Here is a 72,089-nt window from a genome sequence, read left to right as displayed (position 1 = left end):
AAATCCTGCTAATTCTTCTTGAATTGGTCGGAAGCGAGCTTCTGGACTAAGCCTCCTCCGCAAGTTATCCGTCGCGTTCCGCACGCTATCCGATGCCTTCCGCTCAGAGGTGTGTCTCCGGATGTTCTCACAAACATAGTATCCACATAGATTGGTCCCCGGTGGCTGCTTATCCACATTAACTAACCTTCTGAAATCTAGCTCATGTTTGAATTCACCGACAATTTCTTCTGAGAACCGTCTCCAAACCCTACAGGGCAAAGAAAATTAAATGAACAAGGGAGTTATTAGTTACTTGATATTAGGAAATGAACGAAAGAGACCGATCGATATAGAGCTCAAATGATTGAAAATAATTACTTTTGCAGCATTTTTCTCATGTCGGCCCAACGCTTTGGATCCGAATCCATAGAGTCCATGATTAGAACTCTGGAGGTGTGAAGTTCAATATTTAGCAGAATCCAGTGGAACCTGCGGACACGTTACATGCACAGTCATGCATAACTCATCGATTAGACATACCATGCATGGAGTAAACAAAAGAGAATGGGCACAAGAGAGAAACACTCACCCAAAATGGTAAGGAAATAGAATATGACTTTTGAGTTGATGCTTTCTAAGAAACTTGTACAAGTCTTTCTCCACGTCTTCGGGGTGATGTTGTAACACATGTCCATTAACGATATGTGGGTCAATGAACCCAACATCATGGATGTTTCTTATTTTGCATTCCCAAATCTTCAATCTGCATAATAGCGTACGCAACAATATAGTTAGGACAATATATATATATAGTGCAGGCAATGAAGAACGAGATGAGGTAGAAATAAATCACTTACAGAACGTAGCAACTCAGCATAGATTTGTCGAGGTCGCGCAGATTGAACAGCTGGAACAATTCACTCATATGAACTTCTACAGAGTACCGTTTGGTGTGATGCTCATCTGTAACATCCGCATAAATATATTCTTTGTCGGCCCATGTTATGAATTGCTTGTACCAACGTAGCAGATTTCGCATTTGTGGTGGTAGACTCTTTTCCCGCGCAGGCTCGACGAGAGGCCCATTCCGCACATATTGTAATGCTATCTCACATACTGGCGCATCCTCAAGGCCTAAGAAGGCACGAAGAGTCAAACCCATCTCGGACGCTTGTTTCATGGCACTCGCTACAGTCAATCCAAGTGCTGCCGCAGCTGCTATGATCTCGGGGTCCTCTTCCGGACCGGCTTTCACTATGAGCGGGGGGATCGATTGTTTCTTCTGCATCCCGAGCTGGTCAACTTGTTTCCCGCTTTTTTTACTTTCTTCTTTCTCCTCCTTCAATATTTTTGCTTGCCTACGAAGTTCATGTCCATAGTCGTCAGGCATATTCAGCTCGGCTTGGGACGGTGTCGTCAAAAAATCCTTAGCCCACTTCTTTTGCTTCTCAGTGAATACTTGCTTGGGCTCAGGCTCTTTTTTCGCCTTCATATCCGCCTTCCATTTCTCATAATCAGCAGACGCGGCCAATTTGGTTTCAGCTTCACTAAGTTCCCCAGGCCTTGGGAGGAGAGGCTTCAGTGATGGCTCCGGTACCCTTGTGGTCTTAGGTACATAAGGGTCCGGGTTAATAGTCCAGGAGCGGGTTTCCTTGCTGTCCGCCTGCTTCTGCTTCTTCGCCGGAGGTGGATTGGGGGGCGTCGTACCCGCCGGAGGAGGATTGGGGGGCGTCGTACCCGCCGGAGGTTGTGGATCGGGGGACGGCGTCGAATGGCGTGAAGGAGGTGTAGGTGAACCACCACGACCACCACCACCGCCACCACCGCCACCACCACCACCACCATCGGAGGGGGGTGGACTTGCTAGCCTTGGCGCCTCGCCTGGAAACACTATGTACTTCTTTTTCCATAGAATGAACTGGCGCTTGACATCTCCAAGTCTTCTCTCCCCTTCGGGTGTAGGTTTGTCAATCTCCAGGTCCTCAAACCCTTGGACTATGTCTTCCACCGTGACACGAGCATAGCCATATGCAATGGGGTTGTTGTGGTGGAGTGCTCCAGGTGTACAGGGTAAAGCACTGCCGCTAGCTACCTTCGTGGAAACGTTCCCCACGGGATAATGCAGATCACATTCTTTCATCTCCTTTACATCATCCACGGGGTAGTGAGGCTCCGGTGCACGAATCTCGATCATCGGTGCACTAGCACCAGGCGGGGCATCCGTGGAAGCCACGCTGCTTCTCCGCTGCTGGCTTCCGCGATCCGCTTCATGATCTTCATGCGGCCCTGCAGCCGATTTTTCTTTCACTAGTTCATGCACGGTCTGCTTCAACTCATGGAGTTCCGATGCAAACTTCGTCATAAGATCTGCATCCCGGTCCGTCTTTCTCTTACGGCTTCTGTAACAGTACGGGTCATTGTCCTGGGAAAACCCTACTTTCCACGGAACTTTGCCTTTGCCTCGTACACGTCCTCCGTGTTCATCATTCCCGAGGGCTGTTGTCAGTGCGTCTTTCTCTCTGTTGAACTTGATCAAGCCCTCTTGAGCTTGGGTCATTGCGTCAATAAGGGCTTGGGTGGGAGCAAACTGTCTCTGCCGGTGAACACACACCCCTGTCTCCGGGTCTAGCGATCCCCCATGCCCGTACCACCAGCTTTTGGCCCTTGGGTCCCATCCCTCTGTACCTAGAGGGATTCCTCGCACCCTCAGGTCCTCCTCCATCTTCTGCCACCTAGGCTCCGAAAGGCGGTATCCTCCTGGCCCCATAATATGATGGAACTTTTTCTTACTCGCATTATCCTTATTTTTTTCGATATTTCCTTGAAATGCTCCGATTGCTTTTGCCTCACAAATTCTGGCCAATCATCTTTCAGTTTCTCATGTTGTCCATTGAAATCCGGAGTCTTGCCCTTGTTGACATAGTCACGGGTTAAATTTTTCTTGAAGTTCCGGAATGCTTCGCCCATCTTCTGAAGAGCGAACTCTTTAACTAGCCTCCTCCTCTGACGTCCACCCGGAACCTCGTTACCGAATTCATCGACTTTGTTGTATTCCGGAGGTAGAATGAAATGTTCCATAAGCTTTCTCCAGCAATCCTTTTTCGTTCTCTTGTCGACAAAACTGAAACCAAGACGTGCCTTCTTTGGCTCCTTCCATTCCTGGACGGTGATCGGGACGTTGTCTCTAACAACGACTCCGCATTGGTTGATAAACTTTGAGGTGTGCTGTAGGGGCTTGCCGGTTTCACTGACAAACTCAATGGCATATGTTTCTCCTGTTTTCATCGCCTTGGATTTGCCACGCTTTGTCGTACTCGATCCGGAGGGCTAAAAAAAGAAAGAGAGTCGCGCGCGTTAATACATATGTATTCACATTTCAGTAAGTTTGTATCACGAGAGGCTCAATGTATATATATACCTCGCCGGAGGTGGTTGCTACTTGCAATTCGAGATCGTCGGTTGTTGACGGTTGACCTCCGTCGACAATGTCCGTTCCTTCACCTTCTTGATCATCGACAATCTCTGTTCCACCGTCAAGGTTCAGAAAAGAAGAGACTACATCCTCTTGTTGCTCATATTCTGAGCCCGGCACATAAGGAATCTCGTTGTTGATGATGTCCATTAAATAACGTTCAGCCTCCGGATCCCTAAGCGGCTCGGTTCTATCGTCCGCCATATGTCACTCCTGCATGTAGTAAAAATTCTTTAAGTATAAAGGAATTAAAAAATAAGATTAAGGGGACATAGAGGAGGAGGAATTAAAAAATAAGATTCTTTAAGTAAAAATTCTTTTTTTCTTCTTCTTCCTTTCTTCTTCCTCTTCTTCTTTCTTTCTTCTTCTTCCTTTCTTCTTCCTCTTTCTTCTTCTTCCTTTCTTCTTCTTCCTTTTTCCTTTCTTCTTCTTTCTTTCTTCTTCTTCCTTTCTTCTTCTTTCTTTCTTCTTCTTCCTTTCTTCTTCTTCCTTTCTTCTTTCTTTCTTCTTCCTTTTCTTTTTCTTTCTTTCTTCTTCTTCCTTTCTTCTTCCTTTCTTCTTCTTTTTTCTTCTTCCTTTTTCTTTCTTCTTTCTTTTGGTTTTCATTTTTTTCTTCTTCCTTTTTCTTTCTTTTTTTCTTCTTCCTTTTTCTTTCTTCTTTCTTTTTTCTTCTTCCTTTTTCTTCTTTCTTTTTTCTTCTTTCTTTTTTTCTTCTTCCTTTGTTTTTCTTCTTCCTTTTTCTTTCTTTTTTTCTTCTTTCCTTTTTCTTTCTTCTTTCTTTCTTCTTTCTTTTTTTCTTCTTCCTTTTTTTCTTCTTCCTTTTTTTCTTCTTTCTTCTTTCTTTTTTCTTCTTCTTTTTTTTTTCTTCTTTCTTTTTTTCTTCTTCCTTTTTTTTTTCTTCTTCTTTTTTTTCTTCTTCTTTTTTTTTTCTTTCCTTTTTTTTTCTTCTTTCTTTTTTCTTCTTCTTTCTTTCTTCTTTTTTTTTCTTCTTCCTTTTTTTTCTTCTTTCTTTTTTTCTTCTTCCTTTTTTTTTTCTTCTTTTTTTTTCTTTGTTTCTTTTTTTCTTTTTTCTTTCTTTTTTCCTTTTCTTTTTTCTTTTTTTCTTTTTTTTTTTTCTTCTTTTTTTTTTTGTTTTCTTTTGTTTTTCTTTCTTCCTTTTTTCTTCTTTTTTTTTTTTTCTTTTTTTTCTTTTGTTTTTTCTTTTTTTCTTTTTTTTTCTTCTTTCTTTTTCTTCTTCCTTTGTTTTTCTTCTGTTGTTTTCTTCCTTTTTCTTTTGTTTTCTTTTTTTTCTTCCTTTTTCCTTTTTTCTTCCTTTTTCTTGTTTTTCTTCTGTTTTTCTTTTGTTTTCTTCTTCCTTCTTTCTTCTTCTTCCTTTTTCCTTTTTCTTTCTTCTTCTTCTTCCTTTTCTTCTTCCTTCTTCTTCTTCTGCCGGCGCGCGGAGGACGGCAGGCAGGGCCAGCGGGCGGCGGGCGGCAGGGCGTCGGGTGGCGGGCGGCGGGCGGCGGCCGGCGGGCAAGGGCAGGGCACAGGCGGCGGGCAAGGGCAGGGCACAGGCGGAGGCGGCGCTCACTGGGGACGGGGGCGGCGGCGCGCAGGGCTTCGGCGTCGGCGTCGGCGTCGGGGCAGGGCTTCGGCGTCGGCGTCGGCGTCGGGGCAGGGCTTCGGCGTCGATCGGCGTCGGGGCAGCGCTTCGGCGTCGAGAGAGAGGAGAATGGGAAATGGCGAAACTGCTAAGTGCAGTATTTATAGACGCACCTTTAGTCGCGGTTGGGGAGGAGGACCGCGACTAAAGGGTACCTTTAGTCGCGGCTGGCCACACCAACCGCGACTAAAGGGTACCCTTTAGTCGCGGTCCGCCTCCCCAACCGGGACTAAAGGGTTTTGGCGCCGCTTTCGTTCCCGCGCAGAAAGACCCTTTAGTCGCGGTTGGGGACAGCAACCGCGACTAAAGGGTACCCTTTAGTCGCGGTCCGCCTCCCCAACCGGGACTAAAGGGTCTGTGCTGGAACTGGCGCGGTGCGGTGGGATGTTTAGTCCCACCTCGCTAGCCGAGAGGCTTCGACAGTGGTTTATAAGCGCGGCTGCGCTCACCACTTCGAGCTCCTCTCAAATGCAGGCTTACGGGCCTATTCTGTCACTATGTGCCTGTGGGCCTACTGGGCCTTCTGCGGGCCTGAATCCTGGCCCAGTAATGGGTTTCTAGTCGTATTCAGGCCGTGGTGGCCCAGTAGGTGGCATATTTTTTATTTTTTGCCTGTTTTTTGTTTTCTTTTTTGCTTTATTTATTTTGTTTCTAATTACTTATTTATTTTACTTTATGATAATTATTTTTGCTATTAAAGTTTCTAATTACTTATTTATTTATGTTATTAAAATTTATTTTATTTTGTTTGTACTTATATATTTTATTAAAGTTTATATTATTTTGTTTCTAATTCATTTTAAAATCTTAAAAATACAATTATATATCAAAAAAATCAGAAAATAAAACTAATTCATTTTAAATTCTTGTTTTTCTTCTGTTTTCTTCCTTTTTTCTTCTGTTTTTTTCTTCTGTTTGTTTCTTCCTTTTTCTTGTTTTTCTTCTTTTTTTTCTTCCCTTTTTCCTTTTTCCTTTTTTCTTCTATTTTTTCTTCTGTTTTTTTCTTCTGTTTGTTTTTCTCTTCTGTTTTTTTCTTATGTTTTTCTTCTGTTTGTTTTTTTCTTCTGTTTTTCCTTTTTTCTTCTGTTTTTTTCTTCCTTTTTCCTTCTTTCTTCTTCTTCCTTTTTCCTTTTAAAATCAGAAAAATAAAACTAATTCATTTTAAAATCTTAAAAGTACAATTATATATGAAAAAAATCAGAAAAATAAAACTAATTCGTTTTAAAATCCCTTGAAGGTTTGACAAAAGGTTTGATACATCATTCAGTTCATCGACCAAATACAAAGTTTGGTACAATAAATTATTACACATCAATTCTTCCCTTGTGTCCCTGCTTGCTTACGATTGTGCCGTATCCATGGAGCATCCTCATCATTTAACTTAATGCTTGGGTCAGTGTTCACTTTGAAGGGCGGAATTTCACCAAACATATTATAATCTTCTGACATGTCTGTCTTGTCCTCCACTCCCACGATGTTTCTTTTCCCTGAAAGAACAATGTGGCGCTTTGGATCATCGCATGATGTACTGATCGTTTTCTTATCTTTCCGTTTCCTCGGTTTGCTACTCATGTCCTTCAAATAAAAAACCTGAGCGACATCTTTGGCAAGGACGAATGGTTCGTCAAGGTAACCAAGATTGTTGAAATCCACCATTGTCATTCCGTATTGCTCGTCCACCTTTACCCCACCTCCTGTTAGCTTGAACCATTTGCACCGGAACAAAGGGACCTTAAAGGAGGGTCCATAGTCAAGTTCCCATATCTCCTCTATGTAACCATAATATGTGACCTTTTGCCCATTCTCGGTTGCTGCATCAAAGCGGACACCACTGTTTTGGTTGGTGCTCTTTTTATCTTGGGCGATGGTGTAAAATGTATTCCCATTTATCTCGTACCCTTGGAAAGTCGTTATAGTCGAAGATGGTTTCTTGGCCAACATGTACAGCTGATCTCCAACATCATTGTCATTCATTAAATGTTTTCGCAACCAACTGCCGAAAGTCTCCATGTGGGCCTTTCTAATCCAGGATTCAGGCTTCCCCGGGTTGTCCGAGCGTAAAATATTCTTGTGTTGCTCGAAGTACGGAGCCACCAAGCTGGAATTTTGCAGAACTGTGTGGTGTGCTTCAGTCATAGAATGACCGTCCATACATATCGTGGATTCCCTTCCGATCTTGCCTTTTCCACTTAGTCTCCCCTCGTGCCGCGATTGAGGAATACCAATCGGCTTAAGGTCAGGAACATAGTCAATACAGAACTCAATTACCTCCTCATTTCCATAGCCCTTGACGATGCTTCCTTCTGGCCTAGCACGGTTACGAACATATTTCTTTAATACTCCCATGAACCTCTCAAAGGGGAACATATTGTGTAGAAATACAGGACCGAGAATGGAAATCTCTTCGACTAGGTGGACCAGGAGGTGCGTCATAATATCGAAGAAGGATGGTGGGAACACCAACTCGAAACTGACAAGGCATTGGACCACATCGTTCTGTAACCGTGGTAGATCTTCTGGATTGATTACCTTCTGAGAGATTGCATTGAGGAATGCACATAGCTTCACAATGGCTACTCGAACATTTTCCGGTAGGAGCCCCCTCAAAGCAATCGGAAGCAATTGCGTCATAATCACGTGGCAGTCGTGAGACTTCAGGTTTTGGAACTTTTTCTCCGCCATGTTTATTATTCCCTTTATATTCGACGAGAAGCCAGACGGGACCTTCATACTGCTCAGGCATTCAAAAAAAATGACCTTCTCTTCTTTGGTAAGAGCGTAGCTGGCACGACCTTGAAACCATTCCGGATGCCGGTCATCTGGGTCTTTCAAAAGTTGCTGGTCCTGCCGTGCTTCCTTTGTATCATTTGTCTTCCCATACACGCCCAAGAAGCTTAGCAGGTTCACGCAAATATTCTTCGTAACATGCATCACGTCGATTGCAGAGCGGACATCTAGGACTTTCCAATATTCTAGCTCCCAAAATATAGATTTCTTCTTCCACATGGGTGCGTGCCCGTCAACTCCCCGCGGAACTGATTGTCCGCCAGGACCCTTTCCAAAGATGACTTTCAAATCCTTGACCATATCAAATATCTCAGCACCAGTACGTTCCGCAGGCTTCGGCCGGTGATCTGCCTTGCCGTTGAAATGCTTGCCTTTCTTTCTTACGTTATGATTTCGGGGAAGAAATCGACGATGACCCAGGTACACGTTCTTCTTACAATTAACCAAACGTACACTTTCAGTCTGATGTAAGCAGTGCGTGCATGCATTGTATCCCTTATTTGTCTGTCCCGAAAGGTTACTGAGAGCAGGCCAATCGTTGATGGTTACAAAAAGCAACGCTCGTAGGTCAAATTCCTCTCCTTTGTGCTCATCCCAGACACGTACACCAGGTCTGGCCCACAACTGTAAAAGTTCTTCAACTAATGGCCTTAGGTACACATCGATGTCGTTGCCGGGTTGCTTAGGGCCTTGGATGAGAATTGGCATCATAATGAACTTCCGCTTCATGCACAACCAAGGAGGAAGGTTGTAGATGCATAGAGTCACGGGCCAGGTGCTATGGCTGGAGCTCTGCTCGCCAAAAGGATTCATGCCATCAGTACTTAGACCAAATCTTATGTTCCTTGCGTCAGCTGCAAAATCTTTGAACACTCTGTCGATCTTTCTCCATTGTGTTCCATCAGCGGGTGTCTCAACTCCCCGTCGGACTTACGGTCCTCTTTGTGCCATCGCAACGACTTGGCATGCTTTTTGTTCATGAACAGACGTTTCAACCGTGGTATTATAGGAGCATACCACATCACCTTGGCAGGAACCCTCTTCCTGGGTTTCTCGCCCTCAACATCGTCACCAGGGTCATCGCCTCTGATCTTATAACGCAATGCAGTGCATACAGGGCATTCATTCAAATTCTCGTATTCACCGCGGTAGAGGATGCAGTCGTTAATGCATGCATGTATCTTCAGAACCTCTAAACCTAGAGGGCAGACAACCTTCTTTGCTTCGTACGTACTGGCGGGCAACTCGTTATTCTTCGGAAACATATTCTTCAACATTTTCAGCAAATTTTCAAATGATGAGTCACCTACACCTTCATGTGCCTTCCATTTTAGCAAATCCAGTGTGCAGCCCAGCTTCTTCAGACTATTATCGCATCCTGGATACAACGACTTTTTGTGATCCTCTAACATGCGATCCAAATTCTCCCTCTCCTTGTCAGTTTCGCAGCGTCTCCGTGCATCAGCAATGGTCCGACCAAGATCATCAGCGGGCTCATCATGTGCCTCTTCTTCACCTTCACCTAACCCTTCCCCACCTTCAGCATCATCCTCCATGAAAGTATCACCGAAATGATCATGATAGTTGTCATCGATATCATCCCCTTCTTCATCTTCTTCCATTCTAACCCCTCTTTCTCCATGCTTGGTCCAACAATTATAGCTTGGCATGAAACCGTGCCGAAGCAGGTGCATGTGAACGTCTCTTGAGGAGGAGTAACCCTTCTGATTCTTACAGACAGCACATGGACAGATAATAAAACCTTGCTGCTTGTTCGCATTTGCCACTACGAGGAAATCTTTCAAACCCGTAGTGAACTCGCTGGAGAGTCGGGGACCGTACATCCATTGCCGATTCATCTGCATTATTATTATATAAAGTATATAATTAACCATCATGCATTTGTTAAACTAACTAGCTAGAAATAATACAAATTAAACAATGAACTACACACATGCATATTTTATCAATGACACATGAAAGGTTCAAGTTGCTAACCGCGATCGCGGAGGAAAAATAAATGAGAAAGCTCAAGTGTGGCTCGGACACTTCATATCATGTTTGTTTCAGGCTCTCGGGCATTTCATCAAACACCTTGTGTGCATAGGAGGAACCAAAAGCAAACCCACCACCCCCTTCTGAAAATTGTGAAGTGAGCTGAGTGAAGTGAAGTGAGCTGAGTCCTATATATAGGGATGGGCCTTTAGTCCCGGTTGGCCTGGCCAACCGCAACTAAAGGCCTTCGGGGACCTTTAGTCGCGGTTGGCCAGGCCAACCGCGACTAAAGCCCCTCCCGTCCGCCAGCTGGATGGGCCTTTAGTCCCGGTTGGCCTGGCCAACCGCGACTAAAGGCCTTCGGGGACCTTTAGTCCCGGTTGGCCAGGCCAACCGGGACTAAAGCCCCTCCCGTCCGCCAGCTGTCGACCGAGCGCGCTGGGCCCAGATAGTTGGTCACGGGTCTCCTCCCGAACCGCGACTAAAGACCCATTTGATCGCGGTTCGATTGTTTTGGGGACTAATGAGGGCGTATGGAAGCCTCTTTTTCTACCAGTGCTCGGAGTCGGGTCGGGCGGAGGAGCAGGCTTGCCAAAGCGTCGTCGATGGACTGTCGGAGAGTTGAGGGGGGACATGCATGAGAGAGGTAAAGGGAGAAGACATCGCCTCGATTTGGCCACTGTAGAGCACGCACACAAACCTGCACCCGCACCCGCCATGCATCAAGCACGCGCACACACATACACCTAGCGTTTCACGACAGAGCCAAGAGAGCGAGAAGGATGCAGCCGTCCTATGCTCAGCATCCTGCAGTTGACGCTCGCAAAGTAAATACTTCTTGCTCAATATTGGGGCTGTTAAATATCCGTTACTATTAGTACAACTTATGATAATCAGTGGACAATTGGTAATGGCGAGCAGGAGCACGACAGCCGACACTAACCATGAAACAAACAATTGCAGCTACACCGTGTGACCAGGCATCCTCACAAACGCGGCCGCCGCGCAGCAGCCCACCACCGGTTTCGTGCTCTCCCCGGGCCAGTCGCGCACCATGGCCGTCATGAATGGCTGGTCCGACCGCACCTGGGGACGCGCCACCGACGAATGCGGCTCTGGCGCCGTCGAGTGCTCTGGCCGCGGCGCCGCACCACTGGCCACACTGGCCGATTTAAAATTCTCACTTCCGGCGGGGCCGATGACTTCTACAACGTGAGCCTCGTGGTCGGCTACAACATGCCGATGGTGGTCGCGCCGCCGAACCAAACTACGAGCAAACGGGCTACCCCGCCGACCTGAACGGGCCGTGCCCGCCGGAGCTCCGAGTCGTCGTGGCCCACGTGAAGGTGGCATGCTTGGACCTGGAGCGCATGCGAAACGTTTGGGGTGGAGGCGTACTGCTGCAGCAGCGCCCACGACACGCCGGCGACATGCGCTCCCACGGCCCCCTGTGGCTCTTCAAGGCCACGTGCCCGCGCGACTACAGCTATGCCTGTGAGGATGGGAGCGTCTACAATGGCGTCCTCATCCTCTCGCAATAATCGCTACTCTACTTCTATCGCTCCTTCTCTTCTCTGTTGCACTTCCACCACGGCCACATCGCAGATGCTCGCATCCTCTACCACGACAACCGAATTATTGGCTTCCCATCATCAAGGCACACGATCCCTGCGCGCTGGCACCAGGCCGTCGTTGACCGTCCCCTATGCCTACGCGGCCGGCTAGGTCATGGCGCGCTCCATGCATGCCGAACGACCCGACGTGCAGGATAGCGCTGCTGTCCAGCTTCTGCGCCGACATGCTCTTCAGCACGCTCACCCGGCCACCGGCGAGACAAATGGGGGGTGGATGGTTCTCAGCCAATTTTCACTCTCGGGAAAAGCCACAGGAGAAGCACCTAGGCCTTACGATTTTAGCATGGCGATGAATCAACCAGAACCATCGACAGAAGCAACAATCCAGAAAACATGGTCAAAGCGGCACCGCCAAAAAAAGGCTAGGCATCTCATACGTGGATTCGGCGGAAACAAACACACGTGCAGATAGGGATGAAAATGGAGTGGAAAGTTTCCGCTTTTCCGGAGGAAGAATGGAAACGGAGAGGAAATATGAAAACGGAAATGGCAATTTGCAAAACGGAAACGGAAATGGAATATTTTATGTGAAAACGAAAACAAAAACGGAATGGTGTTTTCCGATGAAACACACGTGGAAGCGGAACTTTCCGTTTTCGTTAGTATGGAATTTCCGTTTCTACTATAGGCCCATGGCTGTTTTGTAGCCCAACTATCAAACAACACGGAATGACACAATGAGTAGAATGAGAAAAATGTATCATTTGAGACCAACTTTTACTACCACACACATAGCTAGACCCTATACGGAATTGTCATGTACTACTACAATACTACCCTATATTACCTACACAACCATATTACATTGTAGCCATGTTAACAATTCCATATATTTGTTTGTTTTTTGTCTGTATTTATCCATGATTCAAGGGGGTTTAAGTTCCGGTCAACACACAATTTTGTTTCCACGTTCGCTCTGTATTCGCTCCGTGTTTGTTTCCGGTAGTATCTGTTTTCGTATTCGTTTCCGAGGTTTCTGTATTCATTTCCGCTTCTGCAAAAAAAAAATGAAAACAAATATGGTAGCACCCAGTTCTGTCCGTTTCCGCGCTGTTTTCATCGCTACGTGCAGAGGCAAACACACATCAACCCACACGTGCCTTGCAAATCAACGATGGCCCACATACAACATGAATGGCTAAACCCACACGCGAGAAACCCAATCACGTTAAGAAAGTTTACATGAGAGACTTACGGCCACACAAACTTTTCTACACAGCTACATCCCAAAATAATACACGTGTCCACGATGCATACGCCCAGAAGTTGCTATCAACCAAGTGGTAAACTGTGAGAACGTAAACTTCGTTAGATATAGTGTTCTGGGTATTTTAAGTGCAATTGTACCCACCATTAAAATATTAGAATTTGTAGCCGGATCAATCTTTGCAAATGCAGTAGTGGACACATCATCCCCTCCCCCTTGAAACAAAACCGTCCTTGGTTTTGCTATAGATTTGATAACCTTCTTTTTCAGAAAATCATTTGCACCCACCTTGATTTCTCCAGCAAACATCGACCGCAGCACACGTCGTCTTCCGGCATCCCAAAAGGAGTATGTGTTGGACCGGCCTTCATGTGTGGCACGACGGTCATATTGCCATGGCCTTCCCAACAATAACGGGCATGCATCCATCGGCAAAACATCACAAATCACTGTATCGGCATACTCACCAACTGAAAAACTTAGTCGATGAAGGAAATATGCCCTAGAGGCAATAATAAAGTTGTTATTTTATATTGATTCATGATAAATGTTTATTATTCATGCTAGAATTGTAGTAATCGAAAACTTAAATACATGTGTGAATACATAAACAAATACCGTGTCCCTAGTAAGCCTCTACTAGACTAGCTCGTTGGTCAAAGATGGTTAAGATTTTCTAACCATATACATGTGTTGTCATTTGATAACGGGATCACATCAATAGGAGAATGATGTGATGGACAAGACCCATCCATTAGCTTAGCACAATGATCGTTCAGTTTATTGCTATTGCTTTCTTCATGTCAAATACATATTCCTTCAACTATGATATTATGCATCTCCCGGATACCGGAGGAATACCTTGTGTGCTATCAAACGTCACAACGTAACTGGGTGATCATAAAGATGCTCTAAATGTATCTCCGAAGGTGTTTGTCGAGTTGGCATAGATTGAGATTATGATTTGTCGCTCCGAGTATCGGAGAGGTATCTCTGGGCCCTCTCGGTAACACACATCATAAGCTTGCAAACAGATGACAAAGGAGTTAGTCACAAGGTGATGTATTATGGAATGAGTAAAGAGACTTGCCGGTAACGAGATTGAACTAGATATGAAGATACCGACGATCGAATCTCGGGCAAGTAACATACCGATGGACAAAGAGAATTACGTATGTTGTCATAATGGTTCGACCGATAAAGTTCTTCGTAGAATATGTAGGAGCCAATATGGGCATCCAGGTTCCGCTATTGGTTATTGACCGGAGAGGTGTCTCTGTCATGTCTACATAGTTCTCGAACCCGTAGGGTCCGCACGCTTAACGTTCATTTTTTTGACAGAAAGACTGTAATGGAACCCCCTACAGTATAATTGGTGCAACAAACCCAAATTGTAAGTACCATGCCTTGTACCTGGTTGGGTGGGAAGGCATCAGCCCCTTCCCATCACTAGGCTATGCCTTAGTCTCCACGATTAACGTTCGTTAACAAAATAGTGTTATATGAGTTATATGTTTTGGTGACCGAATGTTGTTGGTAGTCCCGGATGAGATCACGGACATGAAGAGGAGTCTCGAAATGGTCGAGTGGTAAAGATTGATATATAGGATGATGGTATTTGGACACCGGAAGTGTTTCGGGACGTACCGGGAAGGAATCGGGTCACTAGAAGGGGTTCCGGGCACCCCCCGACAAGTTATGGGCCTTATGGGCCAAAGGAGGGGACAGACCACGCCCCCTCCCTTGTTTGGCCAGCCCTAGGGAAGGAAAAGGGGGAGGGCTAGGATATTAACCAAACCGGCAACTGGTAACTTAAAAGTCTTCTAAAAGGAACGGTGACGTGCCCATCTGCAAAGATAATCATTCATGATGCTTAAGAAACACAACCATCAATCCACATGTCCTCTGGGGCAGAATCATGTTACTCCGGTCGACGTCGCTGCTTGTTGCTTACCTTAATATGTAGGCTATCAATTGAGATTCCCTCGAAAAAAATTAGATAACATAAATTTTCTCGATGGACACCGGCTAACAAGGCCAGGTGCAAAGCGCCATCACCTTGTACAATGCAACGTGCTTGGAGAAAGAGTTCAGAGAAATGCAATCAGGATTTTTCCTTGACGATGCTTATTTCTAGAGGGTGGACATTTAATTAGTCACCCTTATGTAAATATGATCATTGATACTAAAAACACGCTTTATTTTACTAAACATGTCTGTAAGCACCTTGCATTGTATAGAGCCCTTAAGCCACAACCATCTTCATTTGGGCGACAGGTTGGCTAGCTGAGATCGAGGATCCCCATGCCATCGGTGCACTTGGGGTGCAGATCGAGGCTGAAGCCACTTCCCAATGTTCTCCCTTCAAGCATACATTGCATGTTGACAGCAGGATCCCTCGGGGTAGGCCCATTGCAAGGATACGACCTAGAAGGCATGAACGTCCACATCATAAGAATAACTCGGCTGTCCCGGCACCTCAAAGCCCATTAGGCTAATGAATACCGCAATATCCATCCGATTGGACCAAACGTGGTCAACTAATATAAATGTTGCCCACGACATCTTCACAACAACATTATGACATTTGGGACAATTCTTCTGATAATCACTGTCATTACGGCTCGGGTATCACATCGTGGCTCATAACAACCCTTGTACCCCACCTTTCTGTCATCCCATAGAACGCGAGAATGGAGGGAGATCTAGACAAGGGAGACAAGATTCATAGGTAAGACATACACACATCAACGACAGCCCCCCTTCTCCCGGGAGAGACTTGCGTGAGACCTGGGCTTAGTATGAGATCATGCGATCCAACGTTTTGAGCCATTAGATTAGCATCCAGCGGTGCAGATAGGCTCAGGTGGGTTTCCGATCAGGTCAGTGGTACAATTTACATTTACATCCTTGAAAAAACCCTTTTAGTGGAAACCCCCTCCAGATAGGTTTCTATACAATTCGCACAGACATGATCAAGTTTCTGGTGAGTTTCTGTACCAGTCAACTAAGTACTGTCCATTCAAAAATATGAAACGGTGAGCATTGACATGGCAAAACTTTCTTCCGTGCCCAGGTTATGAGATCGTGGCTGTTCATGTTCTACCAGTGCACCAACTCTTTCATCCAACCCACTGTTAGCACTAAATTTGTACAAGCCCGCTCTCTCATCTAATACATGAAGTCAACAGGAAGTAGAATAAATATATAAGCACAAATCGGAGTATCACGGTATGCAATGGAAAATATACTTAGTCCACTGAACCAATATTTCAACTCATTAATTAGGACATGTCAGGCATCAACAATTTAACAAGAACAAACATCTAGTAGTAGCGTTCATACTTAGACAACCATTTTTATTTTTTCATCGGACAGATACGGCTGTCATGTAACACAACTTCCTTGCATGTTCTGCAAGTGTGCGACACCTGTAGAGTAACCCCTAATTTCTTCTTATTTGACCCTGCCTTCCTTTTATTTTCTCTGTGGCCCTTAATTCGTGAGCATGTACCCCTCGCATTGACAGCGGTCGGTGTTAGGATATCAACTTGGGCATGCATTGTGCTACCAACGTATGATTCTTGTTCTTCGTGTGTAGGTTGAGGAACAACGGAGGCAGACTACAAGACAACAGATTCAAGATTCCACAGACCCGTATTGAGTGAGTCAAGTGCTACGCTCGATTTTTAGCACATCGGATGATATCTTCTAACTTGTTTCGTGCCATCGAGATCTTTCTTCTAGAATCCATGTCAATGCAGTCAATCGGATTATCTTCAAGGGCATTCACTTCGTTGTCAAATACAATATCCCTACAGGAAAAAGATAACATTGTGAGTAGAGCTAACACTTACAAATTTTGATAGAACTATGGAAAATAATTACCTTTTGCACATTTTCTCCCATCTTTTGAGAACATAAAAGGTTGGAAGCTCATTTATCTTTGCACCCCTCAAGACGCGTGTGACATGGTGGCACACAATGCCCTTGGACTCAAAGAGCTTGCAAGAACATTTAGCAATCATGGTTGTTGTCTCTAAATGCATGTCTCTTACCTTATTTTTCCGATGACTTTGATCACTAATGGAAACAATCTTCAGCTCCCCCATAGTCATAGTATCCTGGACATCACAATGCTCTCTACCAGTAAGTACCTCTGATTGAAACAAGGCAAAGACCTTATGAGTGAAAAGTACGCTGCCCTGTCTTTCCACTTCCCAACATGTCTGCAATCTAGGTGTTGTATGTAGGCTTGTGTGGTCAGCAATCAACTCCTCTTGCCTCTGACATTTCAAGGTTGTGTTAAACCTAAGCCTAAACTCAACAAATGCGAGCTTCCGACGGATGAAATTCTTCAAAAATGAGTTTTCACTCTCTGACCTAGAGGTGGTTCTGAGAATACCAGCTAGGGCAATGTCCATGAAAAATGCTGGCACCCATGACCCACGAATCAGGTAACATTTTGCAAACCACTCATTTTCTTGCAAGCCAAAATCTGATATTAGACTTCCAACTTTCTTCGAATTCTGTAAGTGTTTCAGATTTCCACACACACGAGTCCAACCTCTTGTAGAATAATTCATCACTTCTCAATTCGAGAGAGACCTTCTGAGGAACCTTCTTCATAATGTGCAACCTGCACAACCGATGCGTGGTATGGGGTAGAAGTGCCTTGATAGCGTTCCTCATGCTACCACACTCATCTGTTATAATAACACTAGGCGCAACCCCATCCATGCATTTAAGGAATATGTCAAACAACCATAAGTAGTCCTCAGTTGTCTCCATTGAGTAAGAACCCACCCCCTAAGAAGACACTTTGCATATGATGGTTGATACCCGTGAAGGGCGCAAAAATGTAGTCATACTGATTAGTGCTATATGTGGAATCAAAAGACAACACATCATGGCAATGCTTGTAGTTTTTCCTGCTAGTTGCATCCGCCCAAAACAAACGCAACAATGTACCAACTTCGTCAACTTCATAGTCAAAGAAAACACCAGGGTTGAGTTCCTTCAATCTACCAAATTGGTCCACCAGCATTTGAGCATCACAATTCTTGATTTTATTTTTGAACCTAGAATAGTAATTCTGCATGTCTTTCTTCATGCATCCCACATCTGGAAACCCCCCTTCACCAACTTAGAGTAGCCTATATGCTTGGGCTGGGCCGATGCTAGCTTTGTGGCAATCAAATAGAGTTGACTTCACCTTCTCACTTACTAGGAGACACTAGTTCGTGATTGTGGTGTTCAACCATTGGAGCTATCTTATATTTCCCATTATCATCCCGATTGACATAAATGTGAGCATCACATCCACACCTAGTAAATTTCACCTTGCGTCTTTTACTTGAAGTATTTTTGTTCAAGCAGTTAACAACATAAGTACCTTCCGTGGACCGGTATTCCTCCCTTGAGCATAAGAAACGCTTCCACTGAATTACATTGTTCACAAGCCTTTGTGCTCCAAGGTGGACACCAAATCCCACATGATGTGCATACTTCTTATAAAATGTCTCCACGGCAGCAATATCATCAAATGTCATGACTACTATTGGTTTGAGTGCATCATCACACAGAGGTTTATACAACGAACCCTGCAAATGAACACAAGACTGCCATTAAATAAACACAGTTTCCATAGTTCGGAAAGATCAATCACATTTTGCACATGAAAATTTTCTGTATTTTACACGCCTAATATTCTACGTAACATTCAGGTTTTCAGGTACCGTGTAACATGCTTCTCCACTTCCATAATTTTTTTGACAAGATATTAGGTGCTCGTGTCAGAGGTAAACACGCAGAAAATAAGGCGATCATCCTAAATTTGAAGTGCATATTATGATAACCTGCATTATGAACCATTTTGAATCCGAGGTAGCCCGAATATAGTCGGTACAATTACGAAGAGAAGAAAAAGTTGAACATCTTATCAGAGATAAACACACATAAAAGAATCTGCATTGTACTTACATCTAGAGAAAAGCATTGTCTCTTCTTAGGCGTAGAGAACTCAGCAAAATTAAGCATAGCAGAATTAATCTCTGAAAAAGAGTTGGCATCACTTAATTCAAGGCCATGGACCGATTCTGCAAAAACAAAATAAAAATCTTAAACAGACATATATTGTCATAAAGAGGCAAAATAATTAGCACTCTCAATGTCAAGAATTCACCTGAGAGGGCTGGTACACTATGAAGATTTGTCATGCATGCCACTCGCGAGGGCAAGGTGGCGCTAGTTTTCTCCATTTAGAAGAACAAGGTTGTGGTAGTTTCACTGCCTTCAACAAGAAACTAAAAACTGATTGACTTCTCTTATCTGCTTCCCTACAAAAAAGTCAAAATGTGGCACAAATCACGAACTGGATCCAGTCTCAAGAAAGTGTAGGTTACTGGATTGAAATTAGTGTTCTCGAATTGAAACAAGACTGAAGAATCAAACTTATGTTTAAACATCAAGCATAGTGATTTAATCTGCACATCCCATTTTTAGGACATATCCGCGTCTGCCCGTGTTGTGGATATGTAGATATAAATACTTTTTCTTAGAGCTGGCATATATCCTTGCCGCTGCTCACCGAATCAGTATGTCCGTTATCCATGCAATTTTACCACATCAAACTATCTTTCTGTTACATGGTCTGATGCCGATTAGCTTGCATTGCTAACTACTTTACTTAGCAAAATTACTATTAGCATAGTGCACAGAAAACTGCTACTAGGTCATCAAGAAAGGGGATGAAAAGTGTGGACTAAATATATGTATTGCCTCATCGATAACCCCAGTCCAATGACAACAGAGTCACGGTATTCATTCACCTCTACATTACCTCAGTAAGCTTGCCATCCGGTCACTTATTTCTAGAACTTTTCAGTGCAAAATTCAAAATCACGAGTATAAATTTTGGTTCGGGACTAAGAATTATTGTTCCTGTTGCATACTGAAAAATAATGTACGTTTATCAGATGCACCACAATCACATAAATTTTCTTGACTACCGTACATGGTAGCAGGCACCAAAATTGGACATTCAACTTAAAAGGAACCAGTACTAGCATGATGCAATGCGGGTGGGTCAGAACATACAGAATACTACTTGTCCTTGCAATTAAATTATAGTTAGCACTAATTGTATCCAATATCACCACGAGAACGAGCATGAACGATACCATACAGTACAAAAAAAAGACATGCGGCTGTGTCTTTTTCCCCCGGTTGGGGGTGGATGAACAGGACCCCGTGAAGGGCTGGATGAACAGTAGCCCGTGGAGGGGTGGTTGAACAGGACCACGTGGAGAGGGCTGGTTGAACAGTAGGCGGTGGAGGAGCGGTGGAGGCTGGAGGAGGTCGACGGTGGATGAACAGTAGCTCGTGGAGGCAGTCGACGGTGGAGATGAACAGTATCCCGTGGAGTCCCGTTTTGCGGTACGCCACACCCCTCCAGATGAAGAGGACCCCCGTTTCGACCGTAGCGCTCCAATACAAGTCCGTTTTCTCCGCTTTGCTGTACGCCACACCCCTCTCGATCAACAGGACCCCGTTTCGACCGTAGGAGGTCCAAGAGCAGTCCGTTTCCTCCGTTTTGTGGTACGCCAAACCCCTCCCGATGAACATAATCCCGTTTTGACCGTGGCCGGTCGAACACAAGGCCGTTTCCTCTGTTCTGCGGTACGCCAGGCCTCGTTTCGATCGGCCGTTCCGTCCAAGCCGGTTGGCTCCCAATGAACATGACGTATTCCATGGCCTCCCGATGAACACGACGCATTCCGTTGCCTCTCCATGAACACGACAACGCAGTTTCTCCATTCCGACCCAGCCATGTAGACGAGCCCTGGCCGTACGTATGCGCGAGTAGACGTTCGAGACCCCGCCCGTATGTACGTACGTGGCCGTATTTTTGGCGTGTGGCTGTATGTACGTGTACACGGTTTAGACGGGACAGCCTGAACTGCTACGTGGGGGGCTCTACTATGACATGTGCCGCTACTTACTCGGCCACGATTCATCGTTGCAGAGCGACCAATCGACCAGTATGTACGTACACGTTCCAACAAGACAGACAACGGTACGTACGCTTCGACTGGGTGGGTCCCAACTGTCAGGGAGGATAAGGACGCACTTCCTTGCGTGCGAAGATATAGCTGCTGGGTCCCAACTGTCAAGGGGGGATATTTTTTTGCCCATAATAAGGACGCACTTCCTTGCGTGCGAAGATGTAGCTGGTGGGTCCCAGCAGTCAGGGAGAGAAAACATTATTTTTCAGGGTAAAAAAGATGCAGTTGCATGCATGCGTCCATGGGCGTGGTGCGTCCCCATTGTTAGCCTCTCACGTACAATCATCTTCCGGTGACTCTCGTTTGTTGACCACGTTGACCACACCGTGCCGAGCGCACCAAGGCCGGTGGACGACGGCGAGGCCCCAGACTGGAACGACCCGGAGATGGGGAAGACGTGACAGTGGAGTCGCAGATGGAGAGGAGTGGGAAACTTGACTGGTTCGGGTGCGCGGCAGCACTGCCGCCCACGGGAGACAGGGAGCAAGAACAGAGGTTGAAGAAGGAGCACGGCTGTTGGATTAACATCCAACGGTCCAGCTGCTAGAATCATTTGTTGATTAAGTTGACAAAGCCATGCGTACACGTCTGTTTAGTAGGCCCACAAGTCAGCCACCAAATCTGCCGGGTCCCAGCTGTCATCGGGAGGAATAGTTTTTTTCGCATAACAAGGAGGCAATTCCTTCCATGCGAAGATACAGCCGGTGGGTCCCAGCTGTCACGGGGAGGAAACAGCTTAATAAGGAGGAACTTTCCTTGCGTGCAACCATGGACCTCGTGGGTCCCAGCCGTCAGGATCTCCATGTACAGTCCTCTTCCGATGACTCTCATTTGTTGACCATGCCGCGCCGAGCGCAGCGAGGCGATGGACGACGGCGTGGCCCCAGACTGGAACAACCCGGAGATGGGGAAGACGCGGCAGTGGAATCGCAGACAGAGAGGAGTGGGAAACTTGACTGGTTAGGGTGCGTGGTGGGCCTACACTTGGCAGAGAATAACAGGAGGTGTGGAGTGGAGGGATGGCCTGGCCATCGACGGGGTAGCGTTTCGCTGCGAGGCGCGCAAAACAACGCCGCTGGATGCCGGAGGCTGGAGCAGGTGGTCCTGGCAGCGCCGGGGGAAGAAGACGAGAGATTGAAGAAGAATGCCGACCGTTGGATGTAAATCCAACGCCTTGCTTAGGCTTCAACCTACTGGCGCACATGTTAGCCAGTCCATTTGTTTCTTAGTCCATTTGGTGGGCTGGGTGAAACAATGATGTAGCATCTATGCAGCTCGTTTATATATATGGTATAATTTAAAGCCCATTTGCATTTTTCTCGAAATCCGCGGACTTGCTGGGCTGGGTGAAAATATCATGTTGGGATGGACGGAGAAATGTTATAAAAACATAAACACATGATTTAATAGGACGTGGGGTATTATTTTTTTGTAAGAACTTTCAATTTACGAAATGAAATATCATTTTAATTTGATGAGTTAATAGGACATGGGGTATTATTAATTTTTAGGCTAGACGTGGGACAGTTGAGTTGGTTCTAGGGAAAAGTACTGGGAGAAAACTCAGTTTACATCAAAAAGAAAGTGGGAAAAAAATCCAGATATAGGAGTAATGAAAACGAAAAATAAAGGACGTGGGAAGGTCTATAAAATGGTTGGACGAACGACAGGTTAACGGAACCTTATGTTGTTTCTACTATATATATATGTAATAAATTAAGATGTAAATATATATAAATATATATACTATTATAGAAGGGAAAACATAGGTTCAGTTTTGCATTCTTATAGAAAAATAGAACTGAGCTGTGCATCGTGTTGAAAAAACAAACATAACTTGGGTTGCTGATGTTATAGACAAGCTAGGTTGGGAGGCTCAGAGGCCGCTTGATACCTGCTGGATCCAAAAAATGTTGAAACATGTCGTGGGCTGCCCATGTTAAACAACAAAACCTAGACCATGGACCTGGTGGGCCCGGGACTGTCAGCCTCTCGACGAACAGTTGTCTTCCGATTCCTCTTGTTTTGCTGACCATGTTGATACGTCCATTTTGTATCATGCTTTGATATTGATATTTATTGCATTATGGGCTGTTATTACACATTATGTCACAATACTTATGCCTTTTCTCTCTTATTTTACAAGGTTTACATGAAGAGGGAGAATGCCGGCAGTTGGAATTCTGGGCTGGAAAAGGAGCAAATATTAGAGACATATTCTACACAACTCCAAAAGTCCTGAAACTCCACGGAAGTTATTTTTGGAATTTATAAGAAATACTGAGCGAAGAAAATACCAGAGGGGGCCCACACCCTGGCCACGAGGGTGGGGGGCACGCCCTACCCCCCTGGGCGTGCCCCCTGCCTTGTGGGCCCCCTGGCAGGCCTCCAGTGTCCATCTTCTGCTATATGAAGTCTTTTACCCTGGAAAAAATCAGAAGAAAGCTTGCGGGACGAAACCCCACCGCCATGAGGCGGAACCTTGGAGAAACCAATCTAGGGCTCCGGCAAAGCTGTTCTGCCGAGGAAACTTCCCTCCGGGAGGGGGAAATCATCACCATCGTCATCATCAACGATCCTCTCATCGGGAGGGGGTTAATCTCCATCAACATCTTCACCAGCACCATCTCCTCTCAAAACCCTAGTTCATCTCTTGTATCCAATCTTTGTATCAAAACCTCAGATTGGTACTTGTGGGTTGCTAGTAGTGTTGATTACTCCCTGTAGTTGATGCTAGTTGGTTTATTTGGTGGAAGATTATATGTTCAAATCCTTAATGCATATTAATACCCCTCTCATTATGAACATGAATATGATTTGTGAGTAGTTATGTTTGTTCCTGAGGACATGGGAGAAGTCTTGCTATTAGTAGTCATGTGAATTTGGTATTCGTTCGATATTTTGATGAGATGTATGTTGTCTCTCCTCTAGTGGTGTCATGTGAATGTCGACTACATGACACTTCACCATTATTTGGGCCTAGAGGAAGGCATTGGGAAGTAATAAGTAGATGATGGGTTGCTAGAGTGACAGAAGCTTAAACCCCAGTTTATGCGTTACTTCGTAAGGGGCTGATTTGGATCCATATGTTTCATGCTATGCTTAGGTTTACCTTAATAGTTCTTTTGTAGTTGCGGATGCTTGCAATAGGAGTTAATCATAAGTGGGATGCTTGTCCAAGTAAGGACAGCGCCCAAGCATCGGTGCACCCACATATCAAACTATCAAAGTACCGAACGTGAATCATATGAGCGTGATGAAAACTAGCTTGACGATAATTCCCATGTGTCCTCGGGAGCGTTTTCCTTCATATAAGAAATTGTCCAGGCTTGTCCTTTGCTACAAAAAGGATTGGGCCATCTTTCTGCACCTTATTTACTTTTGTTACTTGTTGCTCCTTACCAATTACCTTATCACAAAACTATCTGTTACTGATAATTTCAGTGCTTGCGGAGAATACCTTACTGAAAACCGCTTGTCATTTCCTTCCGCTCCTCGTTGGGTTCGACACTCTTACTTATCGAAAGGACTACGATAGATCCCCTACACTTGTGGGTCATCAAGACTCTTTTCTGGCACTGTTGCCGGGGAGTGAAGCGCCTTGGTAAGGAAAAATTTATATAGTGTGCTGAAATTTACTGTCACTTGTTACTGTGGAAAGTAATCCTTTGAGGGGCTTGTTCGGGGTATCTTCACCCCGTCCAGTAGAGCAAAGAGTTGCTCCTCAACCTACTGAACCTACTGAAAATGTTTACTTTGAAATTCCTTCGGGTATGATAGAGAAACTGCTAGCTAATCCTTTCACAGGTGATGGAACATTGCATCCCGATTTACACCTAATCTATGTGGATGAAGTTTGTGGATTGTTTAAGCTTGCAGGTATGCCCGATGATGTTATCAAGAAGAAGGTCTTCCCTTTATCTTTGAAGGGAGAGGCATTGACATGGTATAGGCTATGTGATGATATGGGATCATGGAACTACAAACGATTGAAATTGGAATTTCATCAGAAGTTTTACCCTATGCATCTTGTTCATCCTGATCGTAATTATATATATAATTTTTGGCCTCGCGAAGGAGAAAGCATTGATCAAGCTTGGGGGAGGCTTAAGTCAATTTTATATTCATGCCCCAATCATGAGCTCTCAAGAGAAATGATTATTCAAAAATTTTATGCTCGGCTTTCTGACAATAATCGCTCCATACTCGATACTTCTTGTACTGGTTCTTTTATGATGAAGACTATTGAATTCAAATGGGATTTATTGGAAAGAATTAAACGCAACTCTGAAGATTGGGATCTCGATGAAGGTAAGGAGTCAAGTATAACACCTAAGTTTGATTGTGTTAAATCTTTTATGGATACCGATGTTTTCCGTAAGTTTAGCACTAAATATGGACTTGACTCTGAGATAGTAGCTTCTTTCTATGAATCATTTGCTACTCATGTTGATCTCCCTAGGGAGAAGTGGTTTAAATATCATCCTCACATTGAAGTAAAAGTAGTTGAACCTATTAAAGTTGAAGAAAAGACTATCACTTATAATGATCCTATTGTTCCTACTACTTATGTTGAGAAACCACCTTTCCCTGTCAACAAAAGTAATATTAGGACACCTAAACCCCCTGAGCAAATTAAAGTTGAACCTAATATTGCTATGGTTAAAGATCTCTTGGCTGATAATATTGATGGGCATGTTATCTACTTCTGTGATGAAGCTGCTAGAATTGCTAAACCTGGTGCTAAAAATAAACATAGAACTGTTGTAGGCATGCCTGTTATTTTCGTTAAAATAGGAGATCATTGTTATCATGGCTTATGTGATGTGGGTGCTAGTGCTAGTGCAATACCTCATTCCTTATACGAAGAAATTATGCATGATATTGCACCCGCTGAGTTAGAAGATATTGATGTTACAATTAAGCTTGCCAATAGGGATACTATATCACCTATTGGGATTGTTAGAGATGTTGAAGTCTTGTGTGGGAAGGTTAAATATCCTGCTGATTTCCTTGTTCTTGGTTCCCCACAAGATAGCTTCTGTCCCATTATATTTGGTAGACCCTTCTTGAACACTATTAATGCTAGGATAGACTGCGAAAAGGATATTGTTACTATTGGTTTGGATGATATGTCTCATGAGTTTAACTTTGCTAAATTTCGTAGACAACCCCGTGATGAGGAATTTCCTAGTAAAGATGAAATTATTGGTCTTGCTTCTATTGCCGTGCCTCCTAATGATCCTTTAGAACAATATTTGCTTGACCATGAAAATGATATGTTTATGAATGAAAGGAGGGAAATAGATGAAGTATTCTTTAAACAGGGACCCATTCTTAAACACAACTTGCCTGTCAAAATCATAGGGGATCCTCCTCCACCCAAGGGTGATCCCGTATTTGGGCTTAAACCATTACCTGATACTCTCAAATATACTTATCTTGATTAAAAGAAGATATATCATGTTATTATTAGTGCTAACCTTTCAGAGAAGGAGGAAGAGAAATTATTGAAAACTCTGAAGAAGCACCGTGCTGCTATTGGATATACTCTCGATGATCTTAAGGGCATTAGTCCCACTCTATGTCAACACAAAATAAATTTGGAGAAAGACGCCAAACCAGTTATTGATCACCAACGATGGCTAAATCCTAAGATGAAAGAAGTGGTAAGAAAGGAAATATTAAAGCTCCTCGAGGCAGGTATAATTTATCCCATAGCTGATAGTCAGTGGGTAAGTCCTATCCATTGTGTCCCTAAGAAGGGAGGTATTACTGTCGTTCCTAATGATAAAGATGAATTGATCCCACAAAGAATTGTTACAGGTTATAGAATGGTAATTGATTTCCGCAAATTAAATAAAGCTACTAAAAAGATCATTACCCTTTTCCTTTTATTGATCAAATGCTAGAAAGATTATCCAAACATACACATTTTTGCTTTCTAGATGGTTATTCTGGTTTCTCTCAAATACCTGTGTCAGCGGAGGATCAAGAAAGGACCACTTTTACTTGCCCTTTTGGTACTTTTGCTTATAGACGCATGCCTTTTGGTTTATGTAATGCACCTGCTACCTTTCTAAGATGCATGATGGCTATATTCTCTGATTTTTGTGAAAAGATTTGTGAGGTTTTCATGGATGACCACTCCGTTTATGGATCCTCTTTTGATGATTGCTTGAGCAACCTTGATCGAGTTTTGCAGAGATGTGAAGAAACTAATCTTGTCTTGAATTGGGAAAAGTGCCACTTTATGGTTAATGAAGGCATTGTCTTGGGGCATAAAATTTCTGAAAGAGGTATTGAAGTTGATAAAGCTAAGGTTGATCCTATTGAAAAGATGCCGTGTCCCAAGGACATCAAAGGTATAAGAAGTTTCCTTGGTCATGCCAGTTTTTATAGGAGGTTCATTAAGGACTTCTCAAAAATTTCTCGGCCTCTGACTAATCTATTACAAAAAGATATACCTTTCGTCTTTGATGATGATTGTGTAGAAGCATTTGAGATACTTAAGAAAGCTTTGATTTCTGCACCTATCGTTCAGCCACCTGATTGGAATTTGCCTTTTGAAATTATGTGTGATGCTAGTGATTATGCTGTAGGTGCTGTTCTAGGGCAAAGAGTTGATAAGAAATTAAATGTTATCCAATATGCTAGTAAAACTCTAGACAGTGCCTAGAGAAATTATGCTACTACTGAAAAAGAATTTTTAGCAGTTGTATTTGCTGTGATAAGTTCAGACCTTATATTTTTGATTCTAAAGTAACTATTCACACTAACCATGTTGCTATTAAATATCTTATGGAAAATAAAGATGCTAAACCTGGACTTATTAGATGGGTTCTCTTGCTACAAGAATTTGATTTGCATATTATTGATAGAAAGGGAGCTGAGAACCCCATTGCAGACAACTTGTCTAGGTTAGAGAATGTTCTTGATGACCCACTACCTATTGATGATAGCTTTCCTGATGAACAATTAGCTATCATAAATGCTTCTCGTACTGCTCCCTGGTATGCTGATTATGCTAATTACATTGTTGCTAAATTTATAGCACCTAGTTTCACATACCAGCAAAAGAAAAAGTTTTTCTATGATTTGAGACATTACTTCTGGGATGACCCACACCTTTATAAAGAAGGAGTAGATGGTGTTATTAGACGTTGTGTACCTGAGCATGAACAGGAACAAATCCTACGCAAGTGTCACTCCGAGGCTTATGGAGGACACCACGCTGGAGATAGAACTGCACATAAGGTATTTCAATCCGGTTTTTATCGGCCTACTCTCTTCAAAGATGCCCGTAAGTTTGTCTTGTCTTGTGATGAATGTCAAAGAATTGGTAATATTAGCAGACGTCAAGAAATGCCTATGAATTGTTCACTTGTTATTGAACCATTTGATGTTTGGGGCTTTGATTATATGGGACCGTTTCCTTCCCCTAATGGATATACACATATTTTAGTTGCTGTTGATTACGTTACTAAGTGGGTAGAAGCTATTCCAACCAGTAGTGCCGATCATAACACCTCTATTAAGACGCTTAAAGAAGTTATTTTTCTGAGGTTTGGAGTCCCTAGATACTTAATGACTGACGGTGGTTCGCATTTTATTCATGGTGCTTTTCGTAAAATGCTTGCTAAGTATGATGTTAATCATAGAATTGCATCTCCACACCACCCACAGTCTAGTGGTCAAGTAGAATTGAGCAATAGAGAGCTTAAATTGATTTTGCAAAAGACTGTTAATAGATCTAGAAAGAATTGGTCCAAAAAACTTGATGATGCATTATGGGCCTATAGAACTGCATATAAAAATCCTATGGGTATGTCTCCGTATAAAATGGTTTATGGAAAAGCTTGTCACTTACCTATCAAACTAGAACATAAGGCATACTGGGCCTTTAAAGAGCTCAATTATGATTTCAAACTTCCTGGTGAGAAGAGGTTATTTGACATAAGCTCACTTGATGAATGGAGAACCCAAGCCTATGAGAATGCCAAGCTGTTTAAAGAAAAAGTTAAAAGATGGCATGACAAAAGGATACAAAAGCATGAGTTTAATGTAGGTGATTATGTGTTGCTATACAACTCCCGTTTAAGATTTTTTGCAGGAAAACTTCTCTCTAAATGGGAAGGTCCTTATGTTATCGAGGAGGTCTATCGTTCTGGTGCCAAAAAATCAACAACTTCGAAGGCACAAATCCGAAGGTGGTGAACGGTCAAAGAATCAAACATTATAGGTAAGCCCATAAATGTTGAAACCAATATTATTGAAACCGTAACCCCGGAGGAATACATAAGGGACACTTTCTAGAACGTTTCAGACTCCAAAAAGGAATAGGTACGTGGTACGGTAAGTAAACCGACTCCAAAACAGTTCTAATGGAAGTTTTTCTCCGTTTTGGAATATTTAAGAAAATAGGAAAATAAGAAGCAGTCCGGGAAGAACACGAGGCTTCCACAAGGGTGGAGGGCGCGCCCTACCCCCTGGGCGCGAGCCCCTGCCTCGTGGGCACCTCGTGTGCTCTCCGGACTCCATTTTCTTGCACGTTACTTCTTTTGGTCGGTAAAAAATCCTTATATAATCTCCCGAAGGTTTTGACCACCGTATCACGCAATTACCCTTTGTCTTTGTTTCGAGCTGTTTTTCTGACAGATCTAGATCACCATGACGTCTCCAAGTGCCCCCAAGGACAAGTTTTTCGAGAAGGTCATCAACCCCTACCTCGCGGAAGTGCTGCAACATCCTCAAACCATTGATATGTGTGAGGGGTTGCTGCACATTCGTGATGTGGAGGGACCAAGGAGGACCGAAAGCACGGAGACAAGGCTTGAAGCAATGGAGCAACAAGTTTTCAAGTGTCAAGAGATGGTGGAGCATGGACTCGATGCCAACCACATAATGATCACGGAGTTCACCAACAACCACAAGCTAGATGCCAAGAACATGTGGGAGACGATCTTCAAGCTTCACGAGAAAATCGAGCACCTCCAGGCCCAGATCTATGACCCGCAAAACCAAAACTGTGAGTATGAATATAGATTCAGGAGGATGAGTTTGGCTGCAGATTTGAGGATTCCGGAGACTCGATCATCCTTTTATGATGGTGAGCCTACGCCTTGGAAGATGGACGACAAGCCTACATCATCAACAACTCCATCGTCACTACCTCCGAGGAAGGAGAACTGAGTATTGGGTATGGGCACTCCCCTTGGCAACTGCCAAGCTTGGGGGAGGTGCCCCGGTATCGTATCACCATCACACTCCTATCTTTACCGTTTTTCTTAGTTCGATCCTTTTGGGTAATATCTTGATCTAGTAGAATAAAGTTTTAGTATGATTTAGTTTTGAGTTTTGCTTTATGATCTCTCTATGTAATCGAGTCGGTGAGTTATATATAATAAAGATTAGTGTTGAGTCAAGGGCTTGATTATCTTGCTATGATCTTGAGTGAATAAAAGAAAGAGAAAGAAATAAAAAGAAATAAAGAGATCATATGGATCTTATGTAGAGTATTGACTTCACATATAAATAGTATGATCATTAAAAGTTGTTGAGAGTTGACAAACATAGTTTTGGGCATCGTTGCAATTAATAGGAAGTGATAAAGAAAGAGAGGTTTCACATATAAATATACTACCTTGGACATCTTTTATAATTGTGAGCACTCATTAAAATATGACATGCTAAAGAGTTTATGTTGGACAAGGAAGACAACGTAATGGGTTATGTTTTCTTATATTCGAAATAAAGTATATTGTCATGGATCATCGAACATGTTGAGCTTGCCTTTCCCCCTCATGCTAGCCAATTCTCTGCATCAAGTAGAGATACTACTTGTTCTTCCAAATACCCTTAAACCCAGTTTTGCCATGAGAGTCCACCATATCTACCTATGGATTGAGTAAGATCCTTCAAGTAAGTTGTCATTGTGCAAGCAATAAAACTTGCTCTTTAAATATGTATGATTTATTAGTGCGGGAGCAAATAAGCTTTATACGATCTTGTGATATGGAAGCAATAAAAGCGACGGACTGCATAATAAAGGTCCCTATCACAAATGGCAATATAAAGTGACGTTCTTTCGCATTAAGATTTTGTGCATCCAAAATAAAAGCACATGACAACCTTTGCTTCCCTGTGCGAAGGGCCTATCTTTTACTTTTATCTTCTACCTTATGCAAGAGTCATGGTGATCTTCACCTTTCCTTTTTTATATTTTATCCTTTGGCAAGCACATTGTGTTGGAAAGATCCTGATATATATATATATATATATATATATATATATATATATATATATCCAATTGGATGTAAGTTAGCATGAACTATTATTGTTGACATTACCCTTGGGGTAAAAGGTTGGGAAGCGAAACTATAAGCCCCTATCTTTCTCTGTGTCCAATTAAAACTTCATAACCACAAGTATTGAGTGAGTGTTAGCAATTATGAAAGACTAAATGATAGTTGAGTATGTGGACTTGCTGAAAAGCTCTTATATTGACTCTTTCTGAAGTTATGATAAACTGCAATTGCTTCAATGACCGAGATTATAGTTTGTTAGTTTCCCATAAAGTTTCTGATTCATACTTGACATTGTGAATAGGTTGTTACTTGAGCATAAGAATTCATATGACAATATTCATATATGTTTCTGTTATAAGAATGATCATGATGCCCTCATGTCCATATTTTATTTTATCGACACCTCTATCTCTAAACATGTGGACATATTTTTCGATATTGTCTTTCGCTTGAGGACAAGCGACGTCTAAGCTAGGGGGAGTTGATACGTCCATTTTGCATCATGCTTTGATATTGATATTTATTGCATTATGGGCTGTTATTACACATTATGTCACAATACTTATGTCTTTTCTCTCTTATTTTACAAGGTTTACATGAAGAGGGAGAATGCCGACAGCTGGAATTCTGGGCTGGAAAAGGAGCAAATATTAGAGACCTATTCTGCACAACTCCAAAAGTCCTGAAACTCCACGAAAGTTATATTTGGAATTTAGGAATTTATAAGAAATACTGAGCGAAGAAAATACCAGAGCGGGCCCACACAGTGGCCACGAGGGTGGGGGCACGCCTACCCCCTGGGAGCGCCCCCTGCCTCGTGGGCCCCCTGGCAGGCCTCCGGTGTCCATCTTCTGCTATATGAAGTCTTTTACCCTGGAAAAAATCAGAAGAAAGCTTGCGGGACGAAACACCGCCGCCACGAGGCGGAACCTTGGCGGAACCAATCTAGGGCTCCGGCAGAGCTGTTCTGCCGAGGAAACTTCCCTCCGGGAGGGGGAAATCATCACCATCGTCATCATCAACGATCCTCTCATTGGGAGGGGGTCAATCTCCATCAACATCTTCACCAGCACCATCTCCTCTCAAACCCTAGTTCATCTCTTGTATCCAATCTTTGTATCAAAACCTCAGATTGGTACCTGTGGGTTGCTAGTAGTGTTGATTACTCCCTGTAGTTGATGCTAGTTGGTTTATTTGGTGGAAGATTATATATTCAGATCCTTAATGCATATTAATACCCCTCTGATTATGAACATGAATATGATTTGTGAGTAGTTACGTTTGTTCCCGAGGACATGGGAGTAGTCTTGCTATTAGTAGTCATGTGAATTTGGTATTCGTTCGATATTTTGATGAGATGTATGTTGTCTCTCCTCTAGTGGTGTCATGTGAACGTCGACTACATGACACTTCACCATTATTTGGGCCTAGAGGAAGGCATTGGGAAGTAATAAGTAGATGATGGGTTGCTAGAGTGACAGAAGATTAAACCCCAGTTTATGCGTTGCTTCGTAAGGGGCTGATTTGGATCCATATGTTTCATGCTATGGTTAGGTTTACCTTAATACTTCTTTTGTAGTTGCGGATGCTTGCAATATGAGTTAATCATAAGTGGGATGCTTGTCCAAGTAAGGATAACGCCCAAGCACCGGTCCACCCACATATCAAACTATCAAGTACCGAACGCGAATCATATGAGCGTGATGAAAACTAGCTTGACGATAATTCCCATGTGCCCTCGGGAGCGTTTTTCTTCATATAAGAAATTGTTCAGGCTTGTCCTTTGCTACAAAAAGGATTGGGCCATCTTGCTGCACCTTATTTACTTTTGTTACTTGTTGCTCTTTACCAATTACCTTATCACAAAACTATCTGTTACCGATAATTTCAGTGCTTGCAGAGAATACCTTACTAAAAACCGCTTGTCATTTCCTTTTGCTCCTCGTTGGGTTCGACACTCTTACTTATCGAAAGGACTAGGATAGATCCCCTACACTTGTGAGTCATCACATGTTGGGAACGGCAGACGGCAGCGCCGAGGCGAGAGCACCAAGGCGGAGGACGTTGTCGAGACCTCGGACCGAATGAACCGGAGCGGGGGAAGACGCAGGCTGAGGGGAGTACGAGGGTTGACTTGTTCGGGTGCAGGGTGGGCCGGTGGAGCTGCCGCCGCCGGACAATGTGTGGGAGTAGAGGGATGGCCTGGCTGTCCGTGTACTCGTCGGTTACGGGAAGTAGACACGCCCTCATGTCCAAGATCCGCAAGTACATGTCGTAGCATGCGTATGCGTCCTTGGCCGTGTAGGTTATGTAGGCTAGATTCAGAGGTACCTCCCACGTGTTCAGGTCCTTGATATCGTTGTCTTCTTTCATGTTGGCGTAGCAGGGGTCAATGATGGTCTCGGCGAGGTCAACCACGGAGTCCTTCTCCTACCCGTTGCCGATGATCTTGTATTGCTTTTGGATGTCAACAAGCTTGTTGCACCAGATGGCCGAATCGTCGCGTTCTTCCTTCTCTCCACCTTAGCGAAGGTGCAGTCTGTGCTGCCGATGAAACGGGCGAATGCTCCAGAACCTCTGATGACCCTACAACAGTGGTAGATGAGAACCTCATCCCGCACACATACCTGGGCGACCGCGATCCGCTGGTCCCTGTCAGGAGACGAATGGATGAGCACAAGGTCTAGTCATGCGGCCTTGTTCTTTCTCGTCTTGTAGGTACTGCTTGAACTCGGCGAGGCAGAGCTTCACTGAATCGGGATCGTTGGTGTACATCACGTTCAACTTGGTGCAGCCATGGGACTTAACGGCGAACTCAAAGGTGAACTCCTTGCTGAAGTCCATATCCAGCAGGCTCACCCCTCGGATCGCCATTGGAGCCTCTTCAAGTGAACGAGTAGATAGGCGGCGGCAGCAGTTCGTTTTTCAGCTCTTGGGGAACTGGATTCAACAGTAAACTGAGTGTGTACAGGCGACAACAGTTACAACAAAGATGCCTACACATCTCATTGATTCCCAGCTTGCAAGATTCAGAACCAACCCAATAGAGCCTTTTGATAAACTGAATATCGGGATTAAATCCATCTTGGCTAGCCGTGTCATACAACCCAAAAACTTGGCGAATGCTCTTGACCATCACAACATCTGTAATTGAGTATTCCTGTTTGCACGGATAAGAAAGAGCATGATTACTATAATAGTGGCACTATAATAGTGGCACTAGTTGAAGCAAACTTTATTTCCAAAACAAGAAAAGATTGCGATAGAATAGCTTTATTTAAAAAATAGAACATTAGCACAGTATGACAAAGCACAATCATTTAAACCAATAAGAAGGCTAGCCAACTCGCATCCAGGAGGCTCCCTTGATTGGAGCTTCATTTGCCATTGGATCGTTGTCAATCTGGTCTTTGACTTCGTTTGGATCGTTAGATGCTCACTGCTCTTGCTGCTGGTTTTGACCGCATGGTAAGTTTGCATGGCCAATGACCGGTGGGCTCTTGTTCTGTGCTATTGGCTGGGTAAGCCGTTTTGAGGTGCGGGTGCGCCCTCTCCCTGCACGCTGCGTGCGCGTAGCGCCATTTGCGGGGGCGTGGGTAACCCTGCCCTCGAAAGCCCCTCCGCTCAATCCAATCGCCCGCACGCCGCAACCCTCCCTCCCTCCCTCCTCGATCTCTCTCCCTCAGCCACCACGAACCCTAGCTCCCTTTCGTACGATCCCGCGGTCGCTGCCCCTGCTCCATCCGACCCCCCTCGTCAGCCGCCGCCGCCGCTATGGCTCCTCCGTCCACCGACTCTGTCCGTGCAAGTGGCCAGTTTACTTCCGCCCCAACCTTCTCCACTGTCTCCCCAGTTCATCCTTCGTCCACCCTTGCTGCTCGAGGTGCTCATTTGCCAAGGCCTCGAGGAAGCCACGTGAGGAGGAGAGACCTCTCGAGAAGCTGCGGGAGGAGGGGCTCAACCAGAGAGGAGCAGATGCCAGGTAGTCGGCTCGGCTGGACGCCGCCCTTCGTGTCCGGGCCGCGGCAGACCCTAGCGCCGTCCTTCAGGCGTCTTCACGGCTGCAGGTGCGCATGTGAGCCCCCAACCATCTCTCTCCCTCTCTCTTGCGCGCTCATTTCCTCTCTCACGTTTTGCCTTTGAGGCTGTGTATCTAAGCACTAGCTGTTTGTAAAAATGCTCAAGCAGGACTGCTTAGAGGAGGGCAGTATGTTCTACCGTTTCAGTTACATGATTACATACAACTAAAGAAAAGTTTACATGATTCTATAAATATTGTTGGAGATTTTCACTCACAGTAAATTTCTACAGATCTGCACTACAAGCTAAAGGCGCGCAATCTGTATATTTTGTTCCAATAAAGAAATCTGGACCATATAGAATGATCAATGATAGGATCCTGCTGCGTTCTAATAATGGATTGTTCAAAGGATCTGTTTAAAGACGACAGGCATATATTTGTACAGAGATCATATTATGCCCATGTAAGTTCTCTTATCTCTTTGATGTGCATCTTCTTTAGGAACATACCTCGTTGCAATTTATGGTCATACTTTGCATAGCTAAATCGGTATCAAGAATATTGTATTGTTTATTTCTTACCACATCTGATCTACTAATATGGCTACGTCTGTACAATACTTTTATAGATGAAGTTGGTGGTTCGTGGAGACCCAAGGTGCACTGACAGAAGATATCCGAGGAGCAGAGGAAAATGCAAGTTTGTATGTGTGAAAAATTATTGGTTTAACTCAAGGTATTGTTATCGGTCGTGTGATATATGAAAGTACATGTTGTCATCACGCTCAAATTCCCGCTATTATCACTATCAAATAGTGTCAAACACTCAAATCATTGTTCTGAATTTCTGTAGGATGCTGAGGAAATCCTCGAAGGCATAAAGACCACACAGACACTTCCGTTTTTATGGTTTTTCTTCCCAGGTGATGGCAAGCTTCTTTGTTGCTAATTGTGATTTCTTTTGTACATGGCCTCTCACCAGAGTAAGGAAATAGACCTGCGATGTTTCTTTCTGATTTTCTTGGAGTTTTCAGTGGTATTTTGAGCTTCTAGATTGATTGTTTCATGAAGCATTATAGATCAGACTGTCAGATTGATGTGTAGTTTACAGTTATGTATCAAGTGGATGTGGGGCAATCTTATTTACCCAAGTAGCTCTTATTTGACAAATCACCATCCAGTTTGCTGTATGGCTGATTCTGATGCACTCAAAGTGAACAATGAAGAATAATGATTCTTCTTATATAATTACATGATTAATTAAACCTCAGTTCCTCATGTTTACTTCATGGGACTGAAAAGATTTGTACGAATTTATCAATCATGTGTCGGCCTTCATTTGCATCTCATCCTCAAAGAAATGGGATATGATTTAATTCCATTGGCAAATTATTCTGGTTAGACTTCAAGCTTGGGCCAGTAATTTTTATTGTGTAGATAACAACATGTGGACCTCCTTCAGATTAATGAGAAGAAAAACTCTGGGTTAAGTGGATTTGTGATTTATGATGTTCAGGTCAAGGACGTCGTGTTCTCCTGCTTGCTCTGGTTCGGACCTTTTATGCTCTGTTTGGCCTGTAACATGTATTGCCTTATTGGTTCTACAGACTATTTTATTTTCTTGGAGAATATTATATTCATTGGTTGATGGGTTGATCTATTTGTGTTTTGTACCACGGTTGACGGAACATCTGATATTTAAAAACCATGAATCAGGGATCACAGGGTTATTAGTGCATATGTAACTCGGGAACAACGACAAGTTATTTAGGTGTTGGTCATGAAAATACACTGGTTGAGGTGATAAATCTTGTTTCATCAATGCCCACTATTATTATGATCTCCTGCTTTGCAAAAATAAGTTCTCCCGTAATCTTTTTACCGAATCCATAAAAAACAAGTTGTGTGATAGAGCTGTTACTGTGTGGGCCAAAATGAAGTTTCTATATGCCCTACAATACTCGCATAATTTCTGATTCTAATTGGCTTCCTGCACCAACATCTGATGCCTTTCTATTGTAAATCTTTACGAAGTTGCCATTTGTTTTTGTGGAGATACAAACGAGATGTATGACCATGGGTGAAGGAATGCTATTCCAAGTTTGGTACTTCAGTTAATTACTTATTATTTATTATTAAGTCTGTATTAGCCTAACAGACAACATGTGTGGGACTGATTTTGATGAGGCAAGTTTTTCCTATCGTTCTTGGCTTCTTCGTCCCGTTTCTTCACGTTCTCCTACCATAGCTTCCATTTTTCTGTCTCAACTACTTCTATTTGATTGGTTCCAGGACCCGAAATCAATGGTTATTGAACAAATTAATTACAACTCCATTGAGGTTGAAGGTGATCACACCTTGATTGCTGGCGATGATCTGATTCAGTCAAGATGTGAGGATGACAGCTTTGTGGGCGAGAGCATGTATGATGATGGCAGCTTGGTACAACGGAGCTGTTGAGCCAACTTTCCTGTATTTCGCACATGAGCTGAAAGAGGTCAAGTGCTAATCGCACTGTATGCAAAAAAAAAAAATGCAGCTGTCAATATTTTTGCTATGGTCTATGGTTGTAATGTTGGTGTTGTAAGATGTTCAGCGTCTTTGAAACTTTCCGAATTCTGGGATTTGCTTTTTATTAGTAACGTTGAAATTGAACATCTTTTTGAAGACATACAAAAATGGTCTGCATTTTCTGCATCGCCCTGACATCCAATTCAAACTATATTTTCTGCCTAAACTGTTGCGTACCTATGAGATCAAGGAATAGCTCAGACATGAGCCGGTGTCCAGTGCGCAGTTGGGTGCATTATTTGGTGACATCTAGTGCTAACTGTTTTTTCAAGGCCACCCAATGGAGTGAGGGACCTGTGTATTATACTCCCTCCGATCCAAATTAAGTGTCATGGTTTTAGTTCAAAAACCATGACACTTATTTTGGATGGACCTGTGTATTATACTCCCTCCACTACTAGAAAAAGGCCTGCTAGTGGCGCACCTAATTTTGCCATTAATGGCACACTATAGGTGCGCCACTAGTAACAAATAGTAATGGCGCACATTTGGTGCGCCATTACTATGCCTAGAAGTGCGTCATTACTATCTGACTTAGTAATGGCGCACCACATAGAAGTGCGCCATTACTGATTTTTTTTTTTAAATTTGTTTTCAGAAAATTTTTTCAAATATTTTTTTTAAAAAAATCAATTTTTTCGTTTATTTCTTAATCTCGGGTCTTAATCTCAAGTCAAATTACACTCCGTGGTCAAACTTCCCGGTCACTTAACAACCCCAGCACCAGCTCACTTAACAAGCACTTGTTAATATATCTATCATATCAATCCTATTAAACCTTGTTGATGTCTATGACTTTGTTCATGTTCATGAGTGTGATGAAATTTTGAAAAAATATTTCATACTTCCCGGTCATATTACGTATCATATTTTGAACATTTTTTCCAAAAAAAATTCGAAACCAATTTTTTTTCTGTTACTAGTGGCGCACCTAGCAAATGGTGCGCCATTAGTAAGTTTGATTTTTTTTTCATTTTCCCCCTCTAGATCTTACAAGCCCCGTATCTTTCGCTCTGTTAGGTTTTGGGGGATTCTGAAAATCTTCAACGGGGTTCCCCCGGTTGAATTCGGATGTAACTTTTCGAGTAGATGATTTTTCATATAAAAAACTTTTTAATCCGAGTTCGTATGCAAAAGTTATGCCCATTTTACTAAATTCCAGAGAGATTTTGCAAATAAAGTCGAAATTCATATTTGTAAATTTTTCCAACAACTAGACCACATATCACGTGGGAAACTTATTTTCTTTTATTTTTTTTGACATTTCCATCAAACCTTGATCAAACTTAGTAATGACGCACTTTGTACAGGTGCGCCATTACTATGTCAGTAATGGCGCATTACCCCCTGGTGCGCCACTGCTAACAATTTATTTTTTATTTTTTCACAACTAGTAATGGCGCACCACACACCAGGTGCGCCATTATTAATATGTCAATAATGGCGTACCTGTATCTGGTGCGCCACTGCTACATACATGGTGCGCCATTAATGTCCATATTAGCTATAGCCTTTTCCTGGTAATGCTCTTATCCAAATTAAGTGTCGTGGTTTTAGTTCAAAAACCATGACACACTTATTTTGGACCGGAGGGATTAGTATTTAAGAGATTCCTTGCATACGCATGATTTAGAAAAGTTTAGTGTGGGATGCCATTATAAACTAATGAAATCTGATCCTGATAGTGACATGATTTACTCTGTTTGATCAAACAGGTCGAAGCCAAAGCTGTTTTTATTGAATCTGATGATGTCCCTGCTGCTTGTTTCTGTAAGCAAGGAAATCAACTACAAGTTTCAACGTCAACCTGAATTTTTATTGTGGATGTTTGAGCGTCAACCTGAATTTTGTTTAACCTACTACAAAAAAGAAACTTTAGGATGATTAGTTGTAGTACCGTGACAAATAATCAGGAAAGATCATTTTGTAGGATGATCATTGTCTTTCATAATAATATTATAGCCACCGGCCGAACAATGAATGTTGCACTGCAACTACTCGACTACTAGTTTTATGTGGAGTTTCGCTGTACAGCTTGCACGAATTCAGTGAGATCAGGAATCATCATCGCTCACATTTTTTTCTCTTGAAAGGGAAGTGTCGCCCCCTGCATTTTTTTTCTCGGAATCAAGGATGTTTCAGACATTGTGTGTGAGCTCACCTTCAAAATGTGGCAACAGACCATGCCCATATATGATCAAACAAACCAAACTGACATGTGTATGCTGGCTTTAGAGACTTTAATTTCCATAAAATGATTTCTTGTATTTCTCCCTCTTCTCTGCATTGTTGTGAGTGCAACTGTCTAAATCTGAAGTATTCAGTTCTTCTGTATGCCATGACGTTCAATGTCGTAACAAATTTCAGGATCGAAGCAAAACCTTTTGCTATGCGTCTGAATTCCTTTTTCAAGATGATACAAACTAAGTTTACAAGGGGAAGATCTTTTACCTGCGAGCCCATCCTAATCTCTTCTGAGCTGTTAACGTTGGGGCTACCTGAATCGCCCTTCGTACTGTCAGTAGAAAATAGTGTGTCTCCTTTCTCTTCAGTACCGTAATTCCTAATGGTAAAACCTACTTCTACTGACAAAGTCAAATATTTTTAACACTTTGGGATTGACACTCTACTCTTGTTCAAAAATAAAATTAGTGGAAAAAATGCAAATATTTTCATCGCGTGCATGGTTTTAAAAGGGACTCTACGCTATTTGGCGCAACTGGTCATCTAGAATTTTTTTTGGCGCAATGGGTTACACAATTTTTTTCGAACTCGGATTTCGCAATGTGATAGACATTTTCAAAATAGCATGATTTAACACATGGAATTTCTACTACGAGTATCGAATATGCCCTTGAAAAATAAAACTATTTTCATCGACAACATGGCTTTAGCGGGTCTCTGCGCCATTTGGCGCAACGGGTCAACTAGTGTTGATAAAGGACAGTACTAACCGGTGTGAGGGGCCCTATGTCGCCACGACTCGATGTGGTGAACCTGCAAATCCACTCGAATGAGGCCAGCCTGGAGTTCCATGATTCAATTCATGCGCCTTTTGTGCAGTTCACCTGAAATGAAGCAAAGATTGCATCATTCAGCTAGCAAGAAGTACTTGCTCTCGTAAGCTGGCAGGTTCTTCTTTAATAGTTGCACTAAAATTCAGCAACATTATGGTTGGCTGTCCTACTCATGTAAGGTGCAACTATAATTTGCTTATCCTTTTGTGCAGTTCCACTAAAATAAAGTGCCATTGTGGTGACAGTGACGGCTCATCTTGCAAAAGCTAATAAAATGTTGCACGAGATTACCAGCAGAATTTGATGGAGATTTTGGAAACTCTAATCACCATTTTGTGCAGTTCCATCAAAATTGAGAGATGCTGCCCATGTGACATTTTAGTTGAACTGCACAAGACACTCATTCCAAAAAAAGTATTTTGTGTAGTTCACGAAAAGTTCACAATAGCAACAAGGTGAAATGGATATCCCTATCTGCACAAAAAGATAGAAAGTAAACAGTTGCTGGTCAATAAGAATATATGAAACAATGAAAAGAGGCATCTTAAATATGTTCATGGCAATCACGCAAGGACAGTAGAAATTTTAAAACGTCAGCAATGCTTCATGTTACCGGAAGCATTACGATCAACTATGACATTAGTCAAATATGGGATTACTTAATGGTGGCATTGGTTGTTTACCATATACAGTAAATCAACAACAGCTAAAGAGTTGGTTTAAGGGCATGGGGCCATGGGGACACCAGGTCACTCAGCAGTGTAAAGAAGCAACTTACTTATCATACTGGGGAAAACAGCAGGAGTACCATTTGTAACACAGTTTAATTGCACCATATCACTGGAGGCATTAGATTAACAATAACACTGGTTAGACATGTCCTTAAGGTAACAGTGTGATCGCTTCATTTTACATGCGCCCTTACATTAACAACAACAAAAGGTTGGTATAAGGACATGCAATAGTTGACGCATCAGCACAATGTACCTACAAGGAGGCATAAAGTGGTGATGCCGAGTTTGTTCATGCTCTGTGAGGGCAGCAAATCTAATCCTGGAGACTTTTTACTATGTGAGGGCAGCAAATCTAATCCTGGAGACCTTTTACTATGTGACGGCAGCAAATCTAATCCCGGAAACCTTTTACTATGTGAGGAAAGCAAATCTAATCCTGAAGACCTTTTACTATGTGAGGGCAGCAAATCTAATCCTGGATATACTCTGTTGACTTGTCCACCAGCCACCACTTTCTATCCTTTTTCCAACCAATAATAGATTTGTTCTTTATCCAGTTTGTACTGAGTTTTCCCATTATTTCCCTTTTCAACCAAGAGACCGGTTGGGTATCCGGTCTCTACTACTTTCCCCATGTTATTTCCTCTTTGAATCAAGTCCTAGATTCATGCTACGACTCTCACTACTAGAAAAGGGGCTATAGATGGGATTGACACTAATGGCGCACCAGACAAGCGGTGCGCCATTAGTATATACTAATGGCGCACCACCTTCTGATACGCCATTAGAGTTGAAACTACTAATGGCGCACCAGGCGCAGGGTGCGCCATTAGTATCAATTTTTTTTAACTAGTGCGCCTGTCCAAACATACTAATGGCGCATCCAGACACAGTGCGCCATTACTAGTTGTAACTAGTAATGGCGCACCTGGCCCAGGGTGCGCCATTAGTATCAAATTTTTTTTTAACTAGTGCGCCTGTCCAAACATACTAATGGCGCATCCAGACACAGTGCGCCATTACTAGTTGTAACTAGTAATGGCGCACCTGTCCCAGGGTGCGCCATTAGTATCAAATTTTTTTTAACTAGTGCGCCTGTCCAAACATACTAATGGCGCACCCAGACACAGTGCGCCATTACTAGTTGTAACTAGTAATGGCGCACCTGGCCCAGGGTGCGCCATTAGTATCAAATTTTTTTTAACTAGTGCGCCTGTCCAAACATACTAATGGCGCACCACCAGAAGGTGCGCCATTAGTAACCTGGATTACTAATGGCGCATTTAGAGTTGGTGCGCCATTAGTAAGTGGGCAGCAACAAGATATTTTGGACAGCCTCTCCTACCCACACTCACTTTCTCCCCACTTCATTCTCTCCACCTCCTCCTTGTCTCGGGTGCCTCCTCTTTTTCACCTCATTTCCACCATAGATTCATTCAATTTAAGTGGTTAAATTACCTTGTTTTGATAGGTAAGTAAGGGGGGAAGCTATATTTATGTTGTTCTCCCTACAACAATGTGCACATGCACTTTTTATGGCCTAGCTAGATCTATGTATGTTCGTGGTGTTGCATATGTTTGTGGTGTTGCATATGTGTTTGTGTTTGGAGGTGTACCGGTATTTGAAATGCGATAGTTGCCAATATTTTGCCGGAATGTTGATTCATTTCCGTTTCGGCGAGAATTTTGGCATTAAGCATTCTTTTTGGTCCTATTTTTAGGGAAAGTCATGCCAAATTTTTTCTTGGTTCTAAAATATCGTTTTGCTCTACCCCGCAGGCGACCATGGTCCGCATGATGACCGAAGGCATCGTGAATAGGTTTTTGAGGTCCGCGAAGGCCGAGATGCTTCAAAAGAACGAGACGGAGATAAGATGTCCGTGTCGAAGATGCAAGCTGAAGAGCCTTATTGCGGACCCGGAATCCTGGCAGGTGCGGGACCACCTGCTCTTGCGTGGTTTCATGGATGGCTATCGGTGGCAAGGTGATGAAGATGACTACGAAGTCGTCCATGGGGGCCGGGCAAGAAATGAGGAAGGGCAGCAAGACAACCACCGCGGCTCGGGCGGGCGAGAAGACGAAGAATCCCCAGGAGATGATCACGACGGTGATGCTGTACACAGTCATCATGTAGAAGATGCAGGACATGATGATGAGGAAGATGCCGGAGCAGACGACGGGCATGATCATGAAGATGATGATGCCGGCGGAGCAGACGACGCTGGACCATCGATGGGCTGGGTGCAGGACCCTCATATTCAAGAGCTGCTTCTCAAGCAGACGGATAACGCAAGAGCTGCCGCCCGAGAGAAAGCCAAGATGGATCAACTTGAGTTAGACGCGGTTACTCCATTGTATGAAGGATGCAGGCCCGAGGATACCCGCCTGAAAGTAACGCTCATGGCTCTGGAGATGAAGGTAAAACACAAAATGACCGACGCATGCTTCGACGAGAACATGTCATTCTGGCACGAACGTCTTCCCAAGGGGAACAAGTGCCCGACCAGTTTGGAGGAGGCGAAGAAAATCGTGTGTCCTCTGGATTTACCGCACGTGAAATACCATGTGTGCATGAACAATTGCATCATTTATCGGGACGAGCACGCGGAGTCTACCATATGTCCGGTGTGCGGCGTCACTCGATACAAGAAGAGGAAGAAAGCTCCTCGAAAAGTGGTGTGGTACTTTCCGATCACTCCTCGTCTGCAGCGGTATTTCGCGGACCCTAAGGTAGCAAAGCTCCTGCGTTGGCACGCGGATAGGGAGGAGAAGAAGCGAGAAGATGACGCAAATGATCCGGAGATAGATAAAAAAGACAAGATGCTGAGTCACCCTAAGGATGCGAGCCAGTGGCAAGCGTTGAACTTCGAAGACCTAGAATTTGGGAACGATCCAAGGAACATCGTGCTGGGCGCGAGCACCGATGGAGTCAATCCGTTTGGCAGCCAGAGAAGCACACATAGCACCTGGCCTGTGTTTGTGTGGATGTACAACCTTCCCCCCTGGTTGTGCATGAAGAGGAAGTACATTCACATGAGTATGCTAATTGAAGGACCGAAACAACCAGGGAACGACATCAATCTGTATCTGGGGCTGCTGAAAGAGGAGCTTGACACGCTGTGGAAAACGCCAGCCAATACGTGGGACGCCGCAGAGAAAGAATATTTCCCTATGAGAGCCGCGCTGCTCACGACGGTGCACGACTATCTCGGTTACGGATATCTCGCGGGGCAGGTGGTCCACGGATTTTCTGGATGCGTCAGGTGCATGGATGACACAACGTATCGCCAGCTAGATAGAGATCCCGGGTCTTCGAAAACCGTGTTCATGGGACATCGAAGGTGGCTTCGCGACGATGACCCGTGGAGAAAACGCAAGGATCTATTCGATGGTGAAACCGAACCCCGAGGACGCCCGCGTACGAGGAGCGGCGAGGAAATAGACGAGCTGTTGAAAAATTGGAAAGACTGCCCACTGCCGGGAAAGAAGCAAAAGGCGCCAGAGCCGGGAAAGAAGCGAAAGGCGCCAGAGCCGCTGCTGAAGGTATGGAAAACGAGGTCTGTTTTCTGGGACTTGCCGTACTGGAAGATCCACCGTGTGCCTCACAGCCTTGATGTCATGCATATCACGAAGAACGTGTGCGAGAGTCTGCTTGGTACCCTGCTCAACATGCCAGAGAGGACCAAAGATGGGCCGAAAGCAAGGGCAGACTTGAAATCAATGGGCATCAGGCAGGAGCTTCACGCTATATATGATGATGATGATGATGATGATGAGGCGAAGCAGGACACGGAAAGTCGTCGCAAAGGCAAAAAGGCCAAGAAGACCGGAAATGACTACCCTCCCGCGTGCTTCACTCTAAGTCAGGAGGAGATCGAGCAGTTTTTCACCTGCCTCGTAGGAGTAAAACTTCCTTACGGTTACGCGGGGAAGATAAGCAGATACCTAGACCTAGCGAAGCTGAAGTTCAGCGGGATGAAGTCTCACGACTGTCACGTGCTGATGACGCAGATACTTCCAGTTGCAATCCGTGGGATCATGGACGCGCACGTCCGTGAAACGCTATTTGGCCTATGCAACTTTTTCGACGTCATCTCTCGGAAGTCTGTTGGCGTGAGGCAACTCAGAAGGCTACAGGAAGAGATCGTGGTGATACTATGCGAGCTTGAGATGTACTTCCCGCCCGCATTCTTCGACGTTATGGTGCATCTGCTGGTCCATATCGTGGACGATATCATCCAACTCGGGCCGACGTTCCTGCACAGCATGATGCCGTTCGAAAGGATGAATGGTGTCATCAAAGGATACGTTCGCAACATGTCACGTCCAGAGGGAAGCATAGCCAGGGGCTTTCTGACCGAAGAGTGCATCTCCTACTGCACGAATTATCTAGGCATCGAGAACCCCGTTGGTCTGCCCGTCAACAGGCACCTCGGCAGGCTCGCTGGATGGGGTCACCGTGAGGGTCGCCGCGAAATGCATGTCGACTTCGAGGGTCGACTCGCCGACTTTGAAAGAGCAAACCTAGTCGCGCTACAACACATAGACGTGGTCGATCCTTGGGTGGTAGAGCACAAAACCTTTATTAAGAAGACGTACAATGACCGAGGCCAACAGAGGACGGACGGAGATATACTCAAAGAGCACAACTCATGTTTCACGCGTTGGTTCAAGCAGAAGCTTCTGTCGTACCCTTTACATGAGGATTCTTCCGCGGAAGAACAACTCATATTCGCCTTGTCACAGGGCGCCGAGCACAACCTGATGACCTATGAGGCGTACGATATCAACGGCTACACATTCTACACCGAGGCCAAGGACATGAAGAGCGATGGTTATCAGAACTCCGGGGTAACGATGGAATCCTACACCGGTAACGACAAGGACAGATACTACGGAAGGATCGAGGAGATCTGGGAGCTGAGCTACGCTGGAGAGAAGGTCCCGATGTTCCGTGTCAGATGGGCCAAGAGCGTCCTAAAAGAAGACCGGTATTTCACCACCATGGTTATACCCGAAGCCAAATCCAAGACCGCAGGCGCAAACGTCACCGCGAAAAATGAGCCATGGGTACTGGCTTCCCAAGTGGACCAATGCTTCTTCATTACCGACCCGTCAAAGCCCAGTCGTGTTGTCGTGAGGAGAGGCAAAAGGAAGATCATCGGAATGGATGGAGTAGCCAATGAGCAAGACTTCGACAAGTACGGCGACCCGAGAATCGAACATGACGACGATGATGAAGTAGCAGCATACACCACAAGAAGAAGCAGGACCACCCTACCTAAAGGACGTCCGTTCCACAGAAGAACTCCATTTGCGAAAAAGAAGGGCAAGAAGATTGTGAACAGATAGCTAGCTAAGATCGATTGTATTTAAATCGTAGCCTTCATTTCTCGATTGTATTTCATGGGCACTTTTTGAACTATCATGAATATTTTTAAATTTCATGGACACTCGATCTCGATCCCCCTCCATCTCGATCGCTATCCCACCTCGCCAGATCCGGTCCCCCTCGCCGCCGAGCACCCCCCGGTCCACCGGCCCCCCGCACCCCGCGCACCCTCCCCCGCTCCACCGGCATTACTGTTTGATGATATTTTTTAAATAATTATTACTGTCTTATAAAAAATATTACTGTTATGATTTAAACAAGTTTGAACATATTTAAACACAAATAAATATCAAACAGCATTTTAAATGCATAAAAAAATTGTGGAGCCTGGGAATCGAACCCAGGACCTCCTGGTGTGAGAACTGGCTGCTGACCAGTCGAGCTAGTAGAGGGAACTTGGTGTGGACCAGGTCAGGTGGAAGATAACCTGTTGGCTCGAGCAGAAATCAAAAAAAATACTAATGGCGCACCAGGGTGAGGTGTGCCATTAGTATGGATGTATTTATGGCGCACCGGAGGGGTGGTGCACCATTAGTATTGTGCCCTCGCCCTCGCCTATCCCCGGCCCAAACCTATCCCCTCTCTCTCCCTCGCCCTCGCCCTCGATCCCCTTCCCCTCTCCTCTCCCGACGCCGCTGCCCCGCCGCCTCGACGCCGCCCCGTCGTCCTCGTCTCCGCCCCGACGCCCCGCCGCCGCTGCCCCTTCCCCTCTCCTCTCCCGACGCCGCTGCCCCGACCTCCTCCTCGCCCCTCGACGTCGCCCTCGATCCCCTTCCCCTCTCCTCTCCCGACGCCGCCGCCCCGTCGTCCTCGTCCTCGCCCTCCTCCTCGCCCGCGCCACCGCCGCGCCGCTCCGACCTCCTCCTTGTCCCCTCCGGCCTCCTCCGCCTCCTCAGGTGCTGCCCCCACCTCTCCCTCCCCCTCCGGCTTGAACTCATATCATCATCGGCGACATGTGAATGATTGTGTTCAGAGCAAAAAACTTAATAGTTATAACCCACCTATGTTTTGTTCAGAATGTGTTCTGAACAAAAAAAAACAGAATGTGTTCTGAAGAAAAGCGTGATCAAGGACTGCCTATGGAGTAGATTTGTGAAGAAGAATGTAATAGACTAAAAACAGAATGGTTTAAATAATGAATATTCAGGATCGATAACAATCAGTTCTTTAGGTATTCAAATACTATTCCAAATGGTTATTAGTAAAGAAAAGTGAAATGTATCCTTAAACATGAGACATGTATCCAGCTTGGTCAATTTGCATTGAAGAACACAACAGAAGTATGGACGAAAATTTCTAGTTACCAGTGCTTAACTAGTGTGCTCAAACATCAGCAAGTCAATACTTGCTCTCATTTTAAGTTCTGGTTATGGTACAAACTCCTAATCTTCATGCTAACTGGAGTAGTTTGCATCACACCTAATCTTGCTAATCTTCTCATTTTAAGTCAATACTTGCTCTCGTTTTAAGTTCATTTCCTTTTTTATCATATTGCTTGATGGCCATTTAGACAACATCAGCACCCATTTAAACAGCTTGCAACCAAGGGTAATATGCCACTTATCATATCGGCCAAATTCCATATCACTGAAAATATGTCGCTAACTGGAGTAATATGCCACTTATCATATTGGCCAAATTTCAAGGAGTCATGTTACTTTATTTCAGATTTGTGATGTCAGATTTTCAAATAGGTCATGCTAAAATACTATGTAACATTAGATGTTACTCTAGTGGAAAAAGCAATATTTGGCAAAAACTGGAGTGTCAAAAGCAAAACAAATAACATAGGGCAATATGGTCTTTTCCCTGCTCCGTTTGGTCAAAACATCCATTAACCTAACAGAATGGCAATGAATAATCATGACTTTGTGCAAGACACTGACTGAAACTGGTTATGAATATGTATATATATATATGAATGTTAAAGAGGAAAATCATGAAGAGTAGCTGCCAAGAATTTTAGATGAAGCAAAGCAGTGTTGCCCTGTTCTTATGCTGCCAACAGTTAATTTGATTTGATGATTCCCCTTTGCAAGATTTTGATTTTGATTTTGAATTGCTGAATAGTGGTGGTAGTACTACCACATTGCACTTGGAATAGCATTTGGAGAGTGGAGAGTGTGATGATGATGATCAGGTAGCTAGCAATGTGAAGAGTGGGGTGTTGGTGATGAGCAAGCAGAGGATGAGTGTGTAGTGCAATGCAAACGAGTGTAAAGTGGCAAGCAAGCAAACAGGGGAGCAGGAAAAGGTGTGGGGTACTGCTACTCCTCTCCTCTCCAGTAGGCACTTGTGCTCACGTAAAGGGAGCTGTGATCTTCTTCCTCCTCCTCCTCTTCATATTCTTCTCTGTCTCTGTCCCCCTCTCTCTCTGCATCATCAGCATCAGCATAAGCATCATCACCATGGAAATAATCTAATCTAGGAGTATCTATCTATCTTTGTGTTGTGCAAGGGGAGTCAGAGAATATATTTGTATGTGTGTATGTGTGTGGTGTGGTTAGCTTGGGTATAGGTGGTCTGGCTGGCTGTTGCTCTACCACCAAGAAAGGAAGGACTCACTCCCCACCCCTCCCCTGCTTCCTTTCTTCCACCCCATCACCTTCAAATATGCTCCCACATCTCACTCACTCCAAACAATCCTCCGATTCAAACCCCAAATCTAGCACCATTTTGTTTAGGCATAAAAAACAGTAGCAATTTTAAAAGAATAGTAGCAATTTTAAAAACAGTAGCAAAAAAATTAGGTATAAAAACAGTAGCAAATAAAAAAAGAGTAGCAAATATAGCTAGGGAAATTTTGTTTAGGTATAAAAGCAGTAGCAAATAAAAAAAAAGCAGTAGCAAATTAAAAAAACAGTAGCAAAAAATTAGGTATAAAAACAGTAGCAAATATAGCTAGGGCAATTTTGTTTAGGTATAAAAAACAGTAGCTACAATTTGTAAAAAGAATGAGCAACTGATCTGATTCATCTCATCCTCTCTCGATCTGCAGGATACAAGTGGAACAAGGCAGGGGCGTAGGTGCTTGCTACTCAGGCACGGCGGCAGAGCCAAGCACACCCTCCTCTCCCAAGGTACCAACCCCTCTTCCTCTCCCCCTGTATATACTGCTGTCCAGTACATTTTTTTGCTCAATTTGCTGTTGTCCAGTACATCTTGTTAAAATTGCTGCTGACCAGTACATCTTTGCAATATATGGTGATGTGTACCATTCTTGACAGGATGTATCAATTGTAGTAGATGGTCAAGAAGATGTATAGAAAAGAAAAATGATGGTTAGGGTGGTGGCCTAGTTGTATAGGATGGTTAGGGTGGTGGCCTAGTTCTTTGGGCTGTCTTTGGCTGTACTTAGAATAATCCGCAGTTCAAAAAAATACCATGTCAAGTGTTCTTTCTCTGAGATGTTATTAAATAGACATTGAGAAAAAAAATGGAACTAAGTTACCTGGAATGATCATATTGGCCAACTATCTTGAAGTAGAGTATTCATATTGGCGAGCTAGCAAGTATATATGATTGGTTCCCTCTTTGCTTTACTTGGTTCAAATTTCAAACTCTGCGTCTTTTTAGTGACAAATCCCAATACGAAAGGCGGAGCGTGCATGCATATTCAGCTCATTACACTTATTCATTGTGGTTGGGGAGTTTTCAAGTGTAGTGTTTTGTCCAAAATGTTGAATGATACTGCTTGGAGATGCATATATTGTTTCACCTCTTCACATGCCAATGTATTTTCCATGTTGTGATGGAGGCCTTTTTTGCCTTGTCCACCCGAGAGGCCCTTGAGTTTGCCGGAATGTCGATTAACTTCCGTTCCGGCAAATTCGGGTACTCCATATGTCCTATTTTCAACAAAGGTCATGCTGAAATTTTCCGTGAATTTTAGCATGACTTTGCTAAAAATAGGACATATGGGGTACTTGTGACTAATGCATGGGCCGGGGTATCTTAGTAGTTAATTAAGTAGGATCAAGTGCCCCGGCGTACTTGTGACTAATGCATGGCTTTTAGGGTGCCTCGGTGTCGATAAAAACCGAAATGATGAAAGCTTAGGCTTTTAGGGTGCCTCGGCGTCGAAAAACCCTCAATGATAAAAGCTTAGCTTTTAGGATGCCTCGGTGTCGACAAACCCTAAATGATGAGACCATGATCTTGTTCCTTGACAATAACCAACTTTTTGACCAAACTTTGTTCCTATTTAGAGAGAAACATGGCCAACAACGATGAGGCCGGGGGTTCGAGCGTCAAGCCATTCTGGAAGCTGTCCCAGGAGATGGAGGAACAACCTCACTTGTATGAGGACGCCGCCTTCCCCACCGATCCTGAGACCACTGATGGTACCGCCGAGGATGACCCCACTGATGCCACCACTGATGGTGCCGCCGAGGATGCCACCACTGATGATGGCGGCGCACGCACAGATGGCAGCCAACCGAAGAGGCAACGGAAGGACCGGCGCCCGACCGTGCTCCGCACCCTCAAGGAGGAAGTTACTGAAGTGGACTCCGACGGGAATCCAACGGCGCCCGAACGAATAGTCAAGGGGTACTCGCTTCAGCTCGGGTGCATTCTCCGGAGCACCGTCTCGATCAACACCGAGAACCTGAGGCATCCTGACCGAGGGAATTTGCGCAACCTCCTCTTCACGAAGCTGCACGAACGATACAAGTTCCCCGCTGAATTTGAAAACACAAGCCTCAAAGGGAATAAAGTGAACAATGCTGCCCTCACGAAGATGAGCAAGGCCCTGTCTACTTGGAAAAGCAATGTGAAGAGAATGATCGAGAAAGGTGAGAGTTATGAGAAGATCAAGGAGAAAAATCCTTCGATCACCGAAGATGACTACAACGACTTCAAGATCAATTGCTCGAGCACCGCAAACTCCGAATCAAGTAAGTGGGGGAAAGAAATGCGGGAGCTGAACTTAGGGGAACACACACTCGGTCCCGGCGGTTACAGAGTGGCGGAGCCTATATGGGACAAGGAGGAGGCGGACCGTGCCGAGCAAGGCCTACCGCCCCTCTTCGATAAATACGGTGACAAGCAGACCAGGAACTTTGTCAGGGCCCGGTACAAGAAGGACCCGAAAACAAAGGAGCTTACCACGGATCCGAAGACCAGGGCGCTTGAGCTTGTTCTGGTAAGGAATACACCCCCTCGTAATTAGCTCCATATGGTTGCATTCTAATTAATGAAGCCAAATTTCTAAATGGTTCACATTCCTTCCGCAGGCGACTGAAAGCAGTAGCGCGGGGTCGACTAAGAGCAACCCTTGGGACACCACTCTAAATAGGGCGTTGAATGTAATGAAGAACAAGGATAAGCTCAGTAAGCCGACGTCAGCTGGTCGTGTGGCCGGCAAAGGCTTGTCGACAAAATGGTCGTCATACTATGACACTGCTGGGCGAAAGGAGAAAAAGACCAGCTCGGAAAGCCAGGCGCGCGAGGTTCAAGAACTCAGGGCACAGGTGGCGCGGATTCCGGAGATTGTCCAAGAGCAAGTGCAACAACAACTCGGAGCGACGATCACCGCCATTGTGCCTACCTTGATCCAGGGGATTAGTGCGTGGATTGCGGGCGGCCAACAGGGGCCGCCCCCGATTCCTAGCTTCACGGCCAGCAACTCGCAGAACGCGATGGCGGGGCCATTGGTGTCTCCGGCGGAGCCGGCATTGGTGTCTCCGACGCCGGCACGGGAGCTTAATGCACCCGGGTGTACGCCGGCCGGCACCTCTGCAGCAAGCGGCCCCTCCGTCAACTGCACGCCCGCCGTTGGCGGTGCCTCGACATTAGCCGAGCTCGACGCCATCATCACGGTAACTAATTAAGCCTCTCTCGGCCGAGGACTTCATCTCCTTGCCTTTGACTGGGCATCCCTAACGCCCTACATGTTTTCGCAGGGCGCCGCCGACGTTCCGTGCACTCTCCTGCACTTCGTGAACAACGAGTTGGTCGATGTCGCCAAGGGCAAAATCGTTCAACCGGGCAACCCCTTGTTCCACGGTACCCAGATGCCACCCAACTTGTTTAGGGTTCAACTGGTTCGGGTGCTGCCAGGCTGCGACGAGGTGTTACCTCCGATTCGACCCATCGGGGCCGACGATGATGACGTGATGAACCTCAGCGCCTGCCTGAGCTGGCCCCTGCTTTGGCCGAAGAGCCAGATTCGTTTGGGGGCGGGGGACACCACCCCAAAGACAACACCGCCAGTCGTGCCGGCGCCAAGTCGGCCCCATGGCAAGACCGCCGCAACGGTGCCGGACATCCCTATGCCACTGGATCCAAACATGCATATGGCACAGGATCAGAACGACGACGACGACGATACATTTGCCAACGTCGATCAGTACTTTGCCGATCATGGGGACGGTGGCGACTTCATGGGGCCTCCTTCTCAAGAACCCAACCCAACAAAAGACGTGTGCGATCTAGCTGGTACCGCGGAGAAGCCAAGTTGCAACAGGCGTCGTCTGCAGTTCAGCTCTCAGGAGACGCCTCCAGCTGCCGACTTCACCGAGCCTCAGATAGGCGAGGTGCGAAATATGATCAGCCCCAACACACTCAAGAAGGCGGTCTGTGAGCAGAACTCGGTCCCATTACAGGAGATCAAGAAGAAGGCACGCAAAAGAAAGACTAACAAGGGTGCGGGCCAGCCGGCACCGAGTACGATCCGTGCTCAGGACGGGCCACCTTCAACTGCGGATATCTCGAGGAGGGTGCATGTGGCGGGTAGGCCGATGCTACCGAGAAATATGCTCGATGCTGCAACCGGTGCTATGCGGAGTCTGCATGACAGTGTTCTTTCTTTGGAGAAGCGGCGTCTCCGAGAGAAGGATGTGGCATACCCGGTTTTCGCGGCCAAGGTGCCAGAGGGCAAGGGCTTTGTGGATAACTCCATCGGGGGTACGATCGTCCTGCGGTTTGATGACATCCACGCTATGTTGAACCTTCATCCGCTGCACTACACCTTCGTTCGGCTATTTTCGCTGAGTATGGAGATGCGGATCATTCGCGACAAGACCCCGGACATCGTGATAGTCGACCCCTTCTACATGCGTGCCAAGATCTTGGGCAGCGCTGGGGACCGGCAAGTCGCGAGTTCTTACCTCGAAGGCGTCATTCTGGCAAACCAAGATAAGGACAACTTCCTCGTGCCTTACTTTCCCGAGTAAGTCCTCCCCTCAACCGCCCCGTAACATATGAATTCTTAGATTTCGATCGTTTTTCTTTTAACATTCCGTGTTTTCTGCAGTGACACACATTGCACGCTCATCCTCCTAAGCCCCAAATATTCCATGGCCACGTATTTCGACCCGGACCGTCAGTCGAACGTAGACTACACAAATGTCAAGAAGGTTCTTGATGATGTTCTCCCCGGCTACGTCAAATCTGGAGGCACCTTCACCAGGCCTATTCGTAAGTACGGCAAGCACGTGTTCTCCCACAATACGACGTTCTGCTGCGTCAAGCAGCCGCCTGGCGGTCAGAAGGGTGCCTACTACGCCATCCATCACATGCGGGCGATCGTACGGGACCATCATCAACTACTGCTACCGAGTAGACTCAAAGATTGGGCCGCGAGCGTGTCGGCAATCCAGGACGCGGACATCAGACAAGAATTCTTTCGCATCCAGTCGGAGTTTGCGGAAATCATCCATCAAGATGTCCTTCGTACCTCGGGGCAGTTCTACCTCAGAAATCAACCGTCCAACAGTGACATCGACACAATCCTACAAATGCAGGCTGACAACGCCCGTTGTTTCATGACTCCCACGATAGACGGCGGCTTCATCCACGCTCCGGTCCCTTGAGTCGAGTCGAAAGCAGTGATGCTGTGTCTAGTTCTGAAACATCGATTGGCTCATGTTGTAATTAAACTTTAATGAACTTGTAGTATGTCTCTTTGGTTTCGAGAGTCCTTCAACTTAGATGTAATCGATGCTATTAATGTCTTGCTTTTCTCTTCCGATCGTTCTGTTGCATACTTATATATTGCTTATGTATTGTCTGTGAATTGGTACTAACGTTTCGTTTGGCTACTGCATAGCGATGCCGTGGTATGTCGTGTACAAGGGTAAGGTTCCCGGAGTCTACGACGACTGGGAGGAGTGTCGGAGACAGGTTCACCGATTCAGCGGTAACAGTTACAAAGGGTACGCCACTAGGGCCGAGGCCGAATCTAGATACGCCCGCTATCTAGCGGGAGAGGGGAGGGAGCGTTGGAGGAACCGGATGAAGACGAGTTTCATCGTGATGATGCTCATCGTGATGACCGCAGCTCTCTTCTATGTGATGGTAGTTTAGATGATCGATATCGACTTGTAATGTGAAGACAAACTCGCGGTCTCGAGACTTGTAATATAATGTTCTATCTTTGTTCGGTCTTTTCAATTCGGAGACTAATATGATGAATTGTATTCGGAGACTAAAATGATGAATTGTATTCAGAGACTAATCTTCTATTGTATTCGATGAATCTGTTGTTGATGTGTGCTGTCTATATTTTGTCCAATTATACATTTTGTAACCTGTGCAAAAAACAGAAAATAAAAAAATAAAAAAACCTAATATTCATACTAATGGCGCATCACATCATAGTGCGCCATTAGTATGCCAGAGGATACTAATGGCGCATCACTAAACAGTGCGCCATTAGTATGCCGAAGTTACTAATGGCGCATCCAGTTGTTGTGCGCCATTAGTATGCCAAAGCACCTGGGTATAGATGGCCCCCTGGGAGGCATACTAATGGCGCACTGTTGTATATACTAATGGCGCATCTGGGATGCGCCATTAGTATACCAGATACTAATGGCGCACCAGTGGTGCGCCATTAGTAAAATATACTAATGGCGTGCTACTAATGGCGCACCACTAATGCGCCATTAATGGCCAAATTAGGTGCGCCATTAGTAGGCCTTTTCCTAGTAGTGTCTGCCCTTCTTCGTTGTTTGACACAAGTCCTAGATTCGAATGCATGAAGTAGCTTTACCTCTAATAATACTAAAAATTTAGGTGGATTTGGAAGAGCTGATGAAAGTAGAAAAAGATGCACATGCAGACACGTGGGGAGCTGGGGCAGTAGAGCAAGGCCGCTTTCGAAGAACTTGTACCTGAGGGTCGTCGGGATGTCGGCGGCGGCAGGTCCGATCTGCGCACAATACGGCAGGGAGGACGAAGGGTCGGAGGACCTTCCGAGCCGGCGTTGTGTTGGAGAGAACAACACGGGCAGAGGATCGGGCCCCGCCGGCAGCTGTGGGTTTCCTCCCTCGTCGGCGATGACTGTGTGAACTATTCACCTTTTAGTTCTCTACACACACCGACCGAAGGGATCCGGCTGGATCTGTGACCAGCGGTGAGCAAAGAGAAAATGTCGCTACCGCTGTCTTGTTTAGATCTGGAGATGATGAGAGAATGAAGAGAGCAACCCTAGTAAAGCAAGCGCTCAGGCCCCTGCGTACATATATAGTGGAGTGATTATCTTTTTCTCTCCACAACAAGCGTTTCAATTTGTGTAGGTGACATTAAAGAAAAGAAACTCTCTATTTAAGGTGATTAACTGTACGACTCCTACTTACTACTAGTAGTAGTATTGTTCACTTGTGCTCCCTGACCCACCATTCATTGAACAACCCCACGGATGAATAAACATACAGTACTAGTATTTACTATAACTATACCCCTATATAGTACACCAGTTTTTGAATCTAGATTTACCCCGCGTGTACAATGTTCCCGCCAAAGGCTGAGCAGTTCCAGCCATTGATCGAATGAATCAAACGGTGCATACACGAGCGAATCCCTGCAACATAAGCCGTGTATTTGTTTCATCGGACGGCTCACATTCACGCAGAGCAATGGAGCCCACTGTAGATGCTGAAAAGCCAGTGGCAACGAGTAGAAGCTACCAGACCGACGGGCCCACTCCACAAGTGAACTACGCCCCCGCTGTCCACTGTGCTTGCTGTCTTGCCGACCCACGTGGAGTAGCTAATAGTTACATAAATAAATAAAGGACGCGTCTAACCGGTGGCCGGCTGCCCACCAGCCCTCCGTGGTGGCCGGCTGAAAAAGATAAGTTTTTGTCTCCCTGACTCATATTAGGAAAAGTAAACAGGTGTGGACATATGTGAAGAGGATAAATAATTGCTAATCGAGTGAATGTGAACGCACTTAATTCGTGTTTTCAGTTTTTTAAAAAACCATAACATTCAAACCGCGCATCATAATTAAGATCCGTTTTCACTATTGGAATCCTCGCGACGTGCTCTTCAAAAGTAGATCCCGCATGGGGATGTTTCGATGAACTAGTCTTCTTGCCAACTAAATATCAATGTCTGTGCAACTAGACTACATTGCCGCGCCAACTGAGCATATGTGTGTGCCAATAGTCGTGCCAACTAAACATGAATATGTGTGCAACTAGACTATATTGCCGCGCCAACTAAGCATGTGTGTGCCAATAGTCCTGCCAACTAAATATCAACATGTGTGCAACTAGACTACATTGTCGCGTCAATTGCGCATATGTGTGTGCAACTAGTGTCCTGTCAACTAAACATCAATGTGTGTGCAACTAGACTATATTACAAGCCAACTAAGCATATGCGTGTGTAACTAATCTTCCTGCCAACTAAACATCAATGAGTGTGCAACTAGACTACGTTACAAGCCAACTAAACATCAATGTGTGTACAACTAGACTACATTATAAGCTATGACAATTCATATGCGACTATGCGGACCAGATTGTGCAAGTCTGTGGCCATGCATGTGCCAACTAGGAATACTATGTGTGCGACTACAACTACTATGGATGCAGCTCCAAAAAACTGGGTTTGAAAATATTGCACCATGCAGTACTAAAGTTGCATAAAGCAGTACTGAAGTTGCATAATATAGCGTCAAAGTTGACATAAAAAAAATTTCGTCGAAACATACCCATGCGAGATCTAGTTTCAAAGATCTCGTCGCAAAGAATTCAACAGTGAAGACGGATCTGAATTCCGACGCGCGGTTTGAAAGATATGACTTTTTAAAAATTTGAAAAAGCAAAATAATTGTACATGAAGCTGTTTCTTTCAAATCGGACTAACCAGTGTGAACACATTAAATACTGATAACGACATGCACTAGCAGACAAAAAAACAACTCATGTATGGAGCCCGGCCGCTCGTTGTCTCCAAATAGTTCATATGCACTTTTTAGATTTTAGGATAAATAAATAGCCCAGCATGAGCCGGCCAAAAGCTCTCCAATGCATCGGAGTACAACCCCCTTGGTACATGCGTATAACGGCAGTGTTGCGCTATGCTTGTCCGTGTACACCTACACTGATCTACAGTATTACTTGCAAAAGAAAAAAACGCCAAACTGGTATGCTAACCTTAAAAAAGAACATTCCAAGAAACACACAGGTAACTGTTTTGAGTCCTATAAATTCTTCTGCACTTGGTTCCTACTTTCTACGTGCTATGCAGGTATCACTTTCTAGTATATAGAACGAACAAGCTCGAACTATTTTCACGTAGTTAAAAGTTGAGGGCGGGGCTTTTCCCGGGCAATACGCGCGGCAGTTTTCGCGTAGGCGGTTTGACAGAGATGCGAGGAGGGCGAGGGAGTAGCGGATTCAACTTACTTACTGCTGGAAAGGTCGGGCTGTGCGATTTCACGGCGCGTTACTGCTGGAAAGACTTGTGATATGACTACTCACTATAGTCATGAATTACTGGCGCTACGACCGGGTGATGCTCCTCTTCCGTTCCGTACTCTAATCTGGTGCATGACACGTCGACCCGGATGCTGGCTCTCCCACATGTCGGCGAAGTACGTAGTAAGAAGGAGAAAGAATCATGCGGTATATACTAGTACTACTACTCACGTCGGAGGAGTGCGAACCACGACAGCCCGGTGAACCGGCAGTGCGAACCACGGCAGCCTAGTGAACCAGCGGTAGAAAACAATGTGGTGATATGGCCATAAAAAACAATGTGCTACGGTCCAGACTGTAGCATGTACAATACTACTCTTGTTTGTTTGGATCCCTGAGTTAGAGCTAGTTTGGGTTGAAATAGCCTCAAATTATCCAAACAGGAGGGGTTAGTTTGAGCTAGTTTGCTCTAACCCAGCTAAAAAAGCTAGCCCGGTGGAGAGGTTCTAATTAGGCTAGTTCTCCTCGGGCCCACTAAAAGAGAACTAAAAAAAGCTCCCCTGCCCGCACCAGATCGCTCCCTCCGCCCCCCTCGCACGACTCCTCTCTGTTCCCCATCGGGCCGCCCGCCCAAGTGCCGCTCGCCCTCTCTCTCCTCCGGCCGCCCTCTCCCTCCGGCCTTCGCCGCCCTCCTCCGGCCGCCCTCTCCCTCCAGCCTTCGAAGCTCGCCCCGCTCCCCCTTCACCGGTCGTTTTTCTCCCTCTGTCGTGCGCGGCGGCGGCGCATCTAACAGCGAGGTCGCAAGAGGGGTGAGTTTGTTCGTTCCTTCTCTGTCTCACAGCCATCTCATTGATCTTGCTCGCTCTAGCGGTAATTTTGATTTGGAAAAGTAGATCCTGATTAAACTTGGTATAGATTTGTGGTGCACACATGGAATTGTTTGATGCTGCTTGAGGAGGTAATAAATCTTTCTAGAGGCCCAAAGATTCAGTTCACCTTTCGAGGTATTTCAGTTTCAGGCTTGCATTATTTCTAGAGGCCTAAAGATTCGGTACGCAGTCGTCGGCAAGTGGCCCTGCTACCCATGCTGGTGTCGACTGTTGGAAATATGCCCTAGAGGCAATAATAAATGGTTATTATTATATTTCTTTGTTCATGATAATTGTCTATTGTTCATGCTATAATTGTATTATCCGGAAATCGTAATACATGTGTGAATACATAGACCACAACGTGTCCCTAGTAAGCCTCTAGTTGACTAGCTCGTTGATCAACAGATAGTCATGGTTTCCTGACTATGGACATTGGATGTCATTGATAACGGGATCACATCATTAGGAGAATGATGTGATGGCAAGACCCAATCCTAAGCATAGCATAAAAGATCGTGTAGTTTCGTTTGCTAGAGCTTTTCCAATGTCAAGTATCTTTTCCTTAGACCATGAGATCGTGCAACTCCCGGATACCGTAGGAGTGCTTTGGGTGCACCAAACGTCACAACGTAACTGGGTGACTATAAAGGTACACTACGGGTATCTCTGAAAGTGTCTGTTGGGTTGGCACGGATCGAGACTGGGATTTGTCGCTCCGTATGACGGAGAGGTATCTCTGGGCCCACTCGGTAATGCATCATCATAATGAGCTCAATGTGACTAAGGCGTTAGTCACGGGATCATGCATTGCGGTACGAGTAAAGAGACTTGCCGGTAACGAGATTGAACAAGGTATTGGGATACCGACGATCGAATCTCGGGCAAGTAACATACCGATTGACAAAGGGAATTGTATACGGGATTGATTGAATCCTCGACATCGTGGTTCATCCGATGAGATCATCGTGGAACATGTGGGAGCCAACATGGGTATCCAGATCCCGCTGTTGGTTATTGACCGGAGAGGCGTCTCGGTCATGTCTGCATGTCTCCCGAACCCGTAGGGTCTACACACTTAAGGTTCGGTGACGCTAGGGTTGTAGAGATATGAGTATGCGGAAACCCGAAAGTTGTTCGGAGTCCCGGATGAGATCCCGGACGTCACGAGGAGTTCCGGAATGGTCCGGAGGTGAAGAATTATATATAGGAAGTCAAGTTTCGGCCACCGGAAAAGTTTCGGGGGTTATCGGTATTGTACCGGGACCACCGGAAGGGTCCCGGGGGTCCACCGGGTGGGGCCACCTATCCCGGGGGGCCCCATGGGCTGAAGTGGGAAGGGAACCAGCCCCTAGTGGGCTGGGGCGCCCCCCATGGGCCTCCCCCCTGCGCCTAGGGTTGGAAACCCTAGGGTGGTTGGGCGCCCCACTTGCCTTGGGGGGCAAGTCTCCCCCCTTGGCCGCCGCCCCCTCCCTTGATGGGATCTTGGCCGACGCCCCCCCTCCCAGGGGGCCTATATAAAGGGGGGGAGGGAGGGCAGCAACATTACAGCCTTGGGCGCCGCCCTCCTCCCCTGCTACACCTCTCCCTCTCGCAGACGCTCGGCGAAGCCCTGCCGAGATCCCGCTACATCCACCACCACACCGTCGTGCTGCTGGATCTCCATCAACCTCTCCTTCCCCCCTTGCTGGATCAAGAAGGAGGAGACATCGCTGCACCGTACGTGTGTTGAACGCGGAGGTGCCGTCCGTTCGGCACTCGGTTATCGGTGATTTGAATCACGGCGAGTACGACTCCGTCATCCACGTTCATTGGAACGCTTCCGCTCGCGATCTACAAGGGTATGTAGATGCACTCCTTTCCCCTCGTTGCTAGTATACTCCATAGATGGATCTTGGTGAGCGTAGGAAAATTTTAAAATTCTGCTACGATCCCCAACATCGACGTCAACTCGGAAGCGCCGGCGTCGGAGGGGTTCTCGGGGCTTGGGCTCTACAGAGCCTTCCTCCAGAGCGACGATGACGAGCTCGTCCCTGGGTGCGTGAGGGGCTCCGGGCTCCCTCCTTATCGTGAATGACTTCCGTGATGAGTTAGCTCATGCTTTGTGTCATGGAGTGTATTTTTTTGTGAAGCTTGATTGTCGACTTGTATGTTTAAGTGGGATATCTCATTTGTATGGACAAAGTAAAATTTATCTTGTTTTGCATGCTTGATTTGTAAAGATGGTTCGTTTATGTCAACTAGCGGTGTCACCCGCACATTTGTGCGGCTAGACTTTGTAATGTTTATACATATTATTTTTGTTGTCACACAATCAGTGATATTACAAATTTATCATATATAAACATTCTCACTCAATCAAACATGTTATAGATTCCATTTATTTGGTCACGCCAATATTATTTGCTTAAATATCTAATATTTTTTGCACAACTTTTTTTGCGGGAATATTTTTGCACATCTGAAACTATCGATTATGTTCTCAACATGATTTTTTACTTATAACCTTTACTGCTAGTGTAGTTTAATTTCGATATATGACCCACGCTCACCACACAACACATTCTTCTTACTCGAGTCATGCATAATTTTTCTATTATGCATGTATGCATGCATATGTTATTTGGTTCTTCTCGTTGTAGTATATCTCGGCCTCACTTTGTTATTGTGAACTCCACCATTGACAATAATTGATTAATGCTATCAATCGTTCCTGTTGTAACCATCTGGGACCTTTTGGTACTCGCTTTCCTTTGGTGCTGGTGATGAACCTCTCGATATCTATTTATTTATGTCATCATATGTTTCGATTTATTTATGTCTGCCAAAGAGTCTTATTTGGTTTGCTATTCCTAGGAATATACTTGCATTGTATAGATGACGACTACTCACACTGACACATCATGTTTTTGTTTATTTTTCCTTTAAGTAAACAATGGTCTTTTTGGACCTCGATGTAATTTTTATAATGTCTGAGGTGTTTTGTACTTCCGGTGAATCTTTATAATATATCTACTCTTTTTGCAAAAAAAGGGTCTTTTAGCATTTCTTCTCTTACATGATAAAGTTTAGGTGTGCCAGATTGAAATATTTGTACATCATATTGTTCTATGAAACTCTTCTAAAATTTAAGTCCCGTGTGTCAAAATCAAGATCAATGGAGCATATATTTTTCACTTATGTGGAGAAACGCGATAGCTTATTTGTCTCTTGTTTTAATAATAAAACATATAGATGGTATCGATTTGAAATCATCTTAGAGCGATTAACTATATTTTTGCTAGTTCTATAAAAGCTAAATTATATATTGCCAGCATATGTGACTTGTTGAACCGAAAACAATTCACAGGGTAAACTTGAACATTGAAATTAATTATTTCTTCGAGTCCTAGAATTCGAATGTCTCTCCTGGAGCCAGATCGTATGTGTTTTTACGAAGTTAGCTCGTGTGTGTCAGACAATTAAGTACTCCACTGTAATGGAAATAGAAAACATTGCATGTGTGCAGCATTGTTGTGGTAGGTAGTACATGTCTTTTGCCGAAGCTAGCTCGTATGCGTTATAGTTGGACATAATGGATTGAAAATGAATGCATGCTTCCAGTTTTCTTGCTGCTAGATCATATAAGGTTGAAGAAAAAATCGCATGCTTGTTGATTTGCTGGTGGCGTTTTATTTTTCTGCGTGAAGGTTCCTATTTTTTTAGGCAAACTGTGGCTCCTGCTTGATTTCATCTTTACGTTTGATTTGCAGGTGTGCGTGCTCCTTATATTTTTCCTTTTCGTGAGAATGAGGTGTAGGATCCTGTTTTTTTCGTGATGAAGGTGTGGGCTCCTGTTTTTTTAGGCAAACTGTGGCTCCTGCTGGTTTCATCTTTACGTTACTAACATGTTGGGCTTTGGCCTGATAAATATTTCATCTTTCTGGATCTTCGATTTCAGGTGAGTTATGAGAGTCCCTCATACAAAAACGTGACTTATAGAGAGAACCACGGAAAGGATTCTCTATCGTTTGTCTAAAAAAGAAAGGATTCCCTATCAGTGTGCATGCTAATCTCATTCTCCGTATAATCAATCTGTCCAACGCCTGATTGCTTTGGGTACGCCCTTCTAATTTTTACTTCTCTTGCTCCGTACGTGTCAAGAATTAAAGTACATGTTACATTTTGTGTAACTTCTAAATCTTTTTAAACTCAACCATTATGCTCTAAATCAATAGAGCATATTTTTTTAGACTGTGTGGACAGACATAAGCGCTTGTCTGCCTTTTGTTTTATAAGTATATAACAGATAGATGATTCTAAAAAAAAGTATATAATAGATAGATAAATTGTTCCGTCCTAGTTGGTGAAGCGTGTGACGCACTGCTAAATGTTGGATGGCTCATATTTCCTCCGCTAGGTTTACAGTATATTTTCCTATGCAGAAAAAGGATATTTGTAAAACTAATTTTGTAAAAAACTGGGTGTAAATTAACATTCGTAATGGCAACCAAACATGATTGATTTACAATATATGACAGTTCACGTAAATGATTGTAAATTGAAAAAAAAATTGAGGCATACTTTAGTATTTGTATATTAAACAATTGTTTTGATCATTATTAAACGAAAGTACTTTGGTGTAGCTCTTTCTCCCAATTCCTTTGTTATGTGCGTACACAACAATTTTTATTTTTTATATAGTCTACGTAAAGAAAGTGTATTATGCCAATGTGAAGCACGTGCTTTTAACACCTCCGAACGTCAATCAATGAAGCAGGAGTCCAGGTTGATTTTTTTAACGCATAAAAGGATGGAGTCCGTGTTGGTTACTTGCTGAAATCAGAGACCTTTTAAGCTTAGGCTGGTCATAGTGGGGAGTAACTTAGACTAGTAACATGCATATATTACTAGTCTATGTTACTACCTCTATAGTGCATAGTATCGTAGATTAGTATCATAGATGGTCTCATTTATTGCCATGCATGACACATAGTAGCATCACATTTATTATGTTATGGTATCTGCCTATGTTACTATAACCATCTCTTTCTTCTTTAATTGTCTGCCACATAAACATGTTTGCGACTTCCAAATACGTGATACTACTTATGTTACCCCACTATGGCCATCCTAATGCCAGGAGTCTTTTTGCCGGTGCTTTGGTTACCGTGTGGAAGGAGCCCGTGTTGTTTATTTCCTGAAGTGCCTTGATACGGTAGGACTCTCCTTTTTCGCCGTGCGCTTCGGATTTTCCAGAGTTGGCAGCGGTCTTTTAAGCTTATGTCCTGATTGATTCAGCCAACTTTTCAAAGCGCCGTAAAAAAAACATTGTAGAGGGAAAGCCATATGTGTGGGACCAAAAACGTGACAAACTATTTGTAGCAAACAATAATTGTATGTAACGCTACATCTTTAAATCTCGCCCATCAATATTTGAAATTGACGATTGAGATAATTTAATCCATGTGGATGAACGTAATGGCTTATTTGACTTTTATTTTAAGTATATAATAGATAGACAGATTGTGAGCGGGAGGAGGCCACACAAGAGCCGGCCACACCAAATCCGGCAGGAAATAGGGTCCAAAGTAGTCAAATGATTGAGAAAGAGTATTTATTGTCAATCTAACCCTGCCATCCATAAACCTCTTTGGTTTAGAGTTAGTTCAGGGTTAGAATCTAACTCTAACCTCTAACTGAGTTAGAGTTCTCCTCGTCTCGGTTCATCGCCATCACACTTTCCCCATTCCAGTGTTTTCAGTATCCTGCGAATCAAAGAGGCCCTTAGACTGGTTTAGGTCCGGTTCTATGAAAATAATCCGGTTTAATGAACGTGCTCTGGTTTCTATGAAAATAATCCGGTTTCATGTAGTAATTCATTCATTTATTTATTCTTCTGCGGGGGTTTGCATGTAATTCGTGAGGTCTGAAATGTAAAGTACCCCGGCATATGCTCCGAGTTGTGCATGCACTACGACCCAGATGCTCTATGTCCCACATGTCGGCGAAAAGGAGCACGTGAAAATAGCTGAGGAATACATATAGGAGGATAAATGCGTGAAAAAATATGTACTGTGAAGCGTAGCTGCGGTTCGAAAAGGAGACCTAAAGTGATGACAGGTATAGGTCGCATGCACCCAACTAGTGGTACTAGATATACGACTACTTTTTCCCTAAAAAAAAGAGGTACGAGTGCTTAGTACTCCTATTCTATCAACACGAGACTCATCTGACAATAGCGTCCGTGCTACAGCTAGCTCTTCTCCCTTGTTTCTCTCTTCTAATTCTAAACTCAGCTGACGCCTGGTGGGCGGGGTGGGGATTTGCCGATGGTCGGTTTGCTCAACTGCGGCCCCACCTCACAGTGAAAACATTATGACTGGAATAAAAATGCCATATACTCTCTTTGTTCCTAAATATAAGCCTTTTTAGTTATTTCAAATAGAATACAACATACGGATGTATGTAGACATATTTTAGAGTGTTGATTCACTCATTTTGCTCCGTATGTAGTCACTTGCTGGAATCTCTAGAAAGACTTATTTGGGAATGGAGGGAGTACTATACTAATAAAACATTAAGGCCACGCGGCGATGCAGTGCTGGTTACAGGAGGAAAGAAGAAGAGATGCATCCACCGACGACGTCCACCTCCTCGACTCAGGGCGCCGGCCCACCGAACGACGGCTAAGTAGCAGCGGCTTTCGTGGCCAGGTCGACATGCTTCTGAACAATGGCGTCCAAAGATTCCAGCCGCTGGAAGAAGGCCAACGTCTTTCTGTCCTCGCTCGCCTTGTAGTGGCCTATGTAGACGATTTCCTCGTAGACGTGGATGTGCTGGTCGACGGTTTCTTGCACGGCGAGGCGCTGCGCGGAGAGCGCGGCCTCGAGGTGCACATTCTTCGTCGCGACCTCCGGCACCTGCATGGCCACCAGGGCTTAAAAGAGTTCGTCACCATGGAGGCTGATGAGGGTGGCAGGCAATGAGGAGCCTGGGCGCGTGGGCTTGTGCAGTACGACAAGGTCGTCCGTGCGCTTCTTGACAGCGGTGAACTTGCAGATGGAGTGGACCATCATGTCGCCATGCGAGAGGCGAAGCCGACGTCGGCGAGGGCTACGATGCCGGCGGTCGCCAGCACTGTCTAGAAACGCTACGTGGTGCGGGGCCGCTGGCCAGCGTCTTGGATGATTTGGCACAGCCGACTACCGCTCGCGTCCATCGCCTCCATAGGTACTTGTGGCTTCTGGTCACTTGGTCTTGGATTGGAGTGAGCAGTGTTGCGCAGAGACTAGGAGTAGATGGATTGGAGTGGTGGGGCACCTTTATATGAGAGTCCAAACTCTGTTGCATTCACATCGTGCTGGCTCTATTCTGCTTCTCCAATTAATTCCCTCCGCATGCTAATTGAGGATGCATCATTGACTGTTCAATGTCTCGGGAACCGCTACCCTCTCCTCCTTGGCATTCTATCGCGTGTCAGGAGACGTTCCCGTCGACGACGAGGTGCCTATGGTGACTTCGTAAATTTCAAGATGATATGCCGGCTCAGTCTTTCGGAGGTGCTCATAGGCGTAGGGTGTGCGTGTGTGCGTTCATAGGGGTGAGTGTATGCACGTGTATATGAGCGCTTGCGTCTATACTGTGTTAAAAAACGTAAATGCGTGTCAAAAAGAGACTAGTCAGTACTAGTATACTCAATATTGTGCACGGTGACCAAGGAGGAGAGGAAAACGAGAGAACTACGTATTTATTACGGTGTAGATTCACTCATTTTGCTCCATATGTTATCCGTCTCGGTGTAGTCTAGTCACTTGTTGAAATCTCTAGAAAGGCAAATACTCCTTTTTGGTTTACAGGGCTATACTAGCAAGTACTACAATAGTGGGATCACATAGCAATTTTGTCTCATGCAAGAGCCTGGTTATATGCGTGCTCCAAGGTTCGCAACTGCCACGTTCGGGTTGCGCTTGGCTCTTCGCCTCTTCGAGAAGACGAACAATGATGTTACTACTACTACTTCTACAGTATCAAATCCACTGCTGCATGTCCGTCCATCGCGTGCCGGGGGGATAGCTTGTTGTAGTATAAGCAAAAGCCTGTCCTCATCTGCGAGCCACCGCGCGCATGGGCGAGGGAGAAGGCGTGTAGTAGTAAAATCAAGCTTCTCCTCGTTGTACGAGTTGACGCAACACATCATAACACTGGCCCCACATGGTTGCCTCTAAACTTGGCTGAAAGACCCGCAGTGTACAATATATTTGCTGCAACCTCTAACATTTACCCCACCACAAATTAAAATATATATTCCCGTCTTAACCAGATGAGCGTGCAAATTACAATCACCAGGATGACAGGTAGGGCCAGAAGATTATTTTAATCAAAAAAAGCTTCGATACGGCCTCATAGCATGGAGTCGACCCCAACAATTTTAAGCTTACAGGCACGGTACACACTATCCTAGACTACTCTACACATGAAACTGCCACCCGAGCGTCCGGGCTATGCTTGGATCTTCGCCTCTTCGGGACGTCGAACAATGATGGAGTACTACTGTAGTGGAGGAGTACTATAGTATGCTTCTGGTCATCTAACACCGAATGAACTGCTGCATGTCCACCGCGTGCGGGAGGGAGTGAGGGAGTCCTGGACTAAGGGGTCCTCGGGCGTCCGGCCTGTTATCCATGGCCCAGACTGATGGGCTGCGGAGATATGAAGGCTGAAGACTATACCCGTGTCCCGATTGGACTCTCCTTGGCGTGGAAGGCAAGCTTGGTGATCAACTATGAAGATTCCTTCCTATGTAACCGACTCTATGTAACCCTAGATCTCTCCGGTGTCTATATAAGCCGGAGGGCATAGTCCGCATAGAGGGATACTCATTACCATATTCACATAGGCTAGACTTCTAGGGTTTAGCCATTACGATCTCGTGGTAGATCAACTCTTGTAACACTCATATTCATCAAGATCAATCACGCAGGAAGTAGGGTATTACCTCCATAGAGAGGGCCCGAACCTGGGTAAACATCGTGTTCCCCCTCTCCTGTTATCATCGATCCTAGACGCACAATTCGGGACCCCCTGCCCGAGATCCACCAGTTTTGACACCGACATTGGTGCTTTTATTGAGAGTTCCACTATGCCGTCGGCAAAGGACTTGATGGCTCCTTCGATCGTCAGTAATGACATCGTCCAGGGAGAAACCTTTCTCCCCGGACAGATCTTCATATTCGGCGGCTTCGTACTACGGGCCAACTCGCTTGGCCATCTGGAGCAGATCGACGGCTACACCCCTGGCCATCAGGTCAGATTCGGAAGCTTGAACTACGTTGCGGACATCCGTGGAGATTTGATCTTCAATGGGTTTGAGACCGCAGCGATCGCTCCCCCTCCCCCGATGAACACGACTTAAATCTGTCATCGGATCACATCCAAGAGATGATTCCTGTTGCTGCAACGGCCTTAGAACCGAAGCAGATCATGCCCTCCGAGGCCACAAGGTCTGCGGCGTTTGAGCCACACACGGACTTGACATCCTGCCATGTCTGCGACAATGGAACTCCGGACTCGTCTCCGGCTATACGTTCCGGACCAGGCACGCATGTGGACACCGAGCTGGATCGGTTATCGATTTTCGAATTTAGCGCCGTAGACATCTCCCAGCATTCACCTTTGGGTGACGTGCTAAAATCTTTGCAGAACTTGTCCTTGGAGAAGGACTCACAGCCGAACTATATTCGGTTCGAGCTAGAGGCGGACGACGAGGAATTTTGCTTCCCACCCGCCACCCACTTCATAGCCACCGTCGATGATTTAACCGACGTGCTTGACTATGGCTCCGAAGACATCGGCGATATGGACAACGATGCCGACAAGGAGCAAGGCCAAGACCCGCCATTCACTAGACGTTGGACAGCCACCTCTTCGTACGACGTGTACATGGTTGATACACCTAAAGGATCTGGCGACGACAAAGAAGAGCCAGAAGCGAATAAACCCTCTGAGACGCAGTCCAAGCGCCGGCGCCCCAAACGCCGCTCTAGGCCTCGTCGCTCAAAAGATAGCAACACTGGCACCGGAGAAAATAGTACTCCGGGCGACGCCGAAAACAACGAAGACCCTGTCGGAGCTACATCCGAACAGGAGGAACACGACGACAGGCAAGACAACCCTGACGAACAGGCCGTAGAAGATGACTCGGAGGACGATAGTTACCGTCCACCCTCCAAAGAGGAGACAAGCCTCGGCAACGAAGACTTTATCGTGCCTGAGGATCCTCTAGAGTAGGAGCGCTTTAAACTCCAGCTCATAGCCACCGCAAGGAGCCTGAAAAAGAAACTGCAGCAGCTTCAAGCCGAACAAGATCTGCTCGTCGACAGATGGACTGACGTCCTGACAGCCGAAGAATACGCCTCAAGCGCCCAGCCAAGAACTACCCAAAACGCCGACTGCTACCTCAGTTCGATGAGGAGGTGCCAGATCCCATACCTCCCTCGTGCAACGCGGACCGACCACCACGTGGTCGGGATAGAGCGGCGGACCGACCACCCTGTGGTCCGGATAAAATGGCAACTCAGACCGAATAGCAGCCTGCCCCACCGCCTCGCAAAAATAGGGACAGACCAGCTCGAGACCATCCATACGATCTCCGGCAGGAACTGGACAGTAGAGCAGGACATACAAGATCGATCTACGGATCGCGAGGCCGTGCCTCGAGGCACGACGACGGCTACCTATTCGGACGTGACAAACCTAATCACGCCCGGACCGAATGCCGCAGACGGACTCCATTAGAGCTCCGCCGCGATGCGGCCCGCTATAGAGGCGCCGCACACCCTCTCTGCTTCACAGACGAGGTGCTGGATCACGAATTCCCCGAGGGGTTCAAGCCTGTCAACATCGAATCATACGACGGCACAACCGATCCTGCAGTATGGATCGTGGATTTTATTCTCCATATCCACATGGCTCAAGGAGATGACCTCCACGCCATTAAATACATCCCACTAAAGCTTAAAGGGCCAGCTCGGCACTAGCTTAACAGCCTGCCTGAAAATTCTATCAGTAGCTGGGAGGACTTGGAAGAGGCTTTCCTTGATAACTTCCAAGGAACTTATGTCCGGCCACCAGATGCCGATGACTTAAGCCACATAGTTCAACAACCTGGAGAATCTGCCAGAAAATTCTGGACTAGGTTCCTAACCAAAAAGAACCAGATTGTTGACTGTCCGGATGCCGAGGCCTTAGCAGCCTTCAAACACAGCATCCGCGATGAATGGTTAGCACGCCACCTCGGCCAAGAAAAGCCAAAGTCCATGGCAGCCCTCACGGCACTCATGACCCGCTTTTGCGCGGGTGAGGACAGTTGGCTGGCTTGTAGTAACAACACAGCCAGCGAGACAGGCCCCTCCGAGGCCAAGAATAGCATTGGCAAGCTCCGACGCAATAGACACAAATGCCAAAGCAATGGCAACAACACCGATGACACCACAGTCAACGCTGGATTCATTGGCTCCAAGTCCGGCCAACGGAAGAAGCCCTACAAAAGAAACAATGAAGGACCTTCCAGCCTGGACCACATACTCGACCGTCCGTGCCAGATACACGGCACTCCGGACAAGCAAGCCAATCATACCAACAGGGATTGTTGGGTTTTCAAGCAGGCTGGCAAGTTAAATGCCGAAAACAAAGAAAAGGGATCACAAAGTGAGGACGAGGGCGAAGAGTCCCGGCAGCCGAACACTGGGGGGGGGGGCAGAAGAAATTTCCCCCTCAAGTCAAAACGGTGAACATGATATACGCTACACACATCCCCAAAAGGTAGCGTAAGCGAGAGCTTAGGGACGTCTACGTGGTAGAGCCAGTCGTCCCAAAATTAAATCCGTGGTCATCATTCCCGATCACCTTCGATCGTCGAGACCACCCAACTAGTATCCGCCATGGCGGTTCAGCCGCACTAGTCCTTGACCCAATCATTAACGGGTTTCACCTAACACGAGTCCTGATGGACGGTGGTAGCAGCCTCAACCTGCTCTATCAAGACACAGTGTGGAAGATGGGCATTGACCCATCACGAATCAAACCAACAAAGACTACCTTCAAAGGAGTCATACCAGGCGTAGAGGCCCGCTGTACGGGCTCAATCACGCTGGAAGTGGTCTTCGGTTCTTCGGACAACTTCTGAAGCGAGGAGTTAATCTTCGACATCGTCCCCTTCCGCAGCGGCTACCACGCACTGCCCAGACGAATAGCGTTTGCTAGATTCCACGCAGTGCCACACTACGCTTATCTCAAGCTCAAGATGCCCGGTCCACGTGGCGTCATAACAGTCAATGGCAATACGGAACGCTCCCTCTGAACAGAGGAGCACACCGCCGCCCTAGCAGCAGAGGTACAGAGCGGCCTTCTCAAGCAGCATCATAGTGCGGCTGCCGAGCCCCTGGACATCATCAAGAGGTTCCAGACTATACTGCAGCAGGACTGCGCAGCTCGTCAAGAGCTCGATTAGCAATTTGGCCTCCGTCCCAGTTCTGATGAAGTAGTGGCATTCGCACCACGCGTCCATAATTACGCACTCAAAATCCCATGGACATCGACGGAGGCAGAAGCTAACCCGGGATCTACAAGTTCGGATTGACCGACCCCGGACTCACACATACTTTCACCCTCTTTCTTTTTATTTTGTTTCAGGTTCCTTTTTTCGCAGGCCTGATCACCAGTCCTTTCAAAGGATCGACATACAAAGACGGCAAGCAG

The 72,089-nt window shown here is 45.2% G+C and overlaps 1 long non-coding RNA gene across 2 annotated transcripts; it reads left to right on the top strand.

The window, feature by feature from the left end:
* The first annotated feature begins 34,742 nt into the window (after positions 1–34,742).
* LOC123167664 (uncharacterized) lies at positions 34,743–37,781 on the top strand. Of its 2 annotated transcripts, none has more exons than XR_006484029.1 (4): positions 34,743–35,159; positions 35,404–35,576; positions 35,742–35,848; positions 35,966–37,781. It is a non-coding gene; the product is annotated as an uncharacterized lncRNA (long non-coding RNA). The 2 variants fall into 2 exon arrangements; XR_006484028.1 differs by having other exon boundaries at positions 34,743–35,167.
* The last annotated feature ends 34,308 nt before the right edge of the window (positions 37,782–72,089 follow it).

The sequence above is a fragment of the Triticum aestivum genome, chromosome 7D (genome assembly GCF_018294505.1).
Source record: "Triticum aestivum cultivar Chinese Spring chromosome 7D, IWGSC CS RefSeq v2.1, whole genome shotgun sequence".
In the NCBI taxonomy this organism is placed as follows: Eukaryota; Viridiplantae; Streptophyta; class Magnoliopsida; order Poales; family Poaceae; genus Triticum; species Triticum aestivum.
This window is presented reverse-complemented; position numbering and strand designations above follow the sequence as displayed.